At 39.8% G+C, this 68,481-nt stretch overlaps 1 protein-coding gene across 2 annotated transcripts; it reads right to left on the bottom strand.

The window, feature by feature from the left end:
- Positions 1 to 26,777: 26,777 nt before the first annotated feature.
- Positions 26,778 to 56,905, bottom strand: PPP1CB (protein phosphatase 1 catalytic subunit beta). 2 transcript variants are annotated; one of them, XM_075042879.1, is made up of 8 exons: positions 56,615 to 56,905; positions 43,631 to 43,762; positions 40,054 to 40,284; positions 39,593 to 39,697; positions 34,479 to 34,550; positions 30,878 to 31,029; positions 29,162 to 29,296; positions 26,778 to 28,548 (listed from the first exon to the last, which is right to left on the bottom strand). In XM_075042879.1, exons 1-8 carry the CDS (start codon positions 56,664 to 56,666, stop codon positions 28,444 to 28,446), a joined length of 984 nt encoding a protein of 327 aa, XP_074898980.1. In that variant the 5' UTR covers positions 56,667 to 56,905; the 3' UTR covers positions 26,778 to 28,443. The 2 variants fall into 2 exon arrangements, with proteins under 2 accessions (XP_074898980.1, XP_074898982.1); XM_075042881.1 differs by lacking the exon at positions 56,615 to 56,905 and adding an exon at positions 43,890 to 44,799.
- Between the last annotated feature and the right edge of the window lie 11,576 nt (positions 56,906 to 68,481).

Genomic DNA, 68,481 nt, shown 5'->3' on the forward strand with positions numbered 1-68,481 from the left:
TATTCATCTCTGGAGATGAATAGTTAGTGAGATTATGAGATCATATCCTCTGAAATGAATTCCCTGGTAATCAGTTTGTCCAGCTTCGATTCATGAATTCTGCACAAAATGTTTCAGGGAACACAGTGCATCTCAGCTAAAGATGACTTGTTAATAAACAAGATTATTTTATGAACACAGAAATTAGAGAAGGTCAATAAACAAACCCTATTTTAATGACATCTTCTGCATTTTGCCCCAAGAGAACCAAAGCAGCAAGTGATTTTGTGTTTGTATGAAAACTCCAGCTCCACATACTCTGCTGCTGTTAATCAGTGCTCTTAATTGCTCTGGGGCAAGCCTGTTTGCATCAGCTGAGGATGAGGCCTCCCCTGGATTTGATTCACCATTGGGTATCAAAGGTAACTATGCTAAAATGAGCAATAGTAATAGTGATTACAGACAGAAATAAGGTGTAGGAGAATATGGCCCTCTCCAGGAAGTGCAGAGTGCATCTTAGGCAGACAGGTTTTGTGTTTTTAGAAGTAGGTCCTAATTAAATCATCCATCAGTAAATGGGTGAATGGTCATTTTTTTGGCTGAGCAATAAAGCAGGAGAGCTTAATAGTCTGTTAAAACATTTTATCCCCTGCATTGCCATTTTCAGCCTATCTATCTGTGGCCTGCCTCTTGAGGTATCACCATGTTAAAAATGCTCTTCCCTGAAGGTATTTCCACACTGCAGCAGATGTCACTGACTTGGCACTATTTGAAGGGTCTATTAAAAGTAATGCAATTAATTACTTGGGTTGTCATCACAGCACAGCTTTTGAGATATTTAAAATGGTTTATTATTGATAGCCGAGTCCTGGAAAGTGGTGTGCACCTTCACACTCAGCCATGGACACTGAGACAAGGGCCAGTGCAGGCTCCCCAGTCACTGGGCATCCTCAGGTCTCCTCCTGATGCTACTGCTCTGCATGGCACCCAGCACAGAGTGCAGTGCCACCACTTCTAGGAGACCTCACCCAGCAGCAGGCACTGTGGCCAGCCCTGGTTGTTTGGAGTACTGAATCCTGCAGTAGTTGATGATTTGGGAAAGCGATATTCACCGCAGCCTGGGGAGGACCCACACCGGGGCGGAGGAGCATGACAAGAAGGGAGCAGCAGAGAGCAACTGCTAGAGACTGATGGTAAAACTGCTCCCTGTTGCCTCACTGAAGGGACTATCGTACATAACGATAGTGATATGTGGTGATAACAAGGGGGGAAGAGAGGAGTCAGGAGTGAAGAAGTAAAGGCAAGCCTGGGAAAGGGGGAAGGAAAGGTGTTTTCTCTAAGTGTTCTAGTGTTTGCCTTTTTGCTTTCCAAAACCCAAATCAGTAATTAAACACATATATAGTACTTGGCAATATATTAAGTTAATTTTCCTCGTCTAGCCTGTTTTGCCTGTGATGGTAACTGGAAGTGATCACCCTGTCTTCATTTCAACACATAAGCTTTCTCATTCCTGCTCTTCCTACTCTCTCTCCCCTTCTTGTTGAAGAGGGGTGGGGGGGGGTGGGGGTGGTGGTGATGGTGGTGAGCAAGCAGCTGGTGGGAGCTTGGCTGCCAGCCATGGCCATCCCACTGCACTTAGATACCAAACATCTCATATGGACAAATGTTGAATCATGTGCAGGGAACTGGGAACTATAGCACCTACGGAAACCTCAATGAAAGGCGGTGGCTCTTGGTGCCCACTGAGCACTGAACTCAGCCAGAGCTAGACTACCATCTTTGCTAAACTGTCTGGCTACACCTTATTTCTTCATGAGGAAGTGTCTCTTGGGTTCTGCTAAATTTTTGCCAACACATTTGACTTCCATCTTGGGAGAGAAAATGCAATATAGCAAAGCATCCTTGAAAAATTGCTGAGCTCTGCTCTGTGGCAGTTATGACTGCATCTATTGCTAATAAAATGAAAAGGAACAAATTCTGAAAGGCAAAAAAAAAATCTATAGGCATACAGAGGATAAGAGAAGTAAGAGCTATCTACTGCCTGTGTCTCTAAAGCACAAATCTTTGGTTAGTTTCAGTTGCTGGTATTGCTGCTGTTTGTTTCATTTTAGAGATACCACCAGCAAACGATAAGGAAGCATCAGATACAGGGTTAGATTATAGAAGATAATTTACACACAGCTTCATCTCAAAATTGATTCAAATTGTCTCAGATATGAGCCAGGTCATGCAAACTAAGATATCCCTAAACACTGTAAACAGAGTAAGAATAAATATTAATTTGAAATATGAAAAGAGGGGGACATCTCCAGGCATCTTTCTCAGCATCCTCAGTGTTATGGAAGACAAGAGTCATTGGCACATTAATGACAGTTATGTATAGTATTAAACTGGAACTTTCTTCAAGTGCTACCAAGGGCCAAGAAATATTACAAGGGAAGTAATATAAGTGTGGTTAAAGTAGAAAGAAAATACAACACAAGCAGATTTAGGACCTCACCTGAAATCTACTGAATTCAGGGCAGAAAGCCCTTGACTCGGTGATGCTTTAGATCCTTCCTGAGTGAGAAGAATTCAAACTAGCATTTTCTCTGCAGGAAACAAAGCTGCAGATACACCTCTAAAACCAGAGATAAATCTGAAAAGCAACAATAATGAAAGTGAACTAGAAGTGAAGGCAGGGAGCTACCTAGGTATGACTATGTCATACAGTTTGTCAGCTATCCAAGCTAATATATTTTGGGCTGCAAACACATACATACATGATGTGGTGCTGTGCCAAGGGACCCAGGCTGGCTCTGAAAGAGGTGGCTGTGTTACCAAAACCTCTATAGCTGTGTTTTCTTGGCACACCATTCAATCTCAGAGGAGTAGGATGTTTTACCTCAGTAGCAGGCAGTGTCAGAGCAGCATGTGAGCGTGGCCAGCAGAACTGCATGCTGGCAAAACCCAAGCTGACTAATTTTCAGCTACAATGCAGGTTATAAATCCATGGAAGTTTTCCCAGCTGTTGAAAGAAGGGCTGTGGGGGAAAAACCCCAGCACCCAGGAATCATCTATATAGACCATCATGGCTGGCTGCACTCACTTGAAGAGCTGAAGTGTTCCTTGTAGCTGCCAGACGCTGTCTGCTGACCATGGTAGTGTTCCCAATGAGGTGAACTCTCTCCTTTGGAATAGTTAAAGGCTGTACTTGATCCCAAAGTAGAGACTGTGGATGAACAGGCTAGACTTACCTCTGTTTGAACTCTGTTTGAACATGAAAAGTTCACCATTTGAGTGTCATTCTATTCTGCACTGATTTGTTTTTTTCCCCTCTTACTGTGAGTTGAAGGAAAGGGATTAACTAGAATTCAGTTGACCACCTGTTGTTTGAGACCAAGTCTTACTTGTTATGCTCATACAAGGTGGCACAGAACTAAGCAGGCATCTAACCTAGACAGGCAGGCTTTTATGTTACGTAAAGCATAAGCAGATTTCAAAGTAAAGCTACTATTAACCTCTGCCTAATTTCTTCTAAAAGAATTTTTTAAGAATTTGAAAGCAGGGCAAAGTGAAAGCTGTATTTCAGAGTAAGGCCTGTTAAGCAAAGGTCAGTGAGATAATATATGACTCAAGCACACTGCAATGCTTCCCTTCATCTGCCTTTCCATTTAGGTTGAATCTCTTGCCATCAGATGGCCCCTCTTGCTCTATATACCGCACACGTTGAAACAATGAACCCTTGATCCCCAGCACATCTATGTATTTATGTAATCGTAATAAACATAACTATTCTGAGATAGCAGAGGGTGTTACTCTGGGGAAGATAAGCTCATGGTGTAGGTCTTAAGAATTTACTGCTTAGTTTGGGAAACATCCATTGAATATAAAGAAGCAACTGTATTGCTACTTTCTTCTTGCTTAATCATGTGCTAGAAGCTTCTTATTAAGGATATTCAAGTGACCTGTGTGACAAATTACTGCCTCAATGCTTTTCCTTATGGGCACTGCCATAATCGTGCCATCACAAATCCAGCTAGTAACACTACAGTCTGATCTCTGTAGGGACATTTCAGCACCCTGCCAGGAGCAGACCAGAGAATGAACTAGGACAAGCAGTTTACTTCTTAGCAGTTTAGTACCCAAACAATGACACAGCCAGACACAGAGCCCAAATTCCTCTCAATTCGTGCCCAATAGGAGGAACCAGGTAACAACAACTGCTTTTCCCTTCCTATTTCATCACCTACCACTCTGAAGGGGGCTGACTATAGATCTCAGACACTGAAAACCAGAAGACCTATCAGGTAATGTAGCAATTCTCTTATAATAATAGGATTATTTCCTCTAGGCTACTATTCTAAGCATATATAATGAAGCTAACACCATCATATTACCTGGTCCTCCACAGCTGGGTGGTCTACTGTTGTCAAGTTCTCTTCCCTGTGTTTGGATCAATCCTGTCATTTTTGAACCTTCTTTGAGTCTTTCCTCAAATTTCTGTATCAGTGTCAGCTGATCAAAACTCAAAGCTTCCATAATGTGGGAAAGTCCAATGATGATGGAGTCCCAAGACCCTACATCAGGATTTTTAACATTTCTAACAGCCCTCTGGTTCGGATTCATCTACAGGTAGGCATATTAAAGCAGCCATCCATTAAACTCTGATCAAGGTTAAAATAGACAGACTGTGCAGCTTCACATTGTTTCTGTGTTTTCTCTTAACTCCTGCAATCTAACTCCTCCACTCAAATATGTAGGGTGCTAACCTCACATCTGCATAAGATACTGACCAACCTCAAGCAGTATCAACTTCGAAATAGACTTTCCATCCTCTCTGGAAGATGTCAAAGTGTTCAAATTTGCTTTATAATTACAAATACAAAAAAAGGACAAAATAAAATACTGAAATTGCCTTTCAAAGTGCTTTGTACCAACTTATATTGCATGCAACATCTAAAATTATAATTGGAATGAGAGGCTTTTGGCTTGTCAAATAATTAAAAAAAAAGATTCAAAAGCTTTCCTTGAAATTTTAAAGAGTGTGTCTGCGTATGTGAAATGCTTCCATTTTACTTAATCAGCAATTTCCAACACCAAACCTGTTTGCTTGAAAATTTTCAACTGTTTTGCTTTAGTAATTTTGTTCTTGTCCTCTGAACGGCACCTTATTTTCATGATTTTCTGTTAAATAAGCAGCACATAATTAAACATAAGCAAAGCACCATTGCAGCAGGACTTCACAAGAGAGGAGTTACCTCACTGATACCATGCAGCACATGCAGGGCTCTGAATTAGGTAAGAATAATGTGGTTTAGCTTTCCCCCCAGAGTTTCAGTCATTCTGGTCTCCTCTAAAAAGACATGAACAGAGCCAGTGTAAGTATTTACACCAATAATCTACATTGACAAAACAGCAAGTTCAAATTTAAATGCAACACTCCCCTTTAATAATCTATGCTTTTTGTCTTGTAGTCCTGGTACATTTTGCATGACAAATCATTCAGTCTTCTCATGCCCACAGAAGAAAACAGCCTTTTGACACCCATCTGCCCAAGCGGCTGGGCTGAGAACAGAGGTTCATTTCAAGCTGCGTTCTTCACATTTCATGTTGAAACTGTGATAATATACCACACAACGCCTATTTAACAATTTCTTAACACTGCACAGGTCTGGTTTACACGTTTTGCTGTTCCTTCAGGTATAAGCACTGAAATTTGGACTTAAATATATTTTCAATAAATGTTTATCTGTCCACATGGTTATATTTTGGGGGAACAATCATTAACTAACTTCCTATGTTACAATCACCTCACTGATTTTTTGCGTGGTCAATTTTTAGTGCTTTTTTTTAAAAATAGTTTTGTAAAAGCAATCTTTATAGCTATGCATAGTGAAACCAGTTTCTAAAAGGAATTTTGCAGGGATATTTAGCTTTCAAAGCATAGACAGCCTAGAGACGTGTGTGTTTTCCACCTGGTACCTAGTGGATGTTTCTTGTATCAGAGCATCCTGGGCACAACTCGCAGAGAAGCAGGCAGACATTCAAGTATTCCCTGATCCCCTGCAGTACAACAGCATGGCACAAAGGGGTCACCTGAACATAGAGCTGCAATAATGCAATGCTAGAATTATGAAGTGCTACAACGTGACAAGCTGCAGACATTACCAAAGCAAAAGACTGTAATAACTCATTTCCCTGACTCCCCTCCTGCTGCTTATCCTACAAGCCAGTTGTCTGCCCAAAATGGGACTTCACCTGGCATGGACTTAACCTGAGAAATAGGGAAAGAGGAGCACCAGAACAAGATACAAGGGCATCTTTAGAAGCTGCAGCTCACCTCTATTATTTCTTGCATTTTCCATCCTTGAATATCTCTGATCAACCATGCAGTGAGCAGCCTTTGTCCTTTACAGATGGTACTGGTCTGGCCTCAGAAGCAACCCACTTTGTGAATTGGTCTGCTATGTGAGTTCTGATTTCAACCTATCCTTTCTAAGCATATAGGCAAACAAAGGCAGAAAAAAGACAAAAAAAGAAACCAGACTATCTAGTAATGTCTTAGTTTAAAAAATATGAGTGACTGCAAGAGCTAGGAACTTCTACAGCCAGCCACATTCCTAGTATCCCTATGCACAGTAAGTATAATTCATAGCATGTTTTATCTATCTTTCAGTAAGTCCATCTGTACATATGCTATAGTTACCAGAGGAAAGTTAAAAATACATCCTACGTGTAGCAATAAATAAGGCAGATCCTCACCAGTAAACTAGGAAATGACTAAATCCCCCACTCTCCCAAACAATTCTTCACAATGACAACTCCCTCCTTCCGACACACATACACTCTCACACAGAGACATCTGGAGAAGCTGGGGGTGGGGGAAAGGCTGAGCTTTGCAATGTTGTCTGGAACCTCATCAGAACCAGGCTACTTCCAATTAAAGGAGGGAGCAAGTTCAAAGCCTCTGCTGATCTCAGCTGTGAAATGGCACTATGCTCAGAGATGACTGCGCTCACCGCCGAGACACAAGTCCACTGAGCCAGAGAAGAGGGTGTGTGAGCATGTCCCCCTTCAGGAAATAAAAACAGGATGGGAGGGAAACCCCAAACCTACTGAGGTGGCTTGCAATACTGGCACACTAACTTGAACTGACAGGAGGCAATGGCAACCAAACCCAAGTGAACTGCACTGGCTCCCGAGCACTGGCAGAAGATGCTGAGGGCGAGCGAAGACTAAAGAGAGGAGATGCACAGAGGGGAGGTAATCCAGGCACCGTTGACATCATCATGCTGTATGGAACTGAAAGGTTCCCAGCTGAAGCTGCTTTGCAGCATTGGCTTTTTCCTTCCCTAAATGCATGCACTTTTACAGTCTCTGGTCTTTAGACCCTAGATATTGTACTGGGAAATTATGAAACATTCTTTCAGGAAAAGATTAAGATATTCCAGCAATTAGCAGGAAAACCTGCTTGAGGATAAGATGTACAGTTTGTCACATCATTTCCCTTCTACCAGCTGTTAGAGGATTCTGAACTGAGATAAAAATTGCCCAGTTTCTGCCATCAGCTTGGGCCTGGATTCTTTGCAGGATACATCAAATCTAGAGACTCAGTTTACTGGCTAGAAATGGACCTACAAGCATAGACCTTGCATTTGCTGTGACAAGTACAGTGACAACAGTTGTGGCAGCTCCCCTTTATAAGCTTTATCTGGCCCTTGAATATCATTGTAGCAGGGAAGAGGAGTGGGAAGAAAGCATGTAGTTACATGCTTGTGATACAGAACAACTTTACACAGAGGTAGGTTCCCACTGCCCTCTGCTGTAACATGTTTATAAAACTTGGGAAGGAAGCACCAAGTAAGATAGCCTAATGTACACAGTAGGCATTACATTCAGACTATATTAAAACTGTGGTAAGTGGAAAAAGACAGCTAGAAACAACAGGCTTTGATTACTTGCTGCTGCTTTTAATTCTTGAAATAGATACACACTTCTTGTACACACACAGAAAATAGACCATAGGCAGCTTCTTGTATTTTTGCTTATGAAGCTATGTATTTTGTATTATGTGGCCATAGTTTGCAGTTCCAGTGGACAGACCCTCACAGCCTTGACCATACCATCTTTGGTTTTTTCTTCTACTTTAGGACTTACTAGATGTTGACCCAGACTGTACCAAATTACCGTCAAGTTTCCCCAACAAAATGTCCCCTCCCCCTGAGAAGAACTTCTGCACTGCACAATCACTGCAGCACCAGAAACATACCAAACTTTCCCATAGCAGCATAGCAGTTAGTAGGATGTTTTGTCTGGACAGCCTAAGTGGTTTATATACATTTAAAAAGAAAAAAAAGTTCTAATTCATCACCTTAAAATTAGGCAGCAATATCATTAGGTTACAGATAAGGAAAGATGCTGGTCACTATGTAATACTGATGTCTATTTTCAAGTTGATCCCTATATAGAGAATTCCTTCCAGCTTTTTTCAGTAGTTCTTCATGTTCCTTTAAAGCTTTGTAACTTATGGAGACTTTTACAGAGCTACAGGCTTATATAGCAAAACTTGAATAACATTTTCTTTCATTCATTTTCTTCTGTGTTCTTTCCCTTTACTACTCAAACACCAACAAGACTAAATTTAATGAAGCTGGCTAAGATTTATTGTGTTTCTTCTCTTGCCTCTACTGTTCATGCAAACAAAATCACTTCCTATAGAAAAGAAAATATATTTAGGGGCAGTAAACAAGATGCAGCTATTCAGTTAGATTTTTATATTCCCCCTGCCCCCCCCTGAATAAAAGAGACATCACAATGATGGGAGTACTACATAACATGGCAATTTTAGCTTGGCAACATGCATTTGTGAAAGATTGCGTATATAAGTCACACATAGAGAGGCTACACATAAATATAAACAGAGGCCGAGATTCTCAATGCCATTTGGCTGTATGAGCACTTCCTATTAGAAGGAAGAGGTATTGGACATTCAAATCACTCTAGCAGATTTGAAACCCTCTTCTGTGAACAGTTTGGGACACCAGCATTTAATCTTGCTTGTAATTTCATTTTAAAAGTGTTTTGGGGTTGCGTGGTAGGGTTTTGGTAGCAGGGGAGGGGGCTACAGGGGTGGCTCCTGTGAGAATCTGCTAGAAGCTTTCCCGGCTCCAAGTCAGACCTGCTGCTGGCTAAGGCTGAGCCCATCAGCGATGGTGGTAGCACCTCTGGGATAACAGATTTAAGAAGGGAAACCTGCAGTGGAACAGGGAGTGGAATGTGAGAGAAACACCTGTGCAGATACTGAGGTCAGTGAAGAAGGAGGGGGAGGAGGTGCACCAGAGGAGGAGATGCCACCCCTGCAGCCTGTGGTGAGATGGCAGGCTGTCCCCCTGCAGCCCATAGAGGTGAGTGGGGGAGCAGATGCCCACCTGCAGCCCAGGGACAAGCCCACGCCAAAGCAGGGGGATGCCCCTGAAGATGGCTATGACTCCATGGGAAAGCCCATGCTGGAGCAGTCTGTTCCTGAAGGACTGCAGCCTGTGGAAGGGACCCATGCTGGAGCAGTTCGTGAAGAACTGCAGCCTGTGGGAAGGACTCACATTGGAGAAGTTCATGGAGGACTGTCTCCTGTGGGAGGGACCCCACTCTGGAGCAGGGGAAGAGTGTGAGGAGTCCTGCCCCTGAGGAGGAAGGAGCAGCAGAGACAACCTGTGGTGAACCGACCACAACCCCCACTCCCCATCTCCCTGTGCTGCTCAGGGGGAGGAGGTAGAGAAAATCAGGAGTGGACTTGTGCCTGGGAAGAAGGGTGGGGTGGACAGAAGGTATTTTAAGACTTGGTTTTACTTCTCATTATCCTGTTTTGATTGGTAGTAAATTAAATTGATTTTGGTTTTTCCCCAAGTTGAGTCTGGTATTTGCCCATGACCATAATTGGTGAGTGCTCCCTCCCTGTTCTTGTCTCAACCCACGAACTTTTCTTTATATTTTCTCCTCCCCGTCCCACCAACGGGGAGGAGTGAGCGAGTGGTGCTTTACTGCCAGCTGGGCTTGAACCATGACATAAAGTCTTTTCAATACCTCTGCAAACAGCTATATTTAAGGAGGAGTAGAATTCTATGGTCAAGACTGCAACACACAGACACTGCATGGGCAAGGTACTGACCCACAGATAAATCCACACCTGCACATATCTGCACCCTCATATAAGGCTAACAAGATTCCTTGCCTTTCTACCACCCTGCTGAACTTTGGATCAAGTTTCCTGTATAAGCTGCTATACCTTCAAAGAAAGGAGGATACAACTGCACTCACAAATGGCCCAAGGCATTCGCTTTTTTTTTTTTTTTTAAAGGCTGCATTCAACTTTCATGCAAAGGACAAACCGTAACTAATGAGGCATTTGAGTTATGGGAAATCCTGAGAACTGCAGAACAGAGCCTGCAGGCAACTGCACAAACGTTTGGGAGATCAGTAATGTATAAACATATTAGAAAGGGCTGGGGACACTCATCTGTAGGACACAGGCATCATAAGCTTTGGAGAATGTCTGATTCCTGTTTGATGTTGATTCTTAACTAGTAGCATACAAGATGAAAGAGCCTACCATCCCTCTGTCACAGTATAGACATTATCTTAAAACCAATGGTAAAACTTGGGAATGAAATAGTAGGTCAAAAGCAACATTCTGCTTCCAAGTGCAACCATATAATTTTGCTGAGGTCAAAGAATACTGGAAAAAAGCCAGTTACTTTTTTTTTTTTTACTAAGAAGACACGGGTGGAATGTGTGACAAAACACTGCTTTGCTAAACCCTAAGAGACCAGGAAGCTTCTCAAGAAAGGATCAGACAGGTACAGGCTCAAATTACTGACTAGAGAAAGCATGCACAAATGGGATAAAGATGTGAAACAGTTAAGGAAAGATTAGAGCTGGCATTAATGTACTTTGCTGCCATGTCAGAGAGTCCCTGTTTATGATCCTTATCTGGGTAAGTGCTTGAACACTTTCATAAAGTTCAGTATGCAAATAGTCCTAATGATTGAAAGGAAACTACTTCTGTGCTTAATTTTAAGTACACACTTAGGTGCTCCACTGAAACAGTGTTTAAAAGGATTAAGGACTGCTAATCCATATAAAAGCTTCCTTCTACCTTCTATACCTGAAGAATATGATTTATTAAATTGATCTGAAAGGCTAATTTCTAAGACTGTTCTACACTACTTTTCAAAAGTGCAAAACTACCGAAAGATAATGCAAAACCAAACTGAACCCTAACATAAGCAAGACCTATTGGCTTTAAAAGCCATACTCAAATTGCAGGACAGTAGTACATAAAATGACAGAATGTTTCTGGTTTCTTTCTGGTTTCACTTTCATCTCTAGTTAATTCTTACATTTGCACAAAGCCTCCTCTTTTGCAAGATCTATAGACATTACAAGAAAAGAATACACATACAACAAAACATTTCAAATCTTAAATTATATACTATTCCTCTTGACATACAAATTATTTCATAGAGGTTGAATACCCAAGTGGAAGGAAAGGCCTGTCCTCTCCCTCCCACAAGCTAGTCTGATTGATCAAATAAATTCATCTTAACAACTGATAGCTACTACTGTCTGCAGACTCTGCAAAAGCAAAGTCCATATGTGGAAAAGGCTACAATATTTCTTCACCAACAATTATAAAGTCCCAAAATCGTGACGAGTGAAAGGCAGGTGAAGCAGATCTGATCTCTACTGGAAGCATTTTAGGAAGGGAAGGAAGCAGTATCACCTTATTTCATCTTCAGCATGAGAAAGCATCTCCCTGGGTCAGCTCAGCAACTTGGAAGGTAGTCAGGTTTATCTTAAGGCTTTTTCCTCTTTCTTAGAAAACAGTCTCACAAGAGAGTAGCCAGTTGCCTGCTTGAGTGAGAATTCAATTTCTTAAGGCTGTGTTGCGGCTAGGCCCATGTGGGCATAATCTTCCTCTTCATCATACACCTTACACAGGTTCCAGCAACTAACAGCCCCTGGGGCTGTGAGCGGCTTATCTCAGGTGCTTCCAAGCCACTGTACTGAGCGGAAAAGCGGTCTCTGCCTCCTTACCCATGTCAGCCGAGGGTTTCAGAACACCATATGCACAATCTCCAAGTGCAGTTCCTACTTCCACTAGCTCAGCTCTATTGCATGTCACCTGTCCGAATCCACTTTCCCTTCAAAGGAGACCATTTCCTCTCAGGAGGCAGTTGGCTGCTCTCTTGTAAGGTATTTCTCTCTCTTCCTTAATAACAGTCTTGAGATAAACCTAGATGAAACTTCAGGTTGCTGAGGTTTCCAGGTCACCTTTTTTTCCATAAATATAGGATTAGGCTTTGGGGCAACTTTCCTAGAATTCATCTTGTACAGCCATTAGATGCAGAATAGGATGACTACAATGAGAGGAGCTGTTGTGGCAAGGGCTTCACTGAAGTTGTAACTTAAGGGGAATTTATGACTAAGCAGATTGCATAGGTCACATTATGCACCTTCCTTCTGGATGCATTTATTACTCTTGCAGGACTCAGTCTATGTCCATATGAGTAAACTATAGCAGGCCAGCGAATGGGGCCAAGCACTATACTGTAATAGCTGCTGTACTATTTAATTTTTAGCACAAACCTTGACACATTCTTTCACCTGTGTCAAAAAGACATTTATAGACATCTCTATGTACCCTTTCCACACTGCACAAGAAAGATCTTGCAATGCACAAAAAAGAGGGGGCAGAGGACTTCTGTTATCTGGACTTGCTACATCTTGCTACACACATTCTTTTGTGAATAATTGGCAAAATATCTAAGACAACAGAAAGAGGCTGAGGTGAGTGCTTGACCTGAAAAGACTTACGTACTAGGGATATTTATTACAGGAATCAATTAGTAAGGTTAGTTTCTTATTTCATGGTTATGTAGTAAGTGTTAGTTCTTCTCTCAAGTATGCCTTCTCACCAAAATCAATGGGAGGTGAATATATGCAAGAGGACACTGACCTTTTCACTGGTAAGGTTACACCTAACCTACTCCTGGTTTGCATCAGTGGAAACCTAGACAGAAAGGTGGTAAGAGCAAAGAGGTAGCTGTAGCCCTGGGGTATGCAACAGCACCTGCAGCAGAGAAGCAGCTCAGAAAGGAAGATGCTGTTGCCAGGGTATCAGAAGGGTGCAAAGGTTCTGTGCGTTATCTCCTGGGCTCTCAGAGAGAGTTGGGGTTTGCTCTGGCAGAACCTGGAGGACAGGAGGCACTACCACCATGTGCCCTCCCACAGGTGGAACTCTTCCTCTGGGAAAGAGGGCTCAGCTGGCATAGGCAGCACAACACACATCTCAGCTGAAGCCAGCCAGACCCTGTTTCTCTTTAAGCAGAAGTTCCAGCTGCTTTCAGAAATTCCGATGATAAAGTACAAGCCAAAAGAAAGGAATCCAGATCCTGACTTCTAGTTTTGTTCCGAATTAGCAACTGTAGCCCTTTAAATTGTTATTTTTTTGCCATCATTCATGCTAAAAACAGTTGTTTGTCATGCTTCAATTAATACATGACCTGAAGGCTTTTTGCTGGGATCCAACAAAAGACAGTTTGCAGATATTAATCATCAGGCAAGCTTCAAATGAGACTTTCATGTTCACTAAAAGGTTGATTGCATGCAGTAGTAGATAAACCTTGAGCCCAAATAGGCAGCTTTTGTACAGTATGAGAAGGAACCTTTGCCCTCCTGGCTTTTTGGCTACTACTTGTTAATGATTCATGCAGGATTCTGGCCAGAAAGTTGACTCACTAGGCTGGCCTGCCTCAAAATATGACCATCACAGCACTGAAAGCTTCACACTGGAAATGGTTAACATTGAAAATGAGCATTTTTCAGTGCCCAGGGCACTTTGTGCAGCATTCATCTCTATATAGCTACTTTTTCAAGGTTTTCCATGTCCCTTCAACAGTATACTTGCTGTGGTAGGGATCAAGAGGAGTTCACAACTTATCTTTACTGCCATTCCTTTTCATGGAAGTGAGACTGATTCCTTATAACTGCAAGACTGCTGTGCCTGGGGCTTCTGAAATGAACTGGACATGTATGTTCCATCTGCTTAAAAAGTAATTACAGGGATCAACATAAGCTCCTTGCTTTTTATGGAACAACATTTGCTCTTATTAGTGAAATAGCATTTCAAGAGAGTCAGTAACTACAGAAATACATTGGTTGTGGATACAGCTATATTCTTTAACTACATGAAAGTTTTATGAATTTGAAATCAACAAAAATTTAATATGCCTGGTAAATTACAAAATTTTGCTCTGAAATATCTGCTATAACAGTAATGGTTTAAGTAGCATGTGATAGAGAAATCTCCTTCTAATGCAAGATATCACTTGCTTAAAAAAAAAAATCAATACACTGATGCTTCATCAACAAACAGTTGAATCTTTCTACCTATCATACATGGGATATTGACACAAGGGATATTCAAGAACATGCTTGTATGCCCAAGAGGTAACAACACATGGTGCATGACTGCAGTTAATGTTCTAATCTATGACAGTTTGGAGTTCTTAAAAAAAAAAAAAAAAAGACAGTCTTGCATTCCCACATCATAAATAGGGTGTGAACCGTTACAGTAGAAGCATGAGGCAGTAACATCTAAAGAGTTCAACTTTTCAGAACAGGAAGTCAAGGAAGTTTTGAAATATGCTAGATTCAGGGTACATAGACTGAACTATTTAGGTGTTTAGGCTTGTGACTCAATCCTCTGTTCTCAATGCAGCATCTCCATAGTTCTTAAGAAGATAACCCTAGGAGGAAGAAAATAGCGTTTGATATGCAGATGACCTGCCACTGAAAACAGACATGTTTTTTTCTGTTTCCAGACATTCTTATGCAAGTGACTATTTCTGAAGGACACTGAATTCTTGGGAAATACTAATTCTTAATAGAAGAGGTCAGCATTTTGCCAGATTAAGTCTTTCTTGGCAGAAAATGGAGAAAGAGGCCTGATATAAATTCTATCAATATCTTTGCTACAGATCACAGAACTCAACTGAAGAATTCCTTTTAGGCAGCAGCAGAAACTTCTATATGCTATTTACTCAAATTTGAGCTACAATAATTTAGGAAAAGGTTTATTTCTAACTTTTCATATGAAAAGGCCACTTTGTGTCTACTCTTTTGGCCAGTAGCATCATGCATTTCAAAGATGTATTTGTTCTTGGGGTTTTTCACACCAAGTTGTACTGTTTACAAAACAGTATTACCAATTATAACCACCTCCAGCTGAATAGCTTTAAAACAGGTAGCCTGGATACCAGTAAAACACTTGCTAAAGGAGCACAGACATGCAAACACCTCAGCAGGGTAGGTTACCTTTACTTTATGCTACTGCAATTAAACTGCTTCTTTTAACTTTATTTTTAATGAGCTTGGGTGTCTAATGGGATTTGGGAGTGACTGACTCAAACTGGCCACGCCAATTTTCCACTTCAAAGAAACGAGTCAGAAGATATATTTGAAAATGTATATATATACACACATAAACACACCTACCTGTAAGAAAGGATGTCAGCAGAAGCCACAAACTAATAAACATGGAGCAGAGGTAATAGAAATAAAGGCAGATTTTCAGGCTGGAGAAAGTGGATACATAAAAATAAAAAAGACTGCCATAAGTGGGGAAGGAACTACACAAGCAGCTTATTTCCCACCAGGCCTACAGTGCTTAGTACTCCCAGAATGGAAATACTAAAGCTGGTTGCAGTCTTACATGAACAATTTTCTTGCAAAAAAAGTCAGTCTTACTGAAACAAAAGGTAAGCATCAACTGCAGCACGCAACTTTTGTTTTTCCTATAGGGCAATTTATAAAAACAACTGACTTTCAAATGTTGTTTCAAAGTGGAATTTCGAGTGGTTTCCAGTAAAAGCTAGCAGTAGGCTCAGATGCCTATTTCAAAGAAGCACGTGTATCATTCCAAAGCTCTCCACTTTGAAGTTGTTTCTCTTCTAAGTTGTACAGGGCAATGTGTGCTATCTCCTACATGGACAGATGTACAATGACTTAATATCACAGGCTAATGCAATGTAAATTCAAGTATACATACTGCTTTCCTAAGAAATGTGGACATATGCAAAACAAATGCAAAAACTGGGTTTTAGAGAATTACAGTCACTTGAAGTTTGTTGACAGGAACAGCAAGAAGCATCTCGTGAAGTTTCATAAGTCCAACTACTACCTCATAAGACAACATGTTGACATGGGATGCTCCACAGCTGCTAGCCACCACAGGATACTAACAAATGGCTTCAAGTGAGAAGAATGCAGACAGATGCTTTCATCCCCAGTCTTTGTAGAAATCATCTGTCAAAGCCACATGCAAGATCACTGCAGCATACCAAGCAATCATCCCAGCATAGCATAGGTCATCCTCTGGTATGCGCTAGGAATAAAGCTGAGCAAGGATCATTATTTTTTTTCTTGTCTCACAGTGGTACTGCTTCTTCCTCTGTTGAACCAATTCTAAGAACTGCAGGCATCAGTTCAAAGTACAAACAGAAGAGGTTAACATCTAGTAGCAATCAGTGTAGGAAGTTGAGCAGCCAACAATCTAGGGCAATTAAAACATTGCACATTAAACCTGCAGAAGGTCAATGCTACTGTCAATATGACAACAGCATTGTGAAGGAGGGATTGCAGTGTTTTCTTCAGCTACTGCTTAGAAGTGTTATTTGTGTGTCAGCAAAAACATTAGAAAAAAGCAGTATCTCTGCTCATTCTTTGCAACCCCATTCTTTGAAAGGGCTAAAACGAAGGAAAAAAAATAAATTAGGATAAAACAAAGACTGAGGAAGAACCAAAGTTTTGGAAGAGTTCCAAGCAAAAAAAAAAATAGAACCCCTTATTAGGAAATGGTGGCCAGTGCTGCCAGTATTGTACACAGGACACACAATTACTGTCTTTAAGCAGGAATCTAACCCTGACTGCAGGCCTGAGGCAAGAACTCTCGCATCTTGTCCTCACAAGCACTCCATTGTCAAAAAGTCCTTTGATATTTTTGTTTTCTACCATCATACTTATCTACCTTAAAAGACTGTGAGGCAGATTCATTGCTTGGATACTTGTGGATTATAAACTACTATAACATGAAAGGGACATAGGAATGTATTATATTTACAGCATTGAGCAAATATTTATTGTTCATAAAGCATTAACATTATAAACTTCAGCCACCCAAGTCTTCTTCAGTTTGAAGACTAGGACACTAAAACCAGTGACTGAGGAGATCAGTGACCTGTAAAAAACCTACATGCATAAACTGGTAACCACACAAATACGGTCTGAGTAACTGTGTACAAAAATTACCACATCTAATCACCCTAAAAAATATCTGACCATAACTGCCTGCAAATAATTAGTTCGTGATTTAGATAAGTTACATAAAAATACTGCACTTCACCTACCTAACAAAGCCTACTTGTACAGACATGGGTGACTAAGCAAGCACTGAAAAAATGTTGACAGTGAACGCGCCTCCTTTAAGTGCCACTTTGAGGCTGAAATTATTTGTGGTACACTGATGCCACCTCCTGGCCATTTTGATAACTCGGACACAAACTTTTGTATCTAGTGCTGATTTTTTTTTTTTTTTTTTTTAAAAGGGAGAGACAGCAGTTCATCTGAGTGCAAAAATACTTAGCGCCATTAAAATTTCTCTATCACCAACTAAAAATAGAATATGCAGCACTGTATGGGAACAAACTTATGCCTGACAACCGTAAGTATGCGACAGTCAAACCCTTGGATCATTCCCAGAGGTGCCCAACAAGGTATGCTCAATCCCGTCTCCACAAGTTGGCTACAAGCTTCAGAGCTTCTCAGTTTCCTCCCAGCCTGCTTCATAGCCTCAGGTCAACATCTCAGAGCTCTGAGGGCATAGGCTATTATTTGTTCTCAACTACCAGATACTATTATAAGAGCTAAACATATGTTTTATAACCAAAACGGATACATGCTACTCATCCCCTGCAGATGTTTGAGCCAATAATTCAGCAGAAGGCTAAAGGAATCCATTTATTCTGAGCCTAGTCTTTGCTGAAGCAGCCTTTTCAGAGTTATCACACCCTTACAGCTTTACAATAGCTCAAGATGTACCCTAGAAAACCACATGTCAGGAAGTCAGGTAATTTGAGGTGGAACCGCCAAAATCTGAGTGGTCAGAATACCCAAGTTGAACTGGCATGGCTCAGCGAAGTGTCTAAAGTGTATTCCCTGAGAAGTGGCCCATTATCCCTAAGTGGAAGAGCAGAGACAGGGCCCTGGGGAAGCCAGTGGGGCCTAGAAGTTCAGGGATGGGGAAAGAGATAGGAATGAGTGGGCCAATGCAAATTTCTCCTAGGGGTCTGACATGGCCCACTAGGGTCTAATAGCCCAAACTTAACAGTGTGGCCTAACCAAAGGGGCAACTATCACAACCCCAGTTTTGAGGAAGGCTAGGGGACCAATAAGCACTCTGTATAGAGCCTACGTCCATGCCACATTACCTCATGCTCAATTACGTGAGTGGAGAGGGTACCTGATGATCAGCGGTATACAAAAGCTGCTAGAATAATCAAGCCCACCTTCGCCTTCCTCTCTTCCTGCAGTTGGCCCATGACTCACTACCAACAAGCATGATGTGGGAACTCTGGAGGGAAATCAAATGCCTCCTAAACACACTGGTCTTCCCACCACCTTTCCAGAGTCTCCTGCTCCTGAGCTTTAGTAAGTCTGGCATGCAGGCTGCCCAAGAACTGCTGTCAGGCCTGCTATGAGTTCTAGGTAACTCTGATCATAGCTGTCTCCAAGCTCTTCCTTCTCTGTTCTCTTCTCACTTTTGCCTTAGACCACAGTTGTGAACAGCATGCCTTCCAGCATGGCCTCCCCTTTAGTAACCAACCACCTGAAATTCTTGTGACGCAAGCTTGCCTACCTCCCACTAGACTGCTATATATTTGGAACAAAATCAAGCCAGCAAGCAGGACAGCACATCCTTTTTCTCCTGCCACCCTGGGGGCACTTGGCCCACAACGAATCCATGACTGCAGGTTGCCTACTGAACTAGCAGCTCTATACCTGACAACCAAGCCTCTGATTCTGAAGTGACCACGCAGTGGTATGAGGTACCTTCTCTGGGGCAAACTTCATGCTGCTGCTCCCAGGGCCTGACACTAAGGAAGGGCAGCCATAAAAACTTTCAGGCTTGTTAGAATGTACAGGGGAGAAAACATTACTGCAGCATCAGCAGGTAACTGCCTTCGATTCCAAGTAAACTGACACCTCAACCAATATTTGTCATCGCTACTGTTCACAGGGTTGTGTGTAGTGTCATTAGCTCATACCCTACAGCATTTATGGAGGGGAGGAGGCTGTATTACCTCTTGGAAGTTAAGAAAGGTTACACACAAGCACATGTAACCTCACATAGCAGGAAATCAGCACTTTGAGACAAAACTGTTTCATAGTAGATTTCTCCTACAGCTCACAGCCATATGGAATTGCTTTTAAAGGCCTAAAACAGCCCTCCTGCTCAGACTAGCAACTCACTGCCTCTCCACACACTTGCACCCATGCCTTAATTCCAACCAAAGCCTCACATGCCTATCCTTCCCCTCCACCCTAACAACATGTATAGGAAAGCAGTACATTCACCTGTGTTGAATCTCAGCTGCTAAGAGCACGGGAGGCTGTACGCTTACAAAGAGATCTCTTCAGTACCATTGTAGTAAGGACACATGCTGTAACACCTCAAAATCTGGTTGTTGCCCTTGTCTTCAAGACAACTTCTTCCACCTTCTTAACTGTACACATACCCCAATTGCTGGTCTTCTGGTAGTCAGTGACTACTGAGGTACACAGTCTCCCCCTACTGCTGCTAGGTTATCCAGCCACCAAAGGTTTCAGCCCTCTCATGACAGATTGAAAATGAGTATTTCCTTGCAGCCTAAGGTGCCACCACATTGGAACACCTAGGAAGCCAAAGTGACCTTACCAACATTGGGTAGGAAAAGCAGTCAGAAAAGAGAGACAATAAAAAAAAAAGTCAGAGCAACATAAAGTACCACAAAGAAAGGCAAGGATACCGAGGAAAATGTCGGGTAGATTGTGGAACAATAGAGTAACAGATTTCAGCGTGACTCTTGACAATGTCAGAAGTACGGATGCCAGTTTGACTTCACACAGCATGGGAAGCACTTCAGTGTCACATAAGCTTGCCATGTTTTGATTCCATTCTATCTATCGGTGCACCCATGTGTCACCCACCCTTGCTGGGGGACTTCACAGTGGCATGTCCCACTCAGTAGTTTGGATCGCTGAAACCACAGGCGTACACTAGGAGCAATTTTTTTTTTGCATGAAACTAAACCAAAAGATCCAATCTGCATACAACAGCATGAGCTCTGCAATCCAAACCCATACGTGAGGACAATCAGGAGGATTCACTTAAAAAAAACCACATAATTGCTCCAAACTAACACTAGCGCAGAGTGTTTCAAGAGCAACTTATTGTAGACAACTAGTGGAACCTGGCTAAGTATCAAGCGATTCCCTCAAATCAAGTCTAAACTCTACAAATCTCTTTTCAACAGTATATACCTGTGATAGCAAGCCCATGGGTGGAGCAGAGGAAGAACTGCTTAATTAAAAGCAACACAAATTATGTAGTATTTGGGTAGATAAGGTATTAATATTTAATACCAGCTCTATTGTGATAGCATCTCCCAATCAGCTCTCCACACCTAAGCCAGAACAAATTTTTTTTTTTTCCTTCCTATATAGTTATATCAGTTTACATTAGACCTAAAAATACTATTTTCCACCAGTCCTCCTCCAGTCACTGGAAAGTTATACAAAGAATCCCACCTTACTTGGGTTAGGATTCCAGAGTAGGGAAGAAACCTGGAAACCTTTGCCTAAGACAAAGCCTAACTTTTCTATGCTTTTCAAGGCAGCTCTGATTCCCCCCGCCCCTCCTTCAGAATCCTCAGATAATTTTAAGAGACCTTATGAAGTCTGTGAAATTTAAGGGAGAAATCTGTACGTCTAACCGAGGTAAGCCTAGTTTCAATGCCGCAAGATCTGAGTTATTATGCAGCCATGCATTATGGATATATTCCAGTAGTGATCAAGGGATAAGATTTCTACATCAGACAAGTACAAGATAAACATGCAATAAAATGCCAGTTCTGCAGTAACAGCTTTTCATCCACTGGCCTTCAACTACTAGATGGCATCTGCATGCTGGACCAATTCTAACATGAAAAAAATTGTTATGTCAACTGGATTTGGTCTTTTTCATTAAGCAACTGTGTTAAATTCTTGTATAGCATTAGCATAAACAAGACAAACCAAGAAAAAGAATATGTCTTCTTACTCTACCTGGTAAAAGCAAGGCAAATGCCTCTAAGACTAGCATATCATTTGTTTGTTGTTATACCTTTAGGTAAGAGCCTTCAGTACGAAAGAATTAAATAGGGCATTTGTTCTCCATCACTGTTTCAACAGAATGGGACCTTAAGTCTTACAGTGCAATCTCTTAACCCAGCCTCCTGGAAACTGCATGTTAATTGCATCTAGTTAATATGTCAATTAAAATGTAATTCTCAAAACACGTTCCCTCTCCCAGCATTCCACAGAAATGATACATGTTCTGTCTTTGTGGAAGGTGCAAGAAGCCATTCAGGAATAGCAACCTGAAATGTAAACATAAAATATTCTGGGGTAGCTGGTGGAAAATTACTAATTTATACATGCCCAGAAATTCAGTGGGAGAATGAAGGACTTATATGAGGAACCATAGAAATGCTTCTAGAAAGTAGCCAGAGGGAACAATGTGAAATAGTTGTAACTGTTTTCACATTACAAAACATTTGTCGGGACTTCAAAGCTGTCCTGGTTTCAGCTGGGATAGAGTTAACTGTCTTCCTAGTAGCTGGTAGAGTGCTATGTTTTGAGTTCAGTATGCAAAGAATGTTGATAACACTGATGCTTTCAGTTGTTGCTCAGTAGTGTTTAGACTAATGTCAAGGATTTTTCAGCTTCTCATGCCCAGCCAGCAAGAAAGCTGGAGGGGCACAAGTTGGCACAGGACACAACCAGGGCACCTGACCCAAACAGGCCAACGGTGTATTCCATACCATGGGACATCACATATAGTATAGGAACTGGGAGGTGGGGGCGGGGAATCGCCACTCGGGGACTAGCTGGGTGTCGGTCGGCAGGTGGTGAGCAATTGCCCTGCGCATCATTTGTACATTCCAATCATTTTATTACTACTGTTGTCATTTTATTAGTGTTATTATCATTATTAGTTTCTTCTTCTCTGTTCTATTAAACCGTTCTTATCTCAACCCAGGAGTTTTACTTATTTTTTTTGCCGATTTTCTCCCCCATCCCACTGGATGGGGGGGGGAGTGAGTGAGCGGCTGCATGGTACTTAGTTGCTGGCTGGTGTTAAACCATGACAAAAGCAATGGAGAAAAACATCACATTAGAATATATTTACTCGCCAAGGTTGTCCTCTGCATTCATCCATGTTGTGTGCTCCTCTGCTTCATGGTCATGAGCTGCACCAGTTTGTCCACAAGATACCAGTTTTTTTCTGGCTAAGCCTTTCTAATAACTAATTGGATCCATCTACAGCATTCCCTCTTACACCTTGAAGATTCAAACCTTTAAAGCAACATGAGCAGGCAGAACTCTCTACCAAGGAGAAAATCAGTGACTTAATTATTTTGCTCTCTGCTGGCCTGTTTGTTTTATTTCTTCCATTTAACAGTAACTCAGGTCAAATTAAGTTTCAGTGTTTTAACATCTGGGCATGTCTACCCTATTTCAAGAAGATTTTTCAAGTGGTGCTTGTTTCTAGAGCTCTGCTTGAAAGCTTTTCTCATCTTTAACATAAAACTTACATCTCCACCTGAAGATACAGAATAGTTTTTGCTGATCTTTATTAGCAGCTGGATCTAGTTAGCACCTGGTTTCTGATATGGTTGCTTTTAAGACTGAGTCTGTAGTAGGCTAAACAGGAAGCTTGGGCTGCAGATCCTAAGGCAGCAGAACACAGGAAAGGGGCTGTGCTAGGTTACATGCAGTGCATATACTCTGTTTAAAGCTCCTCCTGTTCAGACTGTTTCAGGCAGCAGTAAGAGTTTTCCTTGGAAAAGATTACTATAGCCATGTATTGGCAAGGGCTTGTGGCAAATGGTTATTCTGAATTATGTTTTTGGGACATAGAGGTGCAGAGATTGCTACGAGTTCAAACAGGACACCGGGAAACAGAATGAAATTTTGTCCTTATTACCAATTAACATGCTGAGATCATTCCTGTTTATTTTAACAAGGCACACCAAGATACAGAACAAGTAACCAGACAATTTTGCTGGTTTCCAAACAACTCAGGGGATCTGCAAGGAAGATGCTTGGGCACTACCAGTTCCAGAAATCCACAGAAGACAAGAACCTGGCAGACCCATAACAAAACAAAGTAGCCAAACTTGTGTCTTGTCTTGGTAACTTATTTACTGTCCCAACACTGACCTACTGTCACATGGTTTTCCAGTGTTCAGTCCAACACAGTCTGAGGTTCCTTCAGCTTTCATCATCTGATGCATGCAGTGAGAAGAATGCTTGATTATAAGCCCATGAGTTGCATGCAGCCACCTGGCTAGATGCTGTCATCAAAACTTTGATCAACCTTTGGAATAAAGCAAGCAAAATCAATGTATGATCCAGGAGAAAATAAGCATACAGCTGCACTGAGAGGGAGCTTGAAAGCTGCTACTGCTAATTAGCAGAAGCAAACAGATGACAGCAGAGAAAGAAAAATATCCAGGGCTATGCCTAAATATCCCCATTCATTGAGTTCCTTTTTATTGACAAGAATGACTACGTGCATGAACTTCATCGCAACTCTGTTTTATATTAAAAAACCCACACTGCTCTTTAAAGCTTATTATTAGCCCATGTGGACTCAGAGACAAAGAGACATCTTACTGCGCTGTAGTCATCTCTGCTCCAGCATAAGGAGACATTCTCTCACCCTTGCTTTTTCACCAGTTCATTTGAAGTCAAATATTCACATTTATCCTCACATACATTACAAAGCAGACAGATGCCAATCATGAATCAAGTGACAATTCAAACAAGTTCAAAAGCAATACATTATTGACAGTATCACACCATCTCTGCTCTTTGCTAAGCTGTAACGTTACTTGTCAGGTTTGTATAAAGTATCTTCATCTCCAACAAATGTGACAGCAAGGGAAGTTCCAAACACCAGCCACAGATACAACATTGACAGTTTGCCAGGAAGAATTTCAACACCCAGTTAAAGACTAGGTTTTTACAACTATTATCTACATAAGCCTCTACAAAGCAGGTCCCCTTTTCTGTTTACCTTTGAGCTTTACACCAAAGGCCAAGGATGGGATATTTGTGTTTGTCATCTACATATTCTGAAAATTCCAGCTATCCAAAACAGTTACTCTCAGGTCACCTTCAGTTCAAACATATTTGATAGCAGTAGTGTCTTTTATATTTCCATTACTACAGAGCAAAAAACTTGTTTGCCAACCCCAAACTAATCACACACAGCTCCAGTAATTTAATCTGACAGCTTCCACAGTATGATGGCAATACCCTCTTGGACTTAGCAAAAGATAAGCCACAGACAGGAATACTTCATATAAAAGATACCTCGCTGCTCAGCAACTCCTACTTCTCTTTTGGCAGAAACACAGCAGAGAGGATCTCTACCTACCAACAACCTTAGAACAGGGATCTAGGCTACTAACAATAAAAGCAACTTTCTTCCAAAGATCTGAAGAATTTCCTAGGCAAGTAAGTACACAGCAATGCACTGCAATAGGATACTACAAGCCGTGTCATACATAGATATGAGCTCCTCTCTCAACAGAGAATACAGTACAACTACAAACTATCTTTGTAACAGGATCATGAAGCTTCATGACACCTAGCAGCAGGACACTTGCAGTTAATCACACTAAATTAGAAGCAACAAGACCAAGTCAGATTTCAGTGGCCACAAGTACTCCTATGTGTTCAGATGTAGCAAACAATACAATCCACTAGTGTAAGACCCATTATAGTGTTTTCAGTGAGTCTATTTCTACAGCAGTTTTTGGAAAGATATCAGATCACTAAACAACTCTACCTAAACAGAAACAGTGTCAAGGTATTAGAGCAGCACAATAACCACAACTATATGAAACACTATTTTTTTCCCCTCATTTAAAGCAGCAATTATGAATATTCCATACATAGAAAACAATGACCACTATGAAGCATTAAAGAGTGATGTAAAACAAGAATCTCATATCAATCAACACAAAAGAGACCAAAGAAGCACTCCTTGCAGCTATATTTTAAATTACATTAAAGCAGGTATTTCTCTAGTGTTTGGGAATCACAATATGCCTGTCAACCAAAGAGGAATATGACAAGAGGTTACATGCCATGTTGTACTCTACTATGAAATCAGGAATGGATATTACTGTCAGATAAAAGGGGTTGGGGAAGAACCTGTAAAGATATCCCTCAAATGCTGTAATGTTTTATACACCTCTTAACAGCTCATTTGAGAATCCTCTTACTTCCCAGTACACTAACACTGTGCTATTTAGTAGCATTTTAGGCTTGTATGGACAAGATGTTTACGTGGAAAAAAACTTATTAGCAATTAGACCACTAGCGATTTCCATGAAAGAAAGAATTAATTTTACCCGAGTATAATTAGATTCAGGTTCTCTTTTCTACCTCTTCCAGAATAGGCAATACTAAAAACACTGAAGATCTATATTAATACTGTAAACATAAGCTGAAGTGGTATGGTGAATTCTGTTATGTATCTGATGCTCCTGACTTGCTTTTAGTATGGAATATCAATCATATCTGTAGGGGTAAGGTTATTAAATCATGTATGTCTTCCACAATATAGGATGATGAGGGATGTTAGCAGACATCCCAACTCCCCAGAAGTCAAAACAGCACTCAAATCCTTTGCAAGTGATTGCTGCTATATAAAAATAGCAGCTCTTCAGAATACCACCGCTATATCTGGCTTTCCAGTGCTACAAAATAAACTAAAAATTTCCTATTTCTTTAGGACACATAAGAAGGCCTGAAGACTTTATTTTCCTTTTGACATAGCATCTGTAATACAAGCAAGCATGTTAGGTACTCACATAACATACAGCTTTACACCTGGACATTTCATGATATGGAGGACATTGTTCCAGAAACTAAGGAAAAAATGGAGAAGTGTTAATCCAGATGTTTGGTAACATGATGCTGCTTATTATAGAGGCTGGCACTTGGTGAAACCCAGTATTTTCAAAACTTGTAAAACTAAACCTCAAGTAAGCAATGACTTAGAGCAGGAAGTTATCCTGTCAAGGCTTACAGAATAGATTTTAACAGTTAGCTTGCTACAAACTGAAGTTACTCTCACTTACACAGCTCTCATCACTGACTTTCAAGAACAAGTGTCTTTGTGAGCAGTACCAGAAGAAACCTACATTTTATTCTATGTATTGAAACTCTGGTGCTTCCTTCAAGGTGGGGTAAATTAAACCACTGTTCAAAACCACAGAATCCAATATAAATCAATAACAGATATATATGCTGTAAGTTTTGTTTGTTTGGGCTTTTTTTGTTGGGTGTTTTGGGTTTTCTTTTTTTTTTTTTTAAATAAAACCAAGCTCCATACTTGTGGAGTAACAGTAAGGTATGTTAAAATAACCAGTCAGACTTCATTCAAATGAATTAGACAACTTTTACTAAATGAAAAAACCTACATTTAAAATATGCATTTAAAACAAAATGGAATTAGAAAAAGGAATTAAATCCATTTTAAAGAACTTGCTCACTGTGTCAGAAATCAATATATCTCTTGCATTATATAATATGTGCCAGTTCATAAAATGTAAGTTACCAGAATCCTCAATTTAACATTTTCGAAGACAATACTGAAGTCAAGAGTTTTACATCTACTGATGCACATTTAGAATGGTATAAATCTGAAGCCTTCCCCCAAAGAATTTTACCATTTTGACAATATTCAATAAAAGCTTTTGTAGTTATATCCAATAAGTATCACACCTTAAAGCATCACAAATCTGTGCCTTTCATTTACCCTACTATAAATTTTCTGTCTTCTCTGTATCTTCTCTGTATCTTGCCATTTGCCAATGTTAACTCTTAAGAAAGGAGAGAACTGAAAAGAAATACTGCATAACTCTTGATCATGTACAGAAATTATTGCTACTAAAGTACACTACAAAGCAGAAGTCTATACAATAGTATATGAAATTTGATCATGAAAATCCAAAGGATATAATCTTTATTGACATAAGCCTTATAATCATGTTGGACATTCCTCTAGCATTTTCTGCTCACCACTTGTCGGCTAGCCTATTGTCCGTTGATGAACATCCATTTAAACACCCTCTTATGAAAAAGAATGTCAGCTTTCAAAGGCTTAGCAAATAAGGATCTTCATGTTCTGTGGAACTATGCAAGATGAATTTTGATGCAGGTAGGGAGTTACCTGGAAGCTAAGCATGCCAAAGGTGTTTCATGCTAATAAAACTAAAGCCAAGGTACCACATAATCAAGTTACCAACTAATAGGCAATACCATTTTTGTCCTAAGTTAAATGAAGTGCCATAGCACAGTGTAACATCAATAATTTAAAATAGTGTAGTGCACAAATTCATCGTGTGGCAGTTTAAGTTAAAAAGTTAAGACAGGTTTTTCTGTCTCAATTTATGTTGGCTGTCAAGCTGTCCAGTCTGGGCTTTTTGGACTTAGTCTGCCTTTTAATCACTACCATACTATAAATTTTGCATTATAATGGGGCACACATTTGAGCGGCATTATTATGAACAACAAGGGGCTAGGGGGAGGATACGAGATCAAGAGCTGTTCTAAAAAGCCCCTTCCTTATTTCAATTTCAAAGAGACAGCTGGGAAATAAAGACTAGATACGGTATTTGCATCATTCTAGCTACAAAATAACCAAAGTAAAAGCAATCAAGCAACAATAAGACCACATTACACAAATGGAACATCATGCTCTCATCTGGTTCAACTATTACATCAATTTTTAACTGGGATGTTGGTCAACTTTAAAAACCGTGGTAAATGTGAATATGTAGTTGCAATAGTTTTTTCCTAATATTTTTTTTTACTCTATGCTGGATATTAGAACTTGGAGCTATACTTGTTACAATACAGTGTCGCACATCTTTCTACTAGAAAAAATTAATAAAGATCCTTTACCCGTCTCTTTAAGTTAAACGTGTGACATCATAAAGGGTGTCAAATGGCTGGATGGTTTTACAGTGCACACTTATTATATACTGTAATATGCAGTTTTGTCCTTGACAGATCTGATGGTGTTTCTACATTTTTCCTTTTTCACCTCTTCTTCGGTGGATTAGCTGTGCGAGGTGGAGTGACTGGACGCCCAGAATTCAGTCCACCATACTGGTACTTGGCTTTCTTTTCAGATGGTTTCAATATCTTAGAGAAAATAAAGAAGTTCTTTTGAGTCAGTGACAAGTAAGAACATTTCAAATACTGTTAAGCCAACATGAAATCTCATTCAGCAGCAATAAGAAGGGTGAGGGGGGAATCAGATCACAATCCTACATATTTCTTAACCCTACATAAAACAGTAAGCCTACTTCTAAATCCTTCTAGTTCTACCACTATGTCAGGGTGGGAAGGGGAAAGAAAAGGGGCTTAAAACATGTCCAAAAAGGAGTAGGGATTAAAATCTGATCAGAGTAAGCACACTAAAAGGGTCTGAGTAGTCCAATTAGTCTGCATAATTAGCTACTCTGATCACTAGGTATGACTAAAAACAATCACCCAATTAAACTTTGAAATGAGCATCTGAATAGAGGGAATAACTTAATATGCAGGAGTTTGGAATATAGCAAATCCCACACAGTTCTCTGGAGAACAGTTAGTTTGCAGTTTTAATTGTCCACAAACACCAGCCTGCTGTGCAGTACTTCCTGTAGCTGAAGTATATTGCCCAAGACTAACCATAAGCACGTCAACAAGCAGCCTAACTCAGTCCATATAGCCCAACACCTAAAGTAATACTTAATGTAAAAATGTATCATACCTGAAAGGAACACATCAGAGTTTCATCCACACTCATCATGCCCCCTGCATTGTCAAACTCTCCACAATAATTTGGAGCTGAGAATAGGGTGACCAACTGCCGTTTAGCAAAGAATTCATATCCATCTTCAACCACCTGTCAACACCAGAGAAATCAATACAGCTCACGCACACACACACAAAAAAAAAGATAAATTTTGAAGAAAAAAGCCAGTCTTGAGGCAAATAGGACTTACATTGAAGAGATGACAAGAACTCTTCAAAAAGGTATTTTATGTCTTGGCTTTCAGACAGGACAGGTTCGGTCATTTTGTCTTATCTGGACACTGAATGCCGAATCAGGTAGCTTAACCTGTCTGACACTTCTAATGTTAAATATACATCAGCTTTATTGTTCAATATTTTCATAGTTGAAGTCTGATTACACGCTGCCAGTTTAAGGATTCTCAGCATTTACGGTTTATACACAGAATTCAGATGTTTGACCTATTAGTTTGGAGCATACAAGGTCTGGGCAGCATCTTCATTGCAATTGTAACCATTAGGTTTCAGTTACACTGGCGTTGATCGTACAAACCTCAAGCGCAGGCTTTTTTATAATTCTGATGCTCTAAAAAGCAAAGTGGTTCTGCCGTATTTTCTCTAAGAGTATAATTCACCTTTAAAATCGTGCAAGTAGTATGATGCATCAGCTATGCTTGTTCCCTCTTCCCCAAAATAGAAGCCTCATATTATAATGTAGTGAAATTAGTGCACCAACTGCTCACTTTGATCCAATCACCGTGGTCTTTTGAAAGATGTCATACTTCTTTTATAGAGAACTGAAGTGACTACATGAATACAGGAAATTGGTAGCAATCCTGATCAGCAGTTAAGAAATCTTAATATCCCTTTCACACACTGACTAATCTTCTCTAATGTTTTAGCAGTAAAATTGCAAGGAGAAGTGTTCTGACAGTGTATCCAAGCCTAACAGTGACACAGAATAAAAAGCCTGTTTTTGTTTCACAGCAAGAGAGTGCTTTTAAAATTGACTAAATAATGAAACTGAAATGTTATACAGGAAATTGAAACCTGATGTCCACCTAACTAGGACACTTGCTTCAAGTAACAATAAAAACTGCAAAAAAGTGTACTTCGAGTGACGATGCCAAAAATAACCTTGCCTTCTGCACATTTCAGTAGGTCAAACAATCTTTGCTGAAGTACTCTAGATAGCTGAACAAAAATCAAGGCAACAGTAAAAGCTTTTGTGACTTGTTTGTAGAAACATTCAAAATGCATTTAATACTTCCATGAAGTGAAGCAGAAATAGTCTAAGCCACAACTACCAGAGAACTGACTACTACTAAAATGGAAGAACTCTGAAACTTCAGTGTAAATCTCAAATTCCAGTCACTTTGCCACTTTAAACCTCAACACTTTACCTCTGATGTTCATATACAACAGTCTAACAGTAAACAGACAATACTAAAAAAAGAGGTCAATGGGGAAATCTAGTGTGTTAGTATTTTACTTTGCTAACATTAGACACTCAGTTCAACATGAGCCAATAGAAAGACACAGCCTTCTAGTCCCTTTATTAGGAAGATTTTTTTTTTATACAAGGAACACAATGTGAAGTAAGTTTCAAATATATCCTACTGATAAGCAGCACCAAAGAGGCAGAAAGGCTAGGAGGAGAGGTTTTAAGAAGCAACAACAGCATAATTCATACCTGGTGAGCTCGACAGATCAAATCCAGATCATGACGATTCAGAAATTTACTGACCACATCAGCACCAAAAGTGAAAGAGACCCCACGATCATTTTCACCCCAACCTTGCACATCTTTGTCTGGGTCAGACCACAGCAGGTCACACAGCAAGCCTTTGAAAGATAATACAAGTGAAAATGCTAGTCTTAGGACGTATCACTCTATAATGTAAAACAGTTTTATTGTAATTACGAGAGCAGCTCTCCTAAAGAAAATAAGCCTTAGCAACAAATTCAGCAACACTTAAACTGTGACTCAGACAAAAGATGTGTTCTGTGTAAGTCTGGAGATCCCCCCCTGCCTCACCACTGATAGTACCTTGAGATGAAACAAGTCAGAGCCAAATAGTTCTCCAAAACAGAATTTAATTGCTTACTGTAAACACAAAAACTACATCTGAGGAGTTTGAAAATACTGCAGCAGGTGCATTTTAAAAGGCAACCATCAATTTCACAGCTCACCAAGAAAGCTTAGGTTGAAAGCTGCAGTAAATTTTAAAATCCTATGCAAGGCCAGTCATAAATACAGCAAATAAACTTGTACCACAAGCTTCTGAACATGGAACAGCTTTGATTCTTACCTTTCTTACCATACATGAAGAACCTTATGTGACTAAATCAAAATTTAACGTGGCAAAATTCTGATACATTGTTTCAGGTAGCACTTTCGGTTTGCTTGGACTGCTGTTGACTTTTCAAAAAGCCTTGTGCCAACCAGTCTGGAATCTAAATTAAAACAATAAACCTCTCTGGCATTTTAGCACTGGTCAAGATTATTTTCTGCTGCCAACAAAAGGTCAGCTAACTCTGGAGTTAAAACTGGGTACTAAAAAAAAAACCCAATTCAACTTTTCTAGATCAACTGCAATGCCTTTATACACAGAACTTTCAAAGCGTTTTCACATAAGAACCAGGCCAATTCAACTACAACACAAACAAAAGAAACAGTATTCAAAATATATTTCATCATAGTTTTCTGTGAAAATTGTACTTTCTTTACCTGTGATGACTAACCTGTAGTCATTTAAATACTTAAGAGCATTGTTTCACAATCTGAGAGAGATGCCAGCAAGCTCCTTTATCTGGCACTCAGAAGTTTGATTTACAATTACATCTAGTTAGTTGCTAAACAAAATATTGAAGATGCTATTTCTTAAATAACAGATCCTTCAAGTTGTAATTAAGCAAAACTAATGTCTGAAAACTATTGTGCAACTAAACCATTTTGTATTTACATACAGCTATCAAATGGTCTTTGCTGCCAGTCATAGTTCCTCTCTAGCAAAAGGCTAAGATTTTATTTGTTTTTAGAAGACAAAGAACAGAGCAAGTACAACTGCATTTTAGATAAAATACCTATCTAGAAATAAACTACTGAATACAGGCAGCATATTACAAAAAACTTACTTTACTGAAATTTACTTCTATATTGAATAACATGTTTTTCAGAACAGAATAGTTGCACTGCAATCCCTAACAGTTTCTTATCATGAATTTCCAACAAGTGACAGAAGCTGCTTCTCTCAGCTGCTTAGGAAGCATTTCCTTCTCTATTCTCTCCCCCAAATCAAATAATCTTTCAGGTTATACACAGCGATAGGCAAATCTGTCCTATAATCTTTAGCAGTGGTGTAACAGAACCCTACAAGAAGTTTGTCTAAACTAAACTATGCTGCCCAAGTAGGTTTATATTTTAACATGCAACATCTACCATTGCAATAGCTTATGTTGACCAGGAGCACACCATAAAACAGCTGATACAAGGCATTCAAGAGGGAGTTAGTTTCCTAATAAGCAAACGGTTGGCAATGCTAACCTAAACACATCACTTATACCTTGGCCTCACAAAATGCAAGTACTTTAACAGTTACTAAAGGCAAGTGATTTAAGTTGGAATAGAGAGTCATATTTGAGCAAACAGCTTCCAAACCCCATAAAAATGTCACCAAAATAAGAGGTCTTTAAATTGCAGTTGAGATTAAAAAGGCTCTTTTTTCATCAGGCTAGAAGAAAGCATCATAATGATCTAACCTTCTTGGCACAAGCCACACTAACATTTACCAAGAATTTCTGTATCAACACAGACATTCACCAAGTGACATCCCTCCCCAAAGAGATAGCTTTTAAGGACTTGCAACTTTCACAGAAGTGAGACCACTTCAGTTTATTTTTCATTTTTCCAAAAGATTTACTTCCATTCTGTAATATCAGTTGCCAAGACCTTTTATGTCACTGTAGCATACACAGACATGCCTCGGATGGGACATTTCATTTCACCTCTGCTGGTAAACATCCAGCTATTGCTTCTGAAAGCAAAATTAAGACTGCAAACCACTTCGTCAAAACACCACTCTTAAAATCTCTATACTTATTTTTAGGAAGTCCTAAGAATACATATTATTTCAGTGGAGTGTCCATGGAAACCAGAAGTACATTCTGCAAGGGCATTCCTGAAGTGGGGGTGGCTCAAGCAGTAGTATTAGCCTGTTGAATAGAACTACCTTCCCTGAGAGCTAAGATAAATGTAAAGATTGAGTTGTTTGTACTGACATTTATTTGGTTATGCATTGAGTGAATAAGTAGCATAAAAGGAAGAATAACGTAGTAATTTGTACTACAGAAACACCCAATTAACCAGTCTAGTAATGCTTCTCAGCATCAAGTGCATATATATCAGCTTGCATGGAAATGTTGCTGTTTAAAGGACAGTAGATATATTAATATTAGTCCCTGAATTACTCCTATGCACTGAGGAACATCACAGGAAGTAGAATTCTTCTATTCCAAGGTTTAACTGTAATTGTATTTGTCTTTCAAAAAAAGGTGATATCTCCTTTGAAAGTTAATTTTAGACCACTGTTGAAATCAACACTTTAAAAAATATCCCATTGTACTGCTTGACAGTCTTTTCAATCCACTAGTAACCAGATTTGGAATAAATGGGACACTGAGGAAGATCAATTAAACCATTCAAAAGAATATTGTACAGAAAGTACTGGCAATTTGCATCCAACACCTCTATACAAAGTATACATGTATTAGTAGAAGAAAAACTCACAACTAGTACATTGATGCAAGCAATTGAAATCCCAGCTGCAATGAAGTAGGAGCTCTACTCAACAAATTCTAAGAGGAAGGAGACATGGCTTCAAGTAGAGAGAAGCCCAAATACTTTAAATAACACTCAGCAAGCTTTAAACAATTATGTTCTTCAATAGACTGGAAGGTCTTGCCTAATCAAGGCAAGAAAAAGAACTAGCTGTTTAGTTTCATTTGATCTTTCATTAGATTTTTAAGTTTGTTTTAACACAAACTTGTGGATAATGTATCCAAACTTGGATAATGTATCCTACTCTTATGACAAACAATAACAACATGGGCAATAGCCCCTAACATATCAGATAATGACTGTCAGGAGGAACAAGACTCATGCCCTACACAGACAGCACAGAATACCGTACTGTAAACAGAGGTTGTGTTAAGTCACTGCATTGCCTGTGCAGAAATCGATTAAACCTCTTTCATCATTAAGACCTATTTAGAGTAAATTCCATGTCACTCACCTGTGTCTGGAACATCTGTAGGTCTCATAATTCTCCGGATCTGCTCCATCGACTGGAGGTCTGGAGACAGTCCTGTAAGTACAAGAAAACAAGTGACTTATCTACATATTTTACCTGTAAAAAGGGTTCCACAGAACACACAATTAGAGGTTCAAAGTCATACAGCATCCATTGTTTCCACTGTAATATAAACAAAAGACAGTTTGCTATAAGACAATTAAGTTCCTGAACAGAGGGAGAGAGAATAACAAAAGTGAAATTAGCAAGGGGTTTTAATTGTTTTCCTACCATCCTTTTAGCCACACAGCACAAAACTCTACAGTTAAGTATGTTCACTTGAACAGCTTACTAGAGAGAACCAGTGAAGGACAACATTCCCATTATCTAACAATTATACTGGATGCAGGTGACCTTCTTTACACCCATCTTTATAAAAGCTGAAGGAAAATCCCTTACCCAGCTTTAAAAGACCACAAGCCAAAGTAGCCTGCAGGTGTGACTGGGATCTTAAGTCACATGACTGTATTTCAGTGTTTTACCACAAATCAGCTGAGCAGCAGTCACTGGATGCTGTGAATGAATACTAGACTGCAATAGATAAGGAGCACACAGGTAGTCATCTACTATATAGCTTAGCTGCTTAGTCATTTATAAAACCACAGTACTTGATTACTAAAAAAATCATTTATCAGAGACACAGCTCTTTTTGTATAGTTTTGCCATATTAACATGTAATCACAGCCAAAGCATGGGATTCCAAAGGCCACCCTTTGAACAGTTTAAGCACACACTCCAGAGCTTTTCTACTTGAGGCATACAGGCATGAAAGAGAGCCTACTAGATGCTCTAGCACCTTAACAGGTCCTTAAATAAGGGTCCTGGAGTGACTTAAATGACTTAGGCCAAGACTACCTAATAAAGAAAGTTGCAAGTTTGGAAATACAGCATGAAGACCTAATCTGTGATGAAACATATTTCATATTAACAAGCCATATATCCATTTGACTCGGTCCAGAACTTTGAACACGATAGAAGAAAACCTATCATTGGAAAAGAGTTACCATGTAAAATAAATTCAGCTGACACCACAGTTTGCACAGCGGCAACGTATGTGTTACAGGAACAATGACTCCAATGCATCTGATGAAGAAAAGTTCTGCAAGTCTTTACAAGTATTAAGATTTTAGATTATTTTGACGCAGTCTTATGATAAAAGCCTTCTATCCTCATCAGCTTGTTAAAGCTGTCTTCGCAATATTACCTTGAGGTTGTGAAGGATGGCAGAAATCTTACATAAAATAGCGTATCAAAGGAGTTTTAGTTAAATCTACTTGCAGAACAATACAGGGATACTAATACAAATTCAAGGAGATAATCAGCTTTTAAACCCTGACCAACCTACCACTCCCCTTCCCCAGATCTGATGTATTTGCACGCAGAATACATTAGCACAAAGGCATGTGGATTCTACTTGTGATTCCACTCAGCACCACACCCCGAGATAGTAATGGACTATATCAGTGAAATAAGAACCACCAGTTTGTGACCTTCTGTGAGGTTACAGCTCTCAGTGTTTCAGGTTGCACCCAAAACATGAAGTTCTTTAGAAGAAAAAATGTCATTACATGGTTTGCATGTCTCAACCCTGTAACTGTTAATTTTTGTGCTATTTTACACCACTGTAAATAGCAAAACCCCACAAAACTGCCTGCATGTTTGTAGCCTTCTTTGTACCACACAAGAGGTTGTCTTTTCCCAAGTATCCTCCTAACTCCCCCTGCACACAAAGAAACAGCTAATGTCTCAAATTCAGATCTACAAGTTGTACATGATCAGCATTAATGAAGGAAATAAGAATGCAAACACAGGCTACTAAAGCTTACTGCCAAGCTGTCACCACCACAGTGATTGCAGCAACCTACTGTGTACTGAAAGAAAACTGAAAAGTACACAATTGAATTAAGTTACCTTGTCACATAATGACAGCTAAGCACAGAAAAAGTATCTTTCAGTATACTATCTTCTTGAGGCATAAAAGCACCCCTTCCCTAAGGGAAAACAGAAAATGACTTGTCATTAGTCCTGGTAGACTCATCAAATCCAGGCTCTAGATTTGAACCACTCCCTGATCAGGTGGAATTGATAGTTACTTATTTTCATAGTGTAATCCAGGAAGCTCTTCAAGTCTCTTTGGATACTATGTAAGATTATCGACTAGATTTTGCCTTCGACACACATTTCATTGTCATTAATGTCAAGAAAAACAGAATTCCAGAGTTTGAAAATATTACGTAAATCCAGTAGTCTACTAAACTCCCATCTCAGAGCTTAAATCCAATGTGATAAGACCAATGTATTCCACCAACATGACACTCCAACATGGACTTAATTTATAGAAACTTGAAAGTAATCACATAAGGTCTCTAAAGATTAGAACTAGAGAGTGGTGTCAGATAAGAGGACAATACCATACAGAATACAAAGCAGAGCAAAAGGGAGAAGTTGGAAATGGTTATGGAATAAGCTTTAATGAAGCAAGATAAAGAGCAAAGTCAGAAGTCGAGAGGACACAGCCTCAAGGAAAGGCCAAAATACAACTTGTATGAACAATGTGGAAAGACAGGGAAGAGAGGGGGAAGTGACGGGAAGGATACAATGGAAGATCCTTTCAGCAGCATGAGCATTTATTGGGAGACAGGGATGGCAAGAGAGGTTTTGATTTATATTGTGAGATGGAGAATTCAAAACAGCAGATGCCCAGAGAAGTCTAGGTAAAAAAGCTGACTCAAGATTTTAAGCTATTGTAGATACCCTACTGGGTTAAGTTAGGTGCCTTTTGTTTTACTATGTTATGCGGTTTTGCAAAGTTTTATTATATATCCCAGAGGACAATATTTTTAAAATAAACTATGCAAAAATGCGCAATATAGTAAAAAAGGCACCTACCTTGTATCTACAGCCTAGCTTCAACCTCCAGCAGAGTTGGATGGTTTGTGTTGCAGCCTCAGTGTTTATTAAAGTAGTAACATCATGAAAAGGTGTTGACAGTCCATGACTTCATGGGATCTGGAATATAGTTTGGATAGGATTGGAGAAGAGCGGGAAAAGGGCAAAACTTATTTATGTGCTGAATGTCCACTTTCATTTATTAGAAACACACAGCACATTTAGTAATCTTTTCACTTTATTTCACAGCTGCAAATCAGTTGTGAGTCATAGTAATTTCAGTTACAGATGAAGCCTGTAGAAGTTTAAGGGACCATTAGCATTCAATAGATGTAAATATTGCTGTTCGTAATAGGATCCTTAAAGTATGCTATGCACAAAATAAAAGTTTTCCTACTTGATTAAACAATAGGTTATTTTATAATAAAGCTTTAGGGTTTTTTTTTTCCTTGAAAAATAGCCTTCTAGACTTCTTGTTCATAATTCAGGTCTTAAGTGCATATACACACAAAACTAACAGTTTTGTCATATAACACAGCATTCTTCCTGCTAAGCTTCCTTGATTACCTTCTACCACCCACCTAAGCTTAACTGTTTGCCTGAAACACCACAGTATTTTGTCACCATTCATGCTCTACTGTTTCCCAAATAAAACAAAATTCAAAAAAGTATAATGATAGTAAGAGTAATTCCTTTGCCAGTTTTTTTGGAAACAAATTTATTACATGATTTCAGCCACTGATAATTGGCTACCTCAGTGCAGAAGTGATTTTGTATCTCACATTCTTAAAATTCTGAGACCTAGCTCAGTTCTTAAAAAAGAAAAAAAGACACACCACCACACTGATTGAGAACCAGATGAAAAGATGACCTGTGAGAAAACAAGTACTTTAACATGTCAATGGTACCTAGAGACTGGCAGACTCAACTGTCTATCACTGTATTAATTCTGTATTCAGAGACATGACAATACCTCAGAGTGTATTATGCATAAGACACTGGTAGCTTATACTAGCAGGCACTGAAGGCAGAAGCTTTCAATACAAGATGCGAGAAGAGCCAGGATCATTTTTACAGCACATTCCATACAGACAGAGCTCTTGCAGAGATACCTGTAATTAATAAAGGCAGGATGGCAGCTATCAATACAACCTCACAAGTCTGGAAGAGTCTGCTCAGGAATTTTGGGTGCATGCTATTTCTAATTCCAAGTGGAGCTGTTCAGTCAAACCAGAGGTTTCTGGAGTGCTCTCACTTCCACTATCTCTAATTATCTCACTGACAATCCTGATGTGACACCTACCAGACCATCTCTGGATCACTCAGTGCAAGGCATCAAGTTGCTTATCAATGGAGGTAGTTGCAAAGACAGCTGCAAAAAGGCAAGATGACTCTTACAAGTAATTTGAAATTGTTGTCAATTGTTTGACTGCAAGGTCCTGAAAACCCATACGCATCGTTGCCTGTAAAAACATGGGGAGTCCCCTTCTACAAAGAAGAATGTCCAAGTAAATTCCAATATTCAGACAAGTCACAAGCTTTCATCAGATCAACACCAAACTTTTTTCACTACAAGAACAGTGCAGCACTGGGATAGGTGCCCACAGAAAGTAGATTTTTCCAACAGCAACAGTTTTATGGAGTCAGAGCAAGCCATCGCTGACCTGCTTTAATGGTAACAAATGTCTTACTTGAAGCAGCAGGCTTGACTATGTGATCTTAGAGGTCCCTTCCACCGACTACAATGAAACCAGCTGAAGAGGCCAAGACTATAGAGCTGGGGTTACTTGTGAAAGCTATTCTTTCACTTCACTGCTAAGGATGCTAATGTCAGCTAAGGCTGCACTGATAGATGGCAACAGCAACAAGTCGTGGCAAATTAGGCAAGAATTCTAGCACAGTACCCTTCAGAGAGGAACATACTGACATGAACATACTTATAGACGCACTTGCCCCTCAGGCAGACAGCCATGTGTATCAGGTAAGAATGATATCTGTCTGCTGCCAGGTGCACAGGAAAGCACAAAGCATAACAGCGACTTTTACAGACAATATAAGGTTAAACGTCTCCAGCTAAGTATCAGGTATGCACATCCACACTCCATTTGGTAGAGCATTAACCCAAAGATCAGTTTAGACACAGCCTCTAAAAGCACTCATCAGCTTACCTCCATGACAACAGAAGATCTTCTCATCCACAATGGCTGCAATAGGCAGACAGTTAAAACAGTCTGTGAAGGTCTTCCACAGCTTAATGTTGAATCTCCGCTTGCCTACAAGAACAGTGTGTGCGACATTAGGAAGAGAAGGCTTTTGTTTTCTTAAAGCCAACCTGCAATACATACCACAACCTGACCAAAAATGTTAGCAAACTGCTTTCACAGGGCTTTATTTCTGTCAGTGTACTTAGGTTGCAATCTCCTGCAACAGCATTTCAAGGACAGCAGAAGAGCAAATAATAATTCTCTAGAGTGACTTTAGCCTTGGTTTGAAATATACTTTTAGAAAGTTTCACAGCACGTTCACAGAATATTGAAATCCTTGCAGTACAAGAGTCACTACCTAGAAGTGTCTCCAAAACACAGTATCAGTCTGTCACAGTCTTTCAAAAGAAATATGTTTTGCTTACATTCATCATAGAATCCATAGATCCGATTGATGCTAGCACACTCGTGATTTCCTCTTAAGAGAAAGAAGTTTTCCGGGTACTTGATTTTATATGCCAGTAATAGGCAAATTGTTTCCAGAGACTGTTTGCCTCTGTCTACATAATCTCCAAGGAAAAGATAATTAGCTTCCGGTGGGAATCCTCCATATTCAAATAATCGAAGCAAGTCTGTATACTGACCATGAATATCACCTATATAAGAAAATGTTTACCAAGGATTAGTGCAACAACATAAAGAGTACACAAATCAAGAACTTAAGTCAGCTAATCACTTTTTATTAATTGATCTTAAAAAAAGCATTAAAATTTCCTTTAAAAATAGACTGGCAACAGGTATCAGAAAGGTGAGAACTATGTTATTTTTTACAAACTGAAGTACTCACTAAATGTAAATAACCCACAGTATTTGCAGAACTGTTGTGTCAGTTATGAAACCAATGTGAAAAAAGCTACAGAAGTCTTTGCAATTAAGCATAAGCTTTCTAACCATGCTGAATTTGTCCAAATTAAAACAAGGTCAGAAAGACAACCTCTCATTGAACAGTTACATGGCCAGAAAGCCAGTGTATTAAGAAAAAGTTAAGTCACATTATTTACTGCAAAAATGGATCAGTAAAGAATCTAGATAGACTGGAGAGAAACTGAACATTATGCGGGCAGAGCACTTAACTTCAAAGGCCAATTGCTTGTCCTCCCACAACACTGCTGTATTAAGACTCCCATCCCCCAGCATTTAGGGTAACTCCTCCTGTGGTGCAATTATTCATACAAAACCAGTATAGAGACTCAAAGACTGATAATCCATACAAAATACTCAACCCAGCAGGTATATCTTAGGAAAAATAACCATATTACTCATCACACTGCCAGCTTTAAAATTAAACAGGCTTTCCATGAAACAGCTCTATGTGGCAATTACAACACCACAGTGTATCATATCAGATTAGCCAAAGCTAACTCTGAGTTTCCCATAAGGTCAAAGATACCAAAGCTGCTCTACAGTAACTTGTAGAATACATGCAATGTATTTCAGCTGACTGTAGAATTCTTTACCGAAGTAAATGAATGCAAAAAAGCTATGCAAGAAGCCTTCAGTACAAGCTGTATGCTGGTCCCTTACACTAAGCATTCCATAAATGCATTTTCACTTTTGCTGCTTGTTCAGTGGCAAAACCCCAACTTTCCCAAGCACAGCTGTTCTCCAGTAGAGTACTAGCTACTATGGCCCTAAAGCAAAAAAACCCAACCCACACCTCTCTACAACTTTTTCCATAATCTTAAAAAAGGTTCCCAAACCTGTATGCTATCCCATCCAATTCTTAAAGCATACACTGATAAGAAGAGTACATAGCTGCATTCCTCTCTACTCTTTCCACGAGAAATGCAACACTTCCTCTTTTAGGTAGCATTCTTCTGCAACTATTTCTCACTCAAGAAGAGGAATCGCTTCCCAATTTTCTTCTAATAATGGAGAACATTACCCACTACCCAATTCCAGACACAATCTGAACTTTCACCAGCTAAAATAATTTTCACATATGCTGCAACAAGAACAATTCCTATTCTACTTGATATTTACAGATCTCCAGGTCACAACTGGAAGAAAACATAGAAGACTCCTCAACAAGTCATTGCTGTGTTGAGTCTAGTACTCCAGAACAACATTATCAGTACACTCCCCAGGCTTTGCCACCACCAGAATTAGCTACCAAGTAAACATACTACAGAAAGAATATAATAGCATTCATTGTCTAGAACTACTTTCAGTTAAACACGAGCCAGAGGGACCAAAACACTTAAAGGTAAAGGAATATTTTATAGAAACAATTTTGTAAAGGGATCAAAGCGTTTACAATTCCACAAGTTGAATTGAAGTCTCCCAGATACAAAGCCTTACAGTAAAAACCGCATCTATTTTAAATTGGACATTTACGTAAGAATATCTTTCATCTTTCATTAAAACACAACCATTCAACATGTAAAAGCTTATTTTGAACTGACTTGATTACAAGACAAGACAATCCTATAATGGTTCCTCAGGCACTGCCTGAACACACTAAAATAGTAGTTCAAAGCAGTACAGCTGCATATTTTGCTTCTGGTGAAAGCGATCATCTTTCATTCACTTTTATCTAATCCATCTTTGACAATTGCTCTAATATTAAATTTAGATGCATCTGACACTTCCTGGTGCTATCACTGTGTTTGGAATCCAATTTAAAAATAACAAAAATGCCTTATTTAACTGTGCATTTGCTACCCTATTATTGTGCACCTAACAGTCCTTTCAACTGTCTCAATTTAAGCAAATGAGAAATCAACTTTGAAGGAAACTAATTATACTTTGTAGACATTGACTTATGTACAATCTAAATATTTGAGTTTTCATTTTTTCTTTATCTAGGAATAAGATGAGACTACTGTAGTCTTTTCAGTGTAGCATAAACACAACGTGGTAAAGCTGGATTTTACCTTCAACTTTGTCATTAGGCAAGCTGGTCTGGTTTTATCTCCCCACCCTACCAAGCAATTGGTCATTTAAGAATGACTTTACCATTAGTGGTTTGGTTTTTTTGTTTGGTTTTGTTGGGTTTTTTTAATTGGTAATATCCTTTCTTAATGTAAGAAACATTGCTACATTAGGTCTGTCAGGAGTAAGGCTAGGAAGAAGCTAATCTATCTTTGACCATGTTACTAATAACAAATTCAAAGACTGCTTCCATTTTAATACTATGAAACTTCAAGAAGCCCAATTCAAGAAATTTTATGCTTTCTAAGACTGTCTGCTGTAATAACTTGAAGGATGATTACAAGCCAGTATATACAATACTTTTGTAACAGTTTTTTTACAAGCTTGCATACCTATTAACAACAGCATACTTTTGAAGAAGTCTAGCATCATATAAAGGCTTAGAGAGGTAAAGAACACACGTTTTAGTTTTATCCATATTTGACAGTAATAACAAAGTTTGTTAAAGCTTGCTGTAAAGCTCAAGGCATTTATTACATGGTAACTAAGCCTAATTTAACAGCCTGCATCCAGTTATTTTTTCAATTGAAAGACTAACAATGCCTTCTCCAACACTACTTTTGAAGTGTTCCATTTCACAACATGTAAAGTTCTTTGTTTTGCTTATGCTTTGAAGACCAACAACATTAAACATTTGCTTTTTTTTAAAGCAGCTAACTGCTTTTTGAAGTAGTGATCAAAAGAGTAGCAGCTCTGTGCAAGCAGTCCCTAGTTAAATACAAGGGACAGGTTGCAAAATTTGCACTAGACAAGGGCACAAGCAGCTCTTATTGCCAATGGAACTTGCTCCTACATAGTACCGGCAGCATCAGCAATCTACCAACCGTTAGCTGCCTTTTCTCGACTTAATCCAATCTAAGTTGAAAACTACATCTAAGATTGCAAAAACCTCTAATCCATATCACCCAAGTCAAGGTCACTTGCCTGTCTCAGTACCCTTCCAACCCACCTAGCATACAACTAGATTAAAACACCTACATGAAACACATACATATGAAGTCTACATACCACAAATTTTCAGAGGTGCCTCTAGTTCCAGGAGAATAGGCTGGCTAAGAAATATTTCACGTGATTTTATGCACAAGCCCCGAACTTCTGCTTCAGTCATCTGAACAATCTTTCCAGGACGACATCCTCGTACTGAAATGAGATGTTTAACAATTGAAGGTAACTATCACACAGATACACAGCAATAGGTAAGTGCAAATGAGCCGTATTTGAAATCTACATTTGACAAAAAGCCAGCAGCACATTCCAATATACTTACCAAATGTGTTGGAATTACGTATTCCAATGAATTCCAAAGTTAATCTCCGATACTGTGGTAACCTGTGCTTAAAAGTCTGTATGCAATCCTGTTAAATCAGACCCTCAGAAAAGAACAGTTTAAGCCTTGCTTTCATCCACATTTGGATAAATAGCAACTTCAAAAAATTACTACTGTTAAATTAACAATCCCATTATGCTAGAGTATTCACAACAGGCAAAAAAATCCTGAGAATCAAAATCCTGAAAACACTTTCACATTAGCACAAAATAAACTTCTTTAAGACTGTTGAGTTCAACAGTGCTAGCTAAATACAAAGAAAAAACTACAAGCATGTTTACACATTTGGCAGCTGAAATTGCCGTATTAGGTACATCACACTAAAAACTATGAAAGTTTGATGAAACCTTCATTCATACATAATGGCTCTTGAGTTATTGGAACCTTTACATCCAAAGGCATTCTAATTAGAATGAAAATGAATTCCTAAACCACTAAGTCAGGTACTCAGACCTATATTTAGCACTAAGTTTTCAAAAACAATCACATGTCATTGCACTCCAACCAACATCCTCTGGCAAATTTATCTGCAGCTGCTTCTTTCCACAAATGTCTATACAATTCCTCTGTCAGAGGCTTTAATGTGTCTTTAATGAAGCAGCAAAATAGAACAAATGTGTTTGCACTTTGGCTGATCCAGTTCAGTCCTGCACCTCAGCATAAACCAAACTTCAGAGCTCAAACTAATAATCCAGGATGTATCAGTGTCTACAGCAGGTAAACATCCTGTTCTGCCATCTGCTTTAGAAGGAAGCAACATTCAGCATTAAACCACAGTAGTACCTACAAGATAAGGCGGTACAAAACTTTCGCAGTTCAAATCCAGATGCTTTCAAACTCAAACATAAGACATTACTTTATAAAAATGTTAGCTGCAACTTCAGGAAGTCTAATAAGATAGATTTGTGAACAGAATAGCAAAAACTAGTTCTTCACACATAAAATGAGTTCCTGGCTTGCCTGCTTCCCCCCTCCAAAACAGAAAAGTAAGCTTGCACCTTTTTTTTTTTTTTAAATTAAAATAACCTCCCTTTTCCTTTTATTTCCACTTAGCTCCTAGAAAACATACTTTACAGAGGAGATCAGTATCATTATCTACATTGTACAACGGGGAAAAAAAGGATATGAGGAGAAACAGTTTGTCCTAGGTCACCTAGTACTACAGTCCAAAGTGTTAAGCTCAAAAAGCTCTGCTCTGGTTATCACTGCATACTTCTCCCAGTGTAACTGCATATCTGACCATTCCAACACTGTGCTATAAACTTTTTTTTTATTTTTAGTAAACACCAGACACATTTGTTAAACTGAAGTTAGGAAGCAGCCACACGAACATGTGATAAGGCAGAAATGAAGAATGGTTTTCTCAAGCAGGTAAGAGGTGTGAAACTAGATCCTGGGACAGCCAGTTTGAGTGCCAAAAAAGCAGGAGGGCTAGTCTATCTGCAGCAAGGATACACTGGAAATACTTCACTCATTAGAATCCCACAAGAACAAGGCTGTGGCATACAGGACTTCTTCCAGTTAAACTCTGAATCAGTACCAGGTGATATTTACCATATGGCAAGTCACACTCCTTTTGCTAATTAAGATTTCAACTGTACTTGAGAAAGCAAACAGCTTTTTAGTAACACTTTTTTTGTTATTCTTCATGCATTAAGATGTTGGCTTACATATTAAAAGAACACAAAGGCAGATATTAGACACTATCAAGGTGACTAGAAAACAATAAATGCCTACAGGCTTCTACTTCATCATATCTCAAATGTACTAAGTGATGCACTTACAGATACATCTTCAGCCCCATGGAGATTATTAGCAAAAAATAAAAATCTCAGGCTTGATAGCTTTGCACAGTACTTACTATCCAATTTGTGAGGTACCAAAATGCTCCAATAATCTCCAACTTTTCAAACACTTGCATTCTGGTAGCTTATAACGATGCCTTTCAGAGACCAGAAACTCATTTTGATAGGCACAATAAACTGTCACTATACATAAGAAAGCTCCCACCTGAAAGAACAGTCTTAGTATCACAATGGCTATCATTTTATTGAAACAACTGTTATATTTTAAACCTATGGCTTACAACATCAAGGTCACGCCAAAGGAGCATGCAGCACAACTAGCTTTTCAGTCTCATTTTCCCCTCTACAAACTGTGCATTCTTTTAACCTGTTTTGATAAGCAATTAAATTCTCCTCTGTATTTAGCTACTTTCATAATGTTTTGCAATACGAGAACTAAGTCATGTCACTTCTTGGTTTTAGTCTATGTGAAATAACTGCACAGTTTTTACATCCACTCTAGTTTCAGAACTCAAACCCACCATACACAACATTAATGTTACCATAAGTAGTGCCAGACTAAGCACAGAGTCCAAAATTGAGAGAGCAGTTCAAGAAGGGCACTTATAATAATTAAAATAACTTCAATCCAATCAATATTTCTTAGAACACCAGCCTTTAGCTCCCTTTGAAATTCACATGGAGGTTTAAACTTGGAACAATTGCTTTATAGGATTGAGGCTTTAAACTCTGCTGGATTTTGGCACTAGAAGACACAACGAACATGCAGCTCCTGACTTCAAAATTAACTGCCTGCCATAGTCAGTGCATCCAGTGTCTTGATGTTGGTTCTTTACTTATTACAGTAGAGCCTAAAATGTTGCAAGCCCTTAACAGATAAACCAATCAGGCAGTAACTTATTACCACACTTTGGATTCTCCAGATAAGAGAAGTTTCTACAACTATGGCAAGTATGTCACTCTCAGAAGAGGAGACAACACACACCTAATGACTGCAGTTACTTCCAGCCCTTGGGAAGGGTACAAATCGGGGCCACCGCACCTTTGCAAAGGCACTCTCCACCCTCCATCCAAACTGTCAGCAGCTCTGCATAGCAAATGCGTAAGCTCAGTTTCATTTGAAGTAGTACAAAGCCTGGGGTTTCATGAAGAATAATCACCAATAATACAGTTAAGAGAAGAAGCTTTCTCCCACAACGCCCTGATCATCAATAAGGGTACTACATATTAAAAAAATGAGAAGCTACTGTGACCCCGGAAGCCTCAGCACTTTAGTGGATTCACAAAGGCACTGAAAGGTTCACCAGGTCGTCACCCAGAACAACTGTGCCACAGCTGTGCTATGTACAAGTACATAAGCAAGACAAAGCACATCTTTCACCACCTTACACTACAACTAGAATTTTGTTCAAGTTTCCTTGACTCAGCTGAGCACTCTATGAATTGTAAACATGAGCCTCTCTCACCACATCTAGTTTTTCAAAAGCCAAATCCTCAAGAACAGATTTAAAAAGAGGATATGGGAATGAGATCAAGAGTGTAAGTGATGTTTTTCAAACTAATTTATGAATTACTATAGCTAACCATTCTTAAAACATGCAAGTCATAGCTGCATGCATTGTAAAATCTGTAGCTCACAAAAAGCCTTTAACAGCATTGGGAAAACCCATCATTTTTAATGGTTGTCATTTACCCAGAGCAGAAACAGCATCTCAACATTAGACGTAAATGAATTCTCTTTAATCTAAGACGCGGATGCTGTAAACAAGCTTTGTTTTACATAAACGTCTTCTGTAGGGATAGCAATTCCTGTTGTAATACACAATCCCACATGCATAGCACTATGCCAGAACAAGCCTTTGCTGCAAGGAGCTTAAAGCAGAGTGACATAGCAGGGAATAAAGAGAATTAAAAGCAAGTACATGCATTGTACTGTCAGGCTATTATTTTAGCACAATAGATCCTATAGTAATCCAAAAGCTGCTCTAATCAATATTAAAATGGCCTCTGCATCTACACCACCTTTGATAAGCAACCTTAGCAAGTGTGGTAACAGCAATTAGTAATCCAAGACATGAGTTGCACAGTGGCAGGAATGAAAAACTTCAGCAAAAATAGTAAATTTTTTTTTTTTTTAATCCCTCCAAATTCATGCCAGACAGTAGCAGATTATATAAGGCAATACTGGAGAGGAAGAAAATAAATAACACTAAGGAAAGTGCATCAAGAACTGGCTGTTCGAAGTTCTACAAGCACCACTTTTTGCCATATTTTTTCATGAAATGGAGAAAACACATTTAACCTATTCTGTCACACTGTTTCGGGTGTGCCTCTCCAACTATGCTGCTCATTTTGTGGCATCACTTACAGAAGTTTCTTCAATTACCAAGTCAGCTGTGGTATGCACAGCTGTCCTAAGCATTTATACTGTGTTCTCCAATACCACACATGTCCTGTTTACTGGACAAAACACACACAGTTTTAGCATAACATTAAAACCCAGACAGACTTCTAAGTCTCTCAAAAAATTGGGCCAGCATTATTGCTAAGAAGCAGCCTCCTTCTTTCCCTACACTCTGCTTTTTTTGCAGGCATATGCATTTATGTGGCCACACAATAAACTGCATCAGTGAACTAATCTTTTCTTTCTAATATAAAGACATGACAAAACAAAAATGTAATCTAGATAGTTCACCAAGCTGGAGAATACACTCACTGTGAACTTGGGCTAGGACTAGCGAAGGAATAAGCAGCTGGTTCTGCTTCTATTCACAGTAGCTCCAGCTAAGCTTATTTCTGAAATTATGGCTTTAAAGATCTATTTTGCCAGAGTGTATATATATATATAAAAAAAAAAATCCCCAAACTACAACACAAGACTGCAAGCATGCAATTTTACAAATTGCACACAAGCAATTCCCACAAGCTTACACTCCCTGCTCACATTCTGTGGAATGTTTGGTTATTGGTGATTAACAACTACAACATTTAACTTTTTATTTCTTGTACTTCAAAGTACTTTGGAGTATTTGATGAATCCTGAACAACCTCTCAATAGTAGGAGCAGAATGGATTTGGAAGCCAAAGGTGGCATTACCTATGACTTGGGAAAAAAACAAACAGTCCTTATACTGATTTTGAAAACATGTTCTGAAGTTATCTGCTCTCAGCATTTTTAAAATCCAAGTTCTATATTTTCATGGTTTTAAGTCAGGAATCTGACATTGGATTTTAGAAGTGCCTTTCATTTTCGAAAGCAAAACTTCTACTTCCTCAAAATATTTTCTGTTATTTAAATTGTTCAGCTGTCATCCAGAAGCAGCCACTCCCTATCTTGCAGCAAAACATTGAGAGTTAAGCTAGCAACACAGGTTTTCAAACTTTCAGAATTACTGTAACAGAACTAAGCTTAGAATGGTTTTCATTTATGTGTTACACTGGTGGACAACAATGTAAATAAAGCCCTGACAGAGCTTTGCTCCATTCAGTAAGAAGCATATTGCTGAATATACAGCTCCCCTCCATGGTGTACGCAGCAAAGCTCTGTACCTTTCCTAGGGTACATGAACCAAACTTCCCCCTAAAAATAGAAGAATCGGCCTTCTAGGGAGTTTGTTCCTGAAGAACTGTGCTTTTATATCCAAGTTATCTTAAAATCTTAATAAATTTCCCTTCACTGGATGCCCTTGTTATTACATATTTTGCTAAAGAACACAGCGGTTGCTTGTAAGCTCATTTTAGCAGGACTTATTTAACATCAAACACAAATTCACAGCAGAGTAAGAGAATGCTCAAGCCTTTAATTTCTAACCAGGAAAATAACCAAACAATGAAGTCATGTTCTTCTACCCAAACTTGAATTTACATTCCTAAACTATATACTATCCAGCAGAATTCATGCTCTTGGACAAGGATTTTCATTAGAAACTAATATGTAAAGTTGCTTCGGGGGATACCCAAATAAGGCCATGAAAACACCAAGTGTCCCTACATCAACCTTCACCCATATTTGCTTTTCATGGACCACCTGCTTCATTACACAAAGGTTCCATAAACTGACAGTCTCAGTCGTTCTGTACCATGCACAGTTCCAAGAATTGCTGAATTCAAGGTTGAAGGACAAGATCACATTAGTTACTCCAATCTGTAAGTAAAATGTGTAACCCTAATGTTTGTTACACTTGAAGCTAAAACTCATGCAACTAGCAAAGCATAAGGTAGAAGCCTCTCACTATGCTGTATTATGTATTAAAGTGGTAGCAATTCCTGTTCTAGTCCACTTGGAAGGCTAACCTAGCATAAAAGTCTCATGAAACAATGAATTTCAGCTTCTTTCTCAAAGTTTTACTTTCTTTTCCTCTAAAGCAGTGCTAATGAAATGCCTAAAATTCGAGGAAGGCAGAGGCAGATTACAAAGTTACTTCATAACTCCGGAGAAGTACCAAGGAAAGAAGTTAAGTTGTAATACAAAAGGAGTTTAACATGACTTTTGCACAGCTTCAATTTCTCAGGTATTTAACTGATTTGGTTATGTGGGATATACACACAAAAGCTTTGTATCAAGCCTGGTGTTAAGAAACCACAAAACACACAGAAGATGGTGCTGTGAAGCTAAGAAGACCTAGCCTATGTACTAAGACAAATCACACAACAGTAAGAGAAGGCAGTAAACAGGTTCATTTCTATATACAAATTATGGACCAGATACATACCACACTAGAGGCACCTCAGGTTGTAGTTAAGAGTAGATTCCCCTATACACACACACACCCTTCACCAAGCACAGCATCTGACCTTACTGAGTAATAGCCAAATATAGTATGCTTCACTTCACAGTGCTAAACCACATATTGTGGTGGAATTTTATTTTTTTTTATTTATTTAAAAGTTACACACCTACATTTGGTGGTCACTAATGAGCATTTAATTGCAACTATCAAGTATTAAAAATCCTCTTATATACATTAATAAAACATTAAATAAAACATTTATTACATTAAATAAAACATTAAATAAATGTTATTTAAACATAAAATTAAATATTTTCTCCTTTTATAGTGTAATTTAGCTGTACTGTGAGCAAGACACTGAATGACTCGAGTAAAAACTGTGCTGCAGAATATCTAAATGAAACAGTTATTGAAACACAGAGCCTTCAAGTGGCAAAATAGCCAGACAGAATAAAGGAACGCCAGCACACATTGCCTGATGCTGGGCTCTTGGCCTTCAGTGCAATTTTTCAAGCCAACTATCCCATTTGTCATGCACTTATAAAGCTAAAGATGAACTGGCTGATATCTACACTGCTGTACAAACCCAGACACAAACATAGTTCTTCTTTCCATCCCTTCTCCCTGTTTAATACAATACCTACCCTCCTAGAAACATAGGAAAACTGCCCGTTTTCTTCCTCTCTCTAAAGACTATTTAAAAAAATACAACCTTTGCAAGAAACTCCTTATTACGTTCTCCTTGTTTATTTTTCTAATAGCAGATTATCCAGTGATTTCACACCAAACCAGGTAATAACCCTCGTTTATTCAAGGTTCACCTTCATGGTTTGTTTATATTGTTCTTCAGCAGATCACCAAGGTCTATTTTTCTTCTCTACTACACCCTCTCTTTTTCAGTTATCAGTTACAGAGCCTGTGGAACCGCAAGCACTATCACTGTATTGTACCACACCATCAGGCTGGCTAGATATGTTAATTAGTTAACACACTAACCAAACAATAAATACATTATTGACCATAATACATTAGGCCAGTAGCTCTATAGCATTTAAAACTAATAAGGAAAATATCAATCATGTCATAAGCATTTAAAATCCAACTTTCATTTGAAAAAATGAATAATACTCAAATTTCTATCTTTATCACAACCCGCAAGATCTGTGAAATCAGAAGGAAATGAAGGCTGCAGCTTTCCTAGAAGATATCACATGACATGGTAAGAACACTATGCAACCAGCTTTTAAGGCAATCATAAAAATCACACTCTGAGCTGAAAATTAAAACAATAACCATTCTCCACATCTACTGGAAGTTCGACAACTCTCTTCTTGGATAAGTATTTCCCAGCTTTCTTGGTGGATCGGTACTATCAGAACTAGTAGTCCTCCTAGATTTCCCAAAACCAAAAATAGTTTTGTTTTAGAGCAGATCCACATTCAGTTCTATCAAATTAATTTAAATTGTTTATTTTAAATAGGTTAGCTAGATTTAGGCAAGCAAGGGGTCTTGCCTAGACAAGGTAAATTTGTTTGTACAGCTATATAAATAAACCTTCTTCACAGAAATCCAGCTTGTATTTAAAGCTACTGTATGTCTAGGTTTCCCCAACTACATCTTTTCTTCCATATGATAAACTCCTTAGTGTTTACTAAGGCAGATATCTATAAATTTGAAAGTGCAGAAAGTCCAGTCCAGCTGGGCTAACTTATATGCAAAAATTCTAAGAGACATACACCACAGAAACAGGAAGCCCAACACCCAGACAGAAATATGGCAGTCTTACTTAACACCATCCACAGCACTCTTTACAAGTAAGGTCACACCTATTCCAACATCCTTGCTTTGACATAGAGGGAACTTTTCCACACATCACCAACATTTAAATTAGCTTAGAGCCTGGCTTAAATGTAAGCCTGATGTATCCATTTAGCTCAGCGTTTTTGCAAAGTTCAGGGCACTTCCCACAGAGGGATACATGGTGTGCCTAGATAGGGCAGAACACAACACAAGTAAGTAGCAATTTCAGCTGCAGAGACTAAGAAGAAAAACTGTGTTGAAAGAAGAAAAATTTCTCTATTCATCCTGGAGAAGAGAAGGCTCCAGGGAGACCTTATTGCAGCCTTCCAATACTTAAAGGGGTCTTACAAGAAAGATGGGGACAGACTTTTTAGTACGGCCTGTTGCAATAGGACAATGGGTAATGGTTTAAAACTAGAAGAGGGTAAATTTAGACTAGATACAGGGAAGAAATTTTTTTACAATGAGGGTGGTGAAACACCAGATTGCCCAGAGGTGGTAGGTGCCCCATCCCTGGAAACATTCAAGGTCAGGCTGGACAGGGCTCTGAGCAGCCTGATCTATTTGAAGATGTCCCTGCTCATTGCCGGGGGGGTTGGACTAGATGACCTTTAAAAGTCCCTTCCAACCCAAACTATCCTACAATTCCATATTCGACATCTGCCATACTCATGGCAGTCTTGTGTGTGTGCATACTGCTGTGCTGTTCGTAGCTAGAATGGACTGGGAAAAACTATCCACCAGATGGCATAGCTGGGAAGGTAGGAAGAAAAAAACCCAACACAATAAAAGTCCACACACTGAAGCAAAAAATGAGGCTATCATCTTTTTGTGTACCATAGTGCAACTAAGCCTAACCCATGACTAGAATTCTGAATACCAGCGCAAGAAGGAAACAGTCTTAAGACTAATTTGGCCTACTCACCTTTCTGGTCACATCTCAGTCCAAAAGTGTTTTAATGAAGCTATGGAATTTTATGTTTATGTGACCTGTAAATCTTTGCAGATTCACTTATGAGTGATTTCTTTATCAAAAGAAATCTTATAATAAAGCTCAAAGTATCTCCAAGATCAGTCAGGCACACATCTAAGAGCACTAGCATCTCCCTCACTCTTCTAGTAAAGAAACAGGAATTGGAATTTAAGTCTGGAGGTAGAAGAAATAAGAGAAAGCACAGCTACATTCAGAGTTTATGCATGCAGTACACACTTTAGTTTTACTTTCCCCCAAACACAAGCTATTTTTAAAGTATCACTAACTAGTAACTAAGTACTAGTCACGTTGCAAGAGAAAGTAAATTCAAAACAAGCTCTTACCATTCCTAAATTCAGCACTTAACCAATGAATAAAGAGGATAAGAACTTGGTATATGCAAAAGAACATGGAAATTAATAGCCTATGTCCTAGAAGACTATCACCATACATTACACTATGGTTCAGTTGAGTCTTTCTGAAAACTATCCCCAATTTAACTCAAGAGTTAATCAGTCTGGCTTTCAGGACTTAAAAGATCTCTAAAATAAGTACACATTCAAGATAAGCATGCATGCACACATGTTGAGGGTTGGGAAGATGTTCTTGATGAATTGTCTCAAACAGCCTGGTTACAGGCCACTTCATATTGATATCTTGGAAAAAAAGGAAAAACAAAACAACACATGGAGGGCAAGACAATCTAAGTAGGTAATTCCAATCAAAAGGCAAGTTAATGTGTCATATAACTCAAAAGATATATAGTCTTGAGCAACAAGGGTAAAAACAGTTAGAGTAACCTAATTCAAGTAAGAGCAAGAACTCACAACAGCTAATACCACAGCCTGCAAACAGGTGTCACCAACCAGCAAACCAATGACAGCAGAGAAGTTTCCTGTTGCTGTGGCTTTTGGTATGTATTTGCTACCCTTTAAAATTTACGTGCAGCAGCCGCTGAGACACAATTGTAGACTGCCATTCAAACTTAAAGCTATCCGTTTCACTTAAAGTAACCAAAAGGACTAAATACGTACTACATGACATTTCCTAAAAGTGTCTTTTTATTATTTCGATGTGCATTTTTACAGCTCAAAAGCTACATTTCCTTATCCTTTAAGTCAAAGTTGAAGTGTAATGGAGCCAAAAAGCTTGCTTTAAACTAATTAATTGTTCCAGAGGTAAGAGTCAATACCAATTTTTCTGTGCAAGCAGCATGGGGAGGGATTCATACTCACTTTACCAGAACAGGTCAGCTAAGCAACAGCATGAGCTCCAGCACGTGAGCTGCCAATTGTACAAAAAACAAAGCTTCATTGTGAAACACTACTATTTGAACCACAGCTTAAAACATTATATGCTAGCAGTACAACAAATAAAGGATGTTAAATGGAAGCAAAAATAATTCATACACAATGCATTCTTTCAACAGGTTTTTTTCCCAAATAAAACCTGCAAGAATCTATTCCACTTCAGATACAAGATGTTGTACAAGGCACTCCTACTACTGTTAGTAAGTGACAAGCAGAGAAAAAACACCACATTTACCTTAAGAATCTTCCTCATCTCTGCTCAGAGAGAAAAACAGATGAAAAATTATAAGGAAAGCTCGATTCAGAAGTTGCATATCCACATCCCTAAAGATTGAAGTACTATGGAATACAATGCACAGATTAGGTTGCTTGGACACAAGGCACCCAATCATAACTCAAAAAGCTAGAAAGTTGCAACAGAAGTATTTATGGTGTATGTAAATGGTATTGAACACATATTTTAAAAGTCTTAGTTAAAAAAGGGATAAGCAGGGTAATATTTAAGGTAACAGGGAGCAGAACAATCCAACAGGTTGCATACCAAAACACTGCAGAATCCTCTCCTCTTAAAGCAATCTGTATTTAAGTAACTACACTGATGAGCAAACAGTACCTTTCAAATAGGTTTTTTAAAGTTTGTCTCGAAAAACTCACCACCACACATATACATACATTTTGATGTCCTGAAAAACTCTGCACTACAAAATCAATGTTTACTAGGTTACTCTTTGGTTTGTCTTAAAAACTTACCTGCTAATCCGTGTTTCACCACCCAGAAAAAAGGGAGTTTTATCTGTATTAGTGATCAAAGATAAACTTCGACTGACCATACCTGCAGGTTTCTTCATACTATACTACACTGCATACCTTAAATCACAAACATAAGCAAAATTGCCCAAAGCCTTTATATATTTTAAAATATTGATTTTACTGTTCATAAAAGTTTCACATCTAAAAAGAACAGATAGCAACTACTACAATAATCCTGAAAACCCTAAAAACTCTGCTTTGCAGTAACTCAGCTGAACAAAACTTTCAGACTTACAAAACTTGTTTCAATTCCAGAACTGTACATACTCCATAAATTCCTTTCTATACGCCTTCTGCAAAGTGATCCAACTATCCAGGAGTACAGCAACCAAATAAGTGAACAGCACATACCCATGCATGTATTCTCATCTCCTACATACTGGGTATTTGTTGAATGTGGAATAAAAGATTAATAGAAGAGGCCTAAGACTAAACATTCAAAACATAACTTACATAAAAAGAAAATGCTAGCAGTAATTCCTCAGCTTCTCCAAAAGCAGGGAAGTAAGTCAGTTTCCTCCTTACTCTAAAGGAAAGACTCACTATTTGTATTTAATACACACAAAACCCTTCATCGCTTTTATTAGCCATGCATGACAGCCACTTTTGGAGACTGCCCCGTGGGCAGGCAGAGGAATGTCAGCGCACTAAATCCCTCTGCTTCCACTGACACTCACATACATACAACTCCACACCTGACGCAGCTTGTACACTTGTACACACTAGTTTAAACGCGGAAGACTGCGACTAACCCAACCAGAGGAAGGGATAAAGCCGCCCGTAGCTCAGCTAGCGAGGCTTCCCCAGCTCGTCCCTCAGCCAGGCAGCTACAGCGGGGTGGAAAAGGGAAGAAGGAAAGCGAGGCTTCCCCCCCCCCGCCCCTTATTTTAAATAGGAAGGCAGCCACCTCACTTAGGGAGGACGGACCCCCGCACACACCAGCGCCGACAGGACGCTTAAATGCGCCCCTCCTCCCTCCGAGGAGCGCCGCAGGACCGAGCTCGGGGCACCGGCGACGCAGACCAAGTCCCCTCCCGGCCGCCACCCCGGGCCCAGCGGCGCTGGAGGAGGCGCTGCCCCCGCTCCCCCGGCCGCAGCGCGGGACGAGCCCGCCCCGCCCGCTTCCCCCACCTCGCCGGCAGCTCCGGCTCCCGCGGGGAGGCGACGGCGCCCTCTCGCCCTCCGCGGTACGCGCGTGGGGCGGCGGGCAGGCGGGGCTGCCCGGCGCCGCGCTCACCTTCCAGCAGCCGGGTGATCAGGCTATCCACATTCAGCTCCCCATCCGCCATTTTGTGGCCACCAGACTCGGTCCGGGCGGGGAGAGGGCGGGGTAGAGGGCGCTTCACGGAGGAGGAGGAGGAGCAGGGAGCGGTGGCGGCAGCTACAGTGGCTCCCCCTAACCCCCTCCGGCAGTCCCCTGCGGCTACCCGGCCTCTCCCGCGCTGGTAGCCGAAAGCGCCGCGCCCGCTCCCGCACCACTAAATGGGGGGAAGCCGCCACCCCTCCCCCCTGCACCTCCTCCCCGCCTCAGAAGCCGCCAGGGCGCATGCGCCCCCTCACCCCTACCGCCGCGGCTCTGCCGCTCCGCGCTCCAGCCACCGCGCAGGCGTCGAAGGTGCTGGCGGGCTCCGGAGCGCATGCGCAGGGCGTCACTCAGGAACCCTTCCTCGTTGCCCGCGGGTCTCCTGATAACTGCCCGGGCGCGCTGGGCCGGTCGGGTCACCCGCTCACCTGCCGGCCTGTGGCCCTCGCAGGAGGGAGTTGCCCAGCCCCTGTACCGGTCTTCCCTGGCCTGCTTTCTGCCCGGGCCGGTCCTCCGAGCCGCGGGGCTTCCTCTGGGTCAGCCCCTTCAGGCTTCCACGGAGCGCCGGGTGAGGAAGCCTTTCCTGTCACGACGCCCGCAGCGGCCAGTCCTGCGGGGTTGGGCTGCTCCGCCGGCTGTTTCTATAACTTGGGGAGCAGCTCCGAGGACTTCATCGTGGATGTGGGGATACTCGGCGCCTCTCATAGCGCCCCACTTCCTTGTAGAGCGTTACAGCAGGAACGTGGTAGCTTTGCCTTAAAAAGAGGTTACACGTTGGCAGCCATCAGTTATGCACAAAAGGCAAGAAAATTGAGACTTAGTAGGCTGCATGTAACCTGTGTGTCACCTCTTCTGCTGAAACTGCGCCTGTGAAGGCTCACAGTTTATTAAAATAAATTTGTCAGAACTGGAATGACAAGTTGTGCTCTTTATAGCCTTCTAGCACAGTTGTCAAAAGAAACTCCTAACCAATGTGGTTTATGTTTCATTGCAGTTGGACCTGCTCAGAGTACTTTTTTGGTGATTTCTGAAACGTTTTTATTTAAGATGAGCTCTCTAAAGACATGTTAGTTTACATATTTTTGTCAACAGATGCTTGCCTTGCTTGGATGGACAGAGAAGTGCTTTAAAATGTAGGTGGTGAAAATTTGTGAACTGGGACAGCAGACAAATACATGTGTGTTGACAAAATAACAAAGTGCAGATGCTCTAGAAAAAAAGAGGCCACTTATTTACCTAAATATAGATGTTGATGTAGAAACTTATCTCTGTGAGCTTGAACTTGAATTTTTCCATCAGTCCATATAAGCCAGCAAAATCCTGTCACCTTAAATAATTTCAAACCCAGTTCTTTATCTCTTGATGAGGAGAAAATGAGTATGAGCAAAACAAAAGCAATTAGGACAAGGCAGGGCAATGATTAGGCATCAGATGATGCTAGGTGTCCAGGCAGTCAGGTAAAAGAACACTCCCTTGAAATACCTACACAATGATAATAAAGTTTCACTTGCTACACTGAAGGAAGAGGAAGAAACTCCAGAAAAGAAAATTGATTTTGTGTCTCCATTTGTAGGCAGCATATATGGAAATGTAATTCCGACTCATCTGCTGAAAGCGTACACAGCTATTCTTTCTTATTTTTCAAATTCTGCTAGTAGTGAAAATCTAAATTTAAAAAAAATCTTAAAATATTTTTTCTTTTATTTTTTGTCAAACTAGGAAAAATGATTATTCAGGTTTTAAAAGGATCTTCCTTATCCCAACTACTTTATTGCTGCCAAAACTAATAGATCCACAGTCCCTCTTGAACTTTTAGGAATTGTCCCAGTTTCATTTCATACAACCAAACTGCCCTGAAGGTTATTTTAAGCCACTGCAACATCTGGTTCAGACATAATAATATTATATTATCACAGAATATTCTGCACTGACAACAAAATGGGGATATGAAATTATCTTTCACTGTGGCATAAAGATACAATTAATATGTCTTCCAAAACTCCAGAAGATACTAAACTTCCAGAAACACTGAGCAAAACATAATTCCCTAACTCTTTTTACTAAGCATGTCAGCATGTTCCAGAAACAATTCAGTGGCATATCATAACAGCAAAATTATAAGTGGAGATGCTATGGAACAGAACAAGCTCCAAGAAATACGTCACTTCTTTCCTTGTAGATTCTGTGCCAGTGCCTTATTTTATTTTACCACATCACATCTGAACCCACATTGACCGGTATAACTTGCAGTATTGCATTATTGAGGATCTCCAGTAAATACGTGAAGCTTGTTTTTTCTACTCCATTTCACTATTTCTCTGTTTTCTCAGTTCTCTGAAGGATAGCATCACACTGGGTCATATGATGAGGAAAGCCCGCTGGTGCGGCCCTCATGTCCCATGACACCTCACGGGACACCTCTTGGTTCCCATTATGGCTGCATCCCAGCTTGCACACTACGGCACGCCTTCCCTCCTCCATTGGCCCATGTAGTGGGAATGTGGCTGGTTGATAGAGTCACTCCCCAGCTGTACGTGGGTTGTCAAGCAGGAGGATAGTCACCTCAGTGTGCTGCATAACCCTGTAAAGTTTGGTCCCCACCCCCTCCTTGTAGCTTGAGCAGGGAAACAAGTACGTGAGGTTTTCCCTCAATGGGTAAAACTTGACAGGTCCTGTGGTTTATGTTGGCATAATCCCGGTACGGTAAATAGAATTAAAAGATCAGAGAATGAGGGCCATTGTTTTCTGTGATTCAGAAAGAAATAGTTAATGTGGACTGAATGCATTTTCTTTGATCAAGGGGAGATGCTCAGTAATTTTTGGCATTATACCATACACAGATACAGGCCAAAGATACTTAACGGGTGATTCAAGTAGCAGGAGGAGCTGAACATTGCTGATACCTGTGGAGAATTCTCATTAATAGCGCTCAACTTTCTAAACTTGCTTTCAGTTATTTTGAAATTTCCTCTTATGTCCACCATCATGGCTTTGCTTCTAACTTTGCCCTACTTGGTCTCAGTGTCATTTACCCTAAATACCCTGTTGTCTCAACTTTCCTCTCCTTATCCACATGCCGTCTCAAGGTGTCCTTTAATTTGCACTGCTATTCTGCTGAGTTTGTAAGATTTGAAGGACAGAAATTTCCAAAGAAGTTGGCAAAAAAATTACATGTTAATAAGTGTCATACCCTAAACTGGGGCTCTCTAGACATGAGGTCTTGCTTATGCTGCTGCTGTGAATTTGAGACTGTTGCATCCCCAGCTACAGAGCACTGTCTCAGCATCTCTGACGTTACCTACTTTTTCCTAGTAACCTCATGTTGGTTTAGCCAGTACTTCTGCTACTCACTGCGCTTTAAAGTTAGTGGACTACATGCACTTTTAACTTATTTACTATGCCATTGTAACTTTCAAAAACCATGGCCCAGCTACATTACCATCAGTTACCCGCTAGACAGCACACAGCTGTATTTTACAGCATTATCCCATCACTTTATCTTGTTTCTAATGTACTCTGTCACCTTTGCTGAGGTAACTCAGGGCTGACTGCAGCTGTTGGGTGTATGGGAGGAGGAAGCTGGGAGGAGCCATGTGGTTAGTTTTCCAGCATGTAATTAGGAGCATATTCTCCCTGGGTGGTGATAGCTGAACAACCACTGCCTCATCAGTGGCCTTTTTCAGTTTCTGACCTGAAACAGAAATTAGTGATCCAAATTGGCAATGTATTTTCTTAGGATAGCTTGTTTACAAAATATTCACAGGTCCTGTTTCTTTAGTCAGAAATGGCAAGAAACTGTATGGAGGTAACCTCAAAATATACAAAGACTGCAGATAAATTATCACTGGTTTGTCCCAAAAGTTTAGATTCAGAGGCAGGTACAGAAAACCAAACAGATGCCACCCCGTAGCACTTTATGGCCCTTTTTTGTTTCTCAATGTTTGTACCAAAGCTGCGTAAATAGTAGGTTTTGTTATATCCTTTTAAGATGAAAAAAACCAAAACCATACTACTCTTCTACACTGAAATAAAACCAAGACTTCATCAACTTTCCTGAGAAATTAGAGAAGCAGGAGGAGAGTCCCAAACCAGCCAGTGGTTTGGGTTTGGAGGCACATACCTAGGATGTGAAAAACTCTTCTTTGAACTGCTGCATCCAAGGCAGGTCTCTTGGTATCACTGTTTGGAACTGCAACACTTTGTATAAATAAATAGCCACTGGGGCAGGGACTTGAGTCTGGATCTGTGTTGAGTGAATGCCCCAATCATTCAGCGACAGAGCTGCTCCATTTCTCTTGATGTAACTATTATAGTTTGTAGAAATAATTAAATATTAATCCAACCAACGAGACAGGGTATTATTAAGGTAACACACTGTAAATACTCTACATACATTTTACACTTACTCTTTCCACTTCAAAAAGCTAGTAGGTAAGTCAGATTCAGCCTCCCCAGATTCTTGTCATACATTTGCTCGTCATCACCTGGGAAACTTTGGTGAGCTCTCAATTTTAGTTCCCACATTTATAAAATGGGAATAATAACACATGTGAACCTTTCCAGGGAGTGAAGAGACATAACTGAAACATTTGAAACACATTATGACATCTTTGGTTGATACACCGATGTGTTTGCTATAATCATCAAAGCTTTAGTGGTAGTAGTTTTTGAAGACCAAGATTTTTTTTTTAGATTAATACTGGCCCTTGATTACTATGAATGTAGTTCTGCCCTCATTGCCTGTTATGCATACTTAAAAGGCAGGGCAGGTCTAGATGTTCCCTTATTTTCACTGGAATTAAAGCAAGAAAACAGATTGTTGATGTCAGGAACCAGTGCTGAACCAGTAAAAAAAAAAAAAGAATAGAAATTTCAATCCAGCAAGTGTGACTTGAAAGTCTTATTTTGAAAAGAGCAGCTACCCCTGCCCTACCCTGATAGCTCCCAGCTGGGTTAGAGAGCCTGGGCAAGATAAGTACTGCCTTGAAGGTATGAGAGAGCATCCTGGGAGCCGCATGCAAAACAAGGACAAGGTGAGGTGTACCCAGTGGTACTTATCACAGATTACTTCATCTCTTGGTGTCAGAACTATTTAAAAGTGTGAGGAGGTTGTTTTTTTTTTAAATTATATTTATTAGCATATGATACAATCTCAGCTCCCCTGGCAGCCTGTCCTACTGCCCACAAACTATCAGAAACACTCAACACCTGCTGTGGCATTATTCCCCAAGCGAGAAAGGGGGAAGGACTTCTGAGGCAAAATAAGGCAAATTATTTGGGCCTGCCGGATCTGCAGTTTGGGGAATGTCAATCAAGCTTACTATTCCTCTGCATTGGAGAGAAAAATTTTCTCCTCCTCCTGTTTCCCAGGAAGGAACAGCTGCGAGAACTGAAAGTGTCTGCATCCATTTTCCTAAGTAAACACGGGAATAATATTTAGTTTCAGCAAAACCGGATGGTTTATGCTCTGTGAATATGCTGGCATTTGACACCAGCAGCCAGAGTTTCACAAAATGTGTGCAGAGCATTATAAAGAACTTTGAACTCAGGGACCCAACACAAGAAAGGAAAGCTATGAAGGTAGTAATAATAGACTGACAAAAAAGCCCCAACCCTTATCCAGGGATCTCCAAGTGCTCTCTAAATATTATTAATCAGACTACATAACAGTCCATGAAGTAATTAAATTTTGATACACATTTCTCACAGAGGGTTACACTAAAGATGAGAAGGTAAATGAGTTCCTCTGGGGTATGCAGCGAGTCATGGTCTAGTCTCCTGCATGCTCTGACCATCCACATGCCTCTTTTCTTGCTAATGCGTCTCTAGTGTGCTGTGTCTGTAGCCATATTCCCAGGACACGATTTTTAAATGTGAAACCATTACTGTTAATAGCACAGGGACAGGATTGGAGTGTATGCGGCATGAGAAGCCATAGCTGGGACATCTGAGTGCTCTATGAGGAATTTATAATATGCTAAAGAGATTTGTGAACAGCCCTCAAACCTCTTGCTAATGGCAGTTGCAATGGGTGTTAAGTGTCTGAAGATGCTTAATTATTTGGTGATTTTTATTGATTTGTGTCATTATTGCTTAACCTAACTCTGTAGTCACAAGACATCTCTGAATCAATCTGAAAGTGGTTTTCAACCACTCAATAATTGAACTACGCGATTCTGATAGGTACACTGTTTTGTTGGACTACTGGGAGGCTGATGTGGTTTGCTAAAGATTACTCATACCTTGGAGAGCAAGGCTACAGGAGCTTCAGGCCTCGTGGTCACCGACGGCTGCAGCACGTGTTCCTGAGCCAAATCCAGCCCTGCTGACTCCCTGTCATCTGCTGCATGTAAAAATAGGCTTGGGAGGGATTTCTTTTTACTTGCAATTTCAGAGTGAACCTGCCCACAAAAGCATGTTGGTTTTCTGGATCACTTAGTGAAATGCATGTTTATTGTGAATCACTAGGTACTGCTTCTAAGTCCTACAGCTGTGAACCCTAAAGTGTGTCCTGGTTGCAGGACACAGCAGAGGTCTAAAGCGTCTCCTTGGATGTTGATTTCCTTTGGTTTCCAGGGGAGAAGCTGTGTTGTGCTCTGCTTTATCCTGTCGTTTGCATGACAGAGGGTGTGCCACTGAGCACACCTACTCTGAAGTTGAGGCAATGCTATAATTTAGTATACTTCATGATCAGCATTTTAAGAGTTTGAATTTGCTATTTCTCCATTATGTAATTACATAATAATAGTAATGATAATTTAACTAACACAACATACATGGAGTTTTGCTGTTGCTTCCTATGTAAATTAGAGATATTTAGCAATATGTTACAAAATGGATATATGTATTTCAGACTGAGATGTAAGAGGTTACTTTGACTCTGAAAAAATAAGAAGGAGCTGTCAGGAAAACCTATTTTATAAAGAAAGAACTATTTAGTTATAACTCTTCATCCCGTGTCTCATTCACTAATGTGGAAACTGCAGAGCTTCAAGGTGTTTAAATTAAAACAAACCCCACCGTATTTTCTGCCTTTTTAGAGAAATTCAGATACTTAATTTAGATTCAAAAACTGCAATGATATACAGATGATTAATTTGAGCCTGAATTTAGATAAAGTAACATGAATCACTAACAAAAAATTGAGGAAATAGCTAATCTTTAGGTATAAAGGAACATTTATTTTGGTTGTTAATCTGCCCATAAGAAGCAGATACTCTCTATATTTGAAGTACACTCCAGAAGAATTAAAAAGGAATTTAAAGTCAAATTTAGGTATCAAAACATGTCAGATACCTTGACTTCTACCAAATTGTAACACATGCTGCTTATTCCTATGAACTTATGTGGTATTTTTATTATCTATCAAGTAATCCAATTTATCCTCATTATTCCAAAAATAGTTAATCTACATACAGTATGGCTCAGAAGAGCAGGAGCTGGGAGACCTCACTTCACTGTGACTAGTAGTGATAGGTCACGCTGACAGGTTTAAGCCTCAAGTCAGCAAAACCTAGACTTTGAAAACCTGGGTGGGCTTGGCTAAAAGGAGGCCATTAGCTGTCGTTAAGTGGGTTTTGGGGGGTCTACACTGTAGCCCCCCAAAAGCGTATCCTGGGTCTGTGGAAACACACATGGCCAGGGCTGGCTACACAGCGCTTTCTTGGTGGTGGCTGAAGGTGGTCTTTCCAAGGTCCCGCTGTCCCTCCCCGCTATGATTTGCCATCCCTGCAGTCATGCTGGTGTGTTTGTGGGACTGCACTACAAGCCAGATGTCCGCAGTGATCCAGATGAATAAAAACTCCCTCTGGCTCTCCAGAAAGCACTAGCTTTAACCCATGTTACTTTGAGTGGTCTGGTGTACAGCACATCTCCCAAACATGCGTGTCTCAGCCCAACTGAGAAGACCGAGGACCATGGTATGAGGATGAAAGGGGCAGTGGCAAACCACAGAGGGGGACTGGCTGAGCAGCCTCCCAAAGTGATGGTGTGGCGTAGCTGTACCTGGTAGCGGGCTAGCGGGGAGGCTGCAGCCCCAAGCTGCTGCTCTCACATCCTACTGAGTCATCGCATGACTTCAGATAAGCCATGTGCTTTATCGTGCCTCAGCCTGCCATCTGTAAATCAGTGATAACAAAATTTAAATAATTCAGAAGAATGTAGCAGGGCTTAATTGAGGTTTGTAATATGTTTTGGACTCCTTACATGCTACAGTAGTGCAGCATTTAAGGTATCGTTGTTATGGAGTATGTTGCTAGTAGTGCCATCTTCCTTTGATATTCTCTGCAAACCTGCTCTCTTCCTACTTTCATTATCAGCACTCGGCTTTGGTGTCAATGTGTTGCTTGGAACCTTCTAATTTAAATTTCATATTTTGATTCCTGGGTGATAACTTCAAACACCAATTTTCTTCTGCTACAGTATACAGCCTTTTTCTCATTTTAATGAAACCTAGCAACCATAATGTAAATTGGAAATAACTACAGCCCATTAGACTATTGAAATCCCTGAAGATTTGAACTATTCACTTTTAACAGAACTTGTATAATTATAGGTTAAGATATCACTTAGGCATTTAGCATACATCAGCTCCACTGTTAATTTTTAGCTCTTGATCTGTATTAGTAACCTCAGCTCGCTAAATTAAAGGATATGCCTCCAATTAGCCTAAATTTAACATTCAAAAGCACATCTCTGGTGGGACGATGCTTATAAGTTTAGAACATCTAGGCAATTTCAGCTGAGCTACTGAGGCTCTATTACAAGTGGAAGAGAAAACATTTTCTTATAAATACTTCCATGACTTTCACAGAGGCGGAAGTAAAAGGACAAAGCTGCATTTTGTATAAGGCCCAAAGCCAAAAGGGTAAGAGGCGTTGCAGTCCTCTGTCCCTGTAAGGACCCAAAAAAAAGCCTGTACTCAGGGCAGAGACAGTTGGGTCATTGAATGAGACTCCTAGAAACCAAAATACTGAGTCCAGAGCTGTCTGACTTGGGCAACAAGAAAATATTGAGATACATGTAGAGAGAGAGAAAAAGAGCGAGCGCTGATATAGTTAGAACTCCCCCCGCCCCCGAACAGCCAGCCAACAAAAAGATCTTACTTTCCCTAAGAACCTTGCCTGTGTTTAACATAGCAGGCCTGGGTAGGACACTTCTGTTTGCACACAGTATGTGTTAGGTATGTAGTACAGTGCAGACAATTACAGCACCTGTGTGATACATGGTCCTTTCAGAGTTTGGTGGTCTATAAACAACATTCTTCACAAGATGAGTTTTAGAGTTAAGCACTGTAAATCCCTCATTCAAAGCTGAGCTCCTTTTTGGGGTTGTCCCCAGGAATTTCAAAAATTAATTACTTTCTTGAGCATCTTCTTTCCAATTAAATGACCAGAAAACTTAGTGTGACAGATGATAGTTAAAATTTCATATACTCGTCCATTAAAATAAGAGCATTTCCTTATCAGAATAAACAGTAATTGGCTGGTTAGTGATCTTGACAACAGGCTTTCAGTAACCACTGGGTATTTTTAACTCTTTCCTGGGCATCAGAAATACTGCTGCAGTATCTTTGATAAGACTCAGTGTTTGTCTTTTTCTTTTGAGAGCAGCGAGCTGACTTTCTGTTTGCTAAAGTATAAATTAGCTCTTCTGTTGTCTCTCCTATTCCACCAGGAAGGAAAGATTCCAGGTAATCATCTGTGTATTTTTCATACCATTTGATACCTGCTTTAGACAATTAGCTCACTCTGCATAATCCTAGGTAATCACAGTTCCACTTGTGGCAAGCCCTTTTAAAATATGTAGCTAGGAAGTGGTTTAGGCTTTTGTGCAGGTGATTATGAGTCCATTCACACATGCTGGTCAGAAGTTGGACTGTAATCTTAAAACTTTTTGGTCCTGGCCAGCACTGAGAAAAGATACAGCTTTTGACAGTGTCCTCTCATATATGCATAAATTCAAGAAAATAAATTTCAGTAAACATCACTAAGCTTATTAATGAAGAGAAATGCAGTCCACTTGGTAGCTGTCTAACTGTGTCATAAGTATAATTCAAAAAATGTTTGCTAATATTGATGAGTGTCTCCACGGGAAAGCTCTGGGTGGTAAGAAATCCTCTTGCTAGGAAATCTTCTTATAAACTTATAATGGCAACCATTACAGAGAAGGGAGAAAGCACTAAACTGGAAAATGGTATTAAAAATTGTAGTAGAATCCAAATTATCCAAAGCTTAGTCACGACTCTCATACAGCAAAACTTGTCACGAAGTATGGATTTTATTGGAAAAAATGGGAATCGAAAGATTATACTACTAATACCTGACTTTGTTAGAACAAATGAAAAAGAAAAAAGAACATTTTCAGCTCACAACACACTGAGGATTTTTCCAGTTTTCTTTCACCTAGGAGATTGAACTCTATCATATAAAACCTTTTGTCATGTAAAACAGTCACTATAGCATGTATATCTTTATAGTTAGACCTCCAAAAACATGTAGGTGCCTCAGTCTTAAACAGTTCCTTCTGGCAATGCCAGATTCAAAAACCATGATGCCCATAGTCACCCTATCAGCCTCTGACTGAAGGCTTTGGTTGGTAAATCTCAGATTTGTTATGTCCTCCATGTGCTTGCAGCCCTGTTTCTGAGCACATCCAGGGGTAGTTCAGCATGGGCAGTACTGATACCTCAACGTCTCTGTTTCATGAGGATTCATGAATTTATCATTCCTTTGTCTGTATTGCCTGTGCCTGATGCCAGGATTATTTGTGTCCTATATAAAGAAGATGCCATCTAATACAAAATCCATTAACAGCTCTGAGAGTAAGGACCAAAGCTTATGTGCCCTACTGTGTGGCGCATTGTCCTAACCGCTTGTCTAAGCCCCATGACTCTGGCAGCCCAGCTGCCTACAGGCCAGCCTTACTAGCAGGAGGAAATGTTTCCCTCTTTCTCAGACTATGCCATAGGTTGGGGATTACAGCGTGCCCTGGGCAGTGTCATACATCTTGATCACAAATCCCACTTCCTGGGTGCATGCTTTAGCTGATAGGTCATTCTACAAAACTGGCCTTCACCACCACAACCTTGTTTTAGAGTAAGGAGCCAGACCTCCAACTTCCTGAGCAGGACAAGAATTCAGCAAGGTGTCAAATGCCTGACTTAAGCTGGTCCTGTTTTGAGCTGGGGGATGGACCCAATGACCCCCAGATCCCGTCCAGCCTAAATTGCTCTCTGTACACCTCTGCATATTACTACTTACAGACTAATTCAAGGCAGCTCCCTGGTTAGCATGTGGGATTTTTCATCACTCTTTGGAGGATGCTTATTCTATTCCTTGGTTGTAGGGGATGTCTGTACGCCTGCCTTGAGTGCTTTGAGTCTCTCTACATGGGCAGGAACCTACTTCTCAGCCCTTGCAATGCCTCAGTAGAGCTGCGTAAGCAGGCAATCTGGCCTTATCCTCTGCCTCTCCTTGTGCAGGTTTATTTCCGAACCCTTGCAGATTTCTCTTTAAAGCTGTCAAATGTTTAGGGAGTTTGGATTTCTCTCATCTACTCTGGAATTTTACCTTTAATTACTGAGAACAAAGACTTTTCCCACTCTAATTAAACACCTTTTGCCTCAAGTGTTGACTATTTGTGTCTTTGCATGATCATTTACTTTAAAGATATTAAAAGCATTTTCCCTTGTGCACTCTGGATGACTTGCTAGTGACAACATTCATGGATCTAGTTCTTTTCTCTCATTAAGCCTGTGGATTTCCAAAATATTTCTGGAACACGATCTTACAGTTTTCTCC

Source organism: Buteo buteo, chromosome 12, assembly GCF_964188355.1.
Source record: "Buteo buteo chromosome 12, bButBut1.hap1.1, whole genome shotgun sequence".
In the NCBI taxonomy this organism is placed as follows: domain Eukaryota; kingdom Metazoa; phylum Chordata; class Aves; order Accipitriformes; family Accipitridae; genus Buteo; species Buteo buteo.

Coding starts and splice junctions, on each gene's coding strand:
- PPP1CB (XM_075042879.1), bottom strand. CDS start 56,666: ATGGCGGATGGGGAGCTGAATGTGGATAGCCTGATCACCCGGCTGCTG. Junction 39,698..40,053: donor CTATGGATTCTATGATGAAT/GTAAGCAAAACA, acceptor CTGTTCTTGTAG/GCAAGCGGAGATTCAACATT. Junction 34,551..39,592: donor GATCTTCTGTTGTCATGGAG/GTAAGCTGATGA, acceptor TTGTACTTACAG/GACTGTCTCCAGACCTCCAG.